The 72,089-nt window shown below is 38.9% G+C and overlaps 1 protein-coding gene and 2 long non-coding RNA genes across 3 annotated transcripts; all 3 read right to left on the reverse strand.

Annotated features, from left to right (window-relative positions):
- Nucleotides 1-6,156: 6,156 nt before the first annotated feature.
- On the reverse strand, nucleotides 6,157-8,375 carry Hsfx3 (heat shock transcription factor family, X-linked member 3). Its single transcript, XM_087601253.1, has 2 exons — nucleotides 7,760-8,375; nucleotides 6,157-7,030 (listed from the first exon to the last, which is right to left on the reverse strand). Exons 1-2 carry the CDS (start codon nucleotides 8,285-8,287, stop codon nucleotides 6,242-6,244), a joined length of 1,317 nt encoding a protein of 438 aa, XP_087457379.1. The 5' UTR covers nucleotides 8,288-8,375; the 3' UTR covers nucleotides 6,157-6,241.
- An 18,965-nt stretch (nucleotides 8,376-27,340) lies between these two features.
- Nucleotides 27,341-33,486, reverse strand: LOC147998392 (uncharacterized). Its single transcript, XR_015646812.1, has 2 exons — nucleotides 32,917-33,486; nucleotides 27,341-28,324 (listed from the first exon to the last, which is right to left on the reverse strand). It is a non-coding gene; the product is annotated as an uncharacterized LOC147998392 (long non-coding RNA).
- Nucleotides 29,125-32,184, reverse strand: LOC147998393 (uncharacterized). The gene is made up of 2 exons (XR_015646813.1): nucleotides 31,583-32,184; nucleotides 29,125-30,774 (listed from the first exon to the last, which is right to left on the reverse strand). It is a non-coding gene; the product is annotated as an uncharacterized LOC147998393 (long non-coding RNA).
- Nucleotides 33,487-72,089: the final 38,603 nt, after the last annotated feature.

Genomic DNA, 72,089 nt, shown 5'->3' on the forward strand with positions numbered 1-72,089 from the left:
TGCTGTTTAAACTGGGAGGTCAGCATGTAGAAGATTACAAATTGACCCAAATTCTTATCTCCTTGTACAAAGCTCAAGTTCCAGTGGATCATAGACCTCCAGATAAAACAACATACACTGAAATTAATAGAAGAGAAAGTGGGGAAGATCCTCAAACACATAGGTATATTTCCTGAACAGAACACCAATGGCTAATTCTCTAAGATCAAGAATTGACAAATGGGATCTCATAAAATTGCAAAGGTTCTGTAATGCAAATGACACTGCCAATAAGACAAAACAGCAACCAACATATTGGGAAAAGATCTTTACCAATCCTACATCTGATAGAGGGCTAATATCCAATATATACAAAGAAATCAAGAAGTTAGGCTCCAGAGATTCAAATTATCCTATTTTTAAAAAATGGGGTACAGAGTTAAACAGAGAATTCTCAACTGAGGAATTCTAAGTGGCGAAGAAGCACCTAAAAAAAATGTTCAACATCCTTAGTCAGCAGGGAAATGAAAATCAAAACAAACCTGAGATTCCACCTCACACCATTCAGAATAACTAAGATCAAAACTCAGGTGACAGCAGATGCTGGAGAGGATGTGGATAAAGAAGAACACTCCTCCATTGTTGCTAGGATTGCAATCTGGTACAACCACTCAGGAAAATCAGTCTGGAGGTTCCTCAGAAAATTAGACATAGTACTACCAGAGGACCCAGCTATACTACTTCTTGGCATCCACCCAAAAGAAGATCCAAAATATAAAACAGACACATGTTCCACCATGTTCACAGCAGCCTTATTTATAATAGCCAGAAGCTGGAAAGAATCCAGATGCCCTTCAACAGAGGAATGGATACAGAAAATATGGTACATCTACACAATGGAGTACTACTCAGCTGTCAAAATCAATGACTTCATGAAATTTGCAGGCAGATTGATATAACTAGAAAATATTCTAAGTGAGGTACCCCAGTTACAAAAGAACACAAATTATATGAAATCACTGATAAGTGGATATTAGCCCAAAAGCTTGGAATACCTAAAAAATTACACAGATGTGAAATCCAAAGAGAAGGAAGTCCAAAATGTGGATGCTTCATTCCTTCTTAGAACGGAAAACAAGATACTCTTGGAATGAAATACAGGGACAAAGAGTAGAGCAAGGACTGAAGAAAAGGTCATCCAGAGATGCCCTACTTAGTGATCTATCCCATATTCTGCCAGCAAACCTTTGCTGATGCCAAGAAGTGCTTGCTGACGAGCCACATGTGGGTGTCTCTTGAAAGTCTCTGGCAGAGCCCTACTGATACTGTTGTAAATGGCTGCAACTAACCACTGGAATGAACAAGGGAACCCCAATGCAAGAGTTAGAGAAAAGACTGAAGGAGCTGAAGGGGTTTGCAACACCATAGGAAGAATAACAATATCAACCAACCAAACCCCATCAGAGCTCCCAGGAACTAAACCACCCATCAATGAGTACACATGGAGGGACCTATGACTCTAGTCACATACATCCCAGAGGATAGCATTGTCTAGCATCAATAGGAGAAGAAGCCTTTGGTCCTGTGAAGGCTTGTTTCCCCAGTGTAGGTGAATGTCAGGGTGTTGAAGTTGGAGTTTGTGGGTGGGAATGGGAGCATCCTCACAGAAGCAGGGGGAGGGGTATTGGAGAGGGAGAAAGGGCATAACATTTGAAAAGTAAAAACATAAAATATCCAAGAAAAATAAGCCTACTAGCTTGAGTATTAACAGGTCTCTCTATCTGACATTCATATGCTTATGTGGTTCCCCTTGCCAGAAACTTAAAGAGATGTGACAACCAAATTTAGATCTCCAGAGTCAGGAGACAACTAAAACTTTTCCTTTTAAATGTTCTTAAAGACATTTTATTGAAGTGACATGAAACTGGCTTCTACTACTAATAAAGGTTATAATAAAATGAAATTCATAGTCTTAAGAATTTGCCTGAGAGAAATGTAATTATTTGTAAGTGAAGGAGAAAGGCTGAGTGAAAAATCTATGTCACCTTCAGACACACCCCTGTGACTTCTACCTCATTGCTTAATCTGTGAGATTAAGAAGAAAGGGACTCCTGAATGAAGGCTTTGTAATCACACTTCAAATCACCATAACAATGGATATCTATGTAGATTTAATTGTTGACTGCCATGAAGCCAGCTGCTCCAGAGTTTCTACCTTAAAGTTACTTCACTGGCCTTCCATCATGATGGACTGTGATCTAAATATCTAAGCCAAGTAAGTCCTTTCCTCAAGTTGCTTGTGGTCAGTGCTTTATCAGTTACAGAAGAGCAAAGTGAAACAAAGACTGACCTTAGGTAGGTGAGTAGAGGGAATGGTAAGGAGGAGTCCCTACAGGACCCCATCAGTGAATGGAAGGAAGAAGCCACTGAGGAGAATGGAATCTATCTCACAAAGGAGAACATTTACAGCATTGCTGTAGACTGCCTTAAGATTAATATGAAGTCAGAGGGAGTACTTTGGTATTTCTCTCAAGGGCACACAAATGCCACTATATTCATTCTGCAACATGGTGTACTGATTCCTCTATCATTGGCCCACAACTACAGGAGAGGTCTGAACCTTTACTTCCAGATCAGAGGACCAGTGATGTTCAAGTGATAGGCAGAAGGAAGGCACTATCATAGGAAGAAGGAGCCTTGTATTAGACTAGCATATGTGGAAAGAGTGACGAATGACTTGAAGGCCCTGGCAACATTCATGGATTCTCCCATGAGGAAGGGACTCTCTGCCCCTCCCCTCAAGTCTATCCTATAATCCTCATTTTCTGGAGCATTTTGGGCAGGAGAAGTGCATCTCCCTAGAAAGGAGAGAACAGTCCCTTTTCAAACAAGCATTTATAAAGTCTTCCTCCAATTCAGCCTAGCAACTCTATAAGACTCTTTGAGTATGTCTACCAATGTCTAGCCCTTAATGTTGCCCCATAGTCCTCTTCTACATATACTACAAAGCACATTGGACTACCCACAGTTTTACTTCAACCCAAATATTCAAAATTTGTCTGACTCCAAACACCTCACCTCAGGATGCATAACTACTCTACCACTATCAACTTTGTCCTTGTTCATCTGAAAACTCCTTCCAACTCCTTCCTCAGGACACACAGGCCTACCCAGTTACTCCAGCAGACACTTCAATTCCATCTCTGAAATCTCAACCAGGCCCAACTCCTTCAGCAGCTCTTCTCTACATTATATCAGAATTCAAAGTAAAATTCCTTCATACTTTCTAGGTCCCATAGATTTCGCACAATAGGCCAGTATTCATGACCCCATCTTCAACTTCTACCTCAACAATGCAGTCGAATAGAGTCTCCTAGTAGTCAATTCAGTTTAATATATGCTGTATAAATGGATTCATAGTCCTTGATGTAGAAGTGGTGGCTTTGTGCCTGCTTGGCTGAGTATGTATTGTTTTCACACATTGGGGCACTGGGTATAAACTTATGTGTAGGTACACATGTTGTTATGTGTCTCTTTATACTTCTTGTATAAAAGATGTCAGAGATTGAATAAAAGTATTAGAGCTTATGCCTGGAAATACTAGTCAATTCTTGGACACTCTCAGGAATCCACATCAGCAGTGGTACCATGTGAACCTGATCATGGCCACATGTTCTCATACATGGCTCTGGACATTTTGTCACCTGTGTGTGGGAGCCATCCATCCTTGTACTGGAAACCTGACTGGGAATCCTGGGAAGTGGAAGACTGCTTGTACATGGTCAAAGATGAAGTGAATGCAAGTAGATGGTTTCTGGGACACAGCAAGAGAGAGAAAGAGGAAACTTTGGAGAAGATCCTGTGAGCCTGACCCTCCATAAACTCACATCTACCTGTAGTTTTCCCTATTGAGTGACTCAGTATCCATGTAGGACTGGCCAGAGGCCACCCTTCCCATCCTATGCCTCCTATCAGCATTTGACATCTGCTGTCCATCTAAATGTCAGTACGCGGAGACCGAAAGCCTCAGTTCTTCTGCACATAAAATAGGCTATCTTTACCTTGAGGTTGTTAACAAAACACAAGATTTTGGGAACTGCAAGAGCTGTGGTCCGTGATACAATGCCTTGTGTGTTTTGTCAATTACATTAAGAGCAATGGGATTCATTGCACCAAATCCTTGCCTCCACCAGAATTAAAGAGATGTCTCCAGTCTGGTGAGATGTTGTTTTTTCTTTGTTTAGATCTTCATTCTTGGGAGAATATCTCAGTCCACTAACAGAAGATATTTTCTGACCCGCTGATGGGTCCCTATGTGGTCCAGAAGCAAGTCAAGGATGAGGTAATCCTTTTTATTTCTCAAAAAATCAGTTGTCATGGGAGTATTGGTGGCAGTGACATAGAGAGGCATGAAAAGCAGTGGAACAAAGAATGTCCCTCAGTGCTAATGCTGATTCACACAGTTACACAGCCCTTGGCCTAGGCCAAGTGGTTTCACTCCAGTGTGTTCCCCTATGGAATGGTGATCTCTGTTGTCACCTGCTCACATTGTCCACTTAATACTTTCCTCTACAAGTGTCTAGCCTGTTCTTCTAGGTCCCTGAAAGTTCCATAGACAGAATCCAGTTATCTCAGTGTCAGTCTTTGCATTGACTCTCTCATCAAGATGTGCAAAGAGAGACATTGGATCATCAAGTTCAATGGAGTGTCAGATAACTTGGAACACGGCTTTGAGTCTGAAGGGCTGGGCTCTGATGTGTTTCTGCCCTGCCCCAAGGAAGTCTGAGGCAAGTAAGCATTGCTAGTTCCTCTGCCCAACAGCTTTATGCTGGGTTTGCCCTAAAATGAGCCACACTGTGTATTGTGTTAGTGTTCTCTGCTGTGCTGGAGAATTGGACCATCAGAAATTAAATGCTCATAGAGATGGCAACACCATGAAAGAGGGTAGTGGACAATGACCCTTAGGGAGATTCAGGCCTTGTCCTGACCAGGGTGCAGATTTGACAGAGCAGTGTAAGATGTTCCCTGGGAGTGTGAGGAATCTGTGGTTTTAGAGCTTGTTTTCTTGGAGTGGAGGGTGTGAGCACTTCAGACATGGAGGAGGGGGCAGATATGATGCAAAGTCAGAAGCTAAATAACAGCCCTGTCAGCTCAGTGTTGCTGTGTAGTCTTTAAAGCCAAGGCAACATTGAGCGACCTGTGGCTTGCAGAGAACAGGCCACCATGTCTGTCCAGACCCATTCATACTGCTATGCTTTCACAAATGTGATGGTGATGAGGACTTCTCTCCTGCTTGGCTTCTCTGGCCTTGAGGACACAGCCCCAAGTACCTTGGCATTTATGGAAATGGCATACCAGGAAATGACATCTGCCCTCAAGCTTCCTTTGGTCCTACTGTTGTCTGAATAGTAGACAGAAGTGGTGTTGCCTGTCTGCCCCTGCCCCCCACTCCTACATACACACACCATGTATGCTTCCTTAGCCTGATATTTCAGACCATGGTCAGGCACTGAACAGACATCAATAACCTGGCAAATCTGTGGTGAAGAGAAGAACCCATGGAGAAGCCCAACTATGACCAGTCCTTTTGTATGCAAAAGCGCTGCATAGAGGTTCCCATGGAAGGAGGAGTGAGTCACACCCAGAAATTTATCTTAAATATCCTAAATGCAACTCTGATTCTGTAAGGTTCGTTAAGAAATTTTAGGTGTCAGAAATTTTGTAGCAACATTTTTCAGTCTCTTTTGAAATGTTTTTAGTGTCTGTCTTTCTAATGTGTCAGGCAATTACCCACTGCCAAGTGCTGAGTGGAGGGGCCTACATCTCAGGGGTCAGGTCATAGTAATATTCTTCCTACAGTAGGTAAGCACCTTAGTTTGTAGTGTGCTTACCCAGGGCTAATGGACGCTTGGTAGGGACCCTCAGCTGCTTCCCAGAAACTTCCTGGCAATATCTGCTGTAGATGGGGACCCAGAAGAATGGAATCTCATGCTCTGAGACAACTCAGTAATGTCAGGGTACACCAACAGGTCAGTAGCCACGCCTTTTGCACCCTGATGCTGACAGCATAAAAATGGTGCTGCTGTGCATGAAAGAGCTGGGCTGACCCGAGTGTGTGGAAGGCAAGGCTTGGGAACAGAGCTGAGGGTTAGCATTGCACACAGATTCTAGACTCAACTTTAAGATGTTAATGAACTACCACAAGGTTTAATTTTTAAGTAAGAATTAAACATGTTCTTTTACAGAGAAAATGGTGATTTTTCTAGGCTGTAGTGGGCCCTGAGTTCAAGAACATGTTTAAGTTTTTTAATACCATACAAATTATACACTTGTTATTTGAGTAGTGATCTTCCTCATCTTCCTCTTCCTCCATCTCCTCTTCTTCCTCTTCCCCATCTTCCTCACCTTCATCATAATCATCTTCCTCATCAATATCATCCTCATACTCATTGTCATTTTCCTCATTTTCCTTTTCCTTCTCATCATCTTCCTCCTTATCTTCATCCTTCTCCTCCTCTTCCTCTTCTTTCACAATGTTCTTCCTTATAGATATGGCTGAGAGGGCGGCTTTCAGGATAGATCTGCATAACTTGTATAGAGACCTCATGGAGCCATATCCGAGGTCCCATGAGGAGCTGGTGAGCTCATTCCCAGCCACTTCCATCTCAGCTGATGGATAATCTATATCATTACCTGGAGATCCATCTTTACATGAGTTACACATATCCTGATATGAAGAGTTGTCTGGGGCACTTACAGGGATGTTGCTCTTCCTAAATGGACAGGAAGGTCCCTTGGAAAGGTTGCCTGCAGGTGCCTCTTTGTTGCTAAATGCCTGCTGTAACTTCATACCACCTTCCTTGGCCTTATGTAACCATGGGGAATGCTTGGTAGGTAAAAGCTTCATCTTCATTGGACTGGGTCCTGGATCCTCACCACTTGTGAGAAGAGATTGTGCCTCGCATACCTGAGCCGCATTTCTCCATTTGCTCCTCTCAATATTCTCCAGGAGCTCTGGCTTGTCCCTCTGGAAATTGAAGTTATAATAGACCTGAAATGAAATGGACTAGGTTAGGCAGTTTGAAATGCAGCTAAACTGACCTCACCACATTCTACTGGTCTTTTGTGGGATGGATAAAATGACTGAAGTGGCTGGATAGAGGTGATATGTGCTGCAGTAGGACTCCCATAAAGACCAATGACTCATAAAGATGACTCATAAAGACATATGTGACATTAACTGGCTTCTCAGACCCTGTCTGCCTGCCTGCCTGCTTGCCTGCCTGCCTGTCTGCCTGCCTGCCTACTTGCTTGCCTGCCTGCCTGCCTGACTGCCTGCCTGACTGTCTTGAATGAATGAATGAATGAATGAATGACCTATCTGCCTGTCTGCCTGCTGGCCTGCCTGCCTGTTGGCCTGCCTGCCTGCCTGACTGACTGACTGACTGACTGACCTATCTGCCTGCCTGCCTGCTTGCCTGACTGACTGACTGACTGACTGCCTGCCTGACTGCCAGACTGTCTGATTGACTGCCTGATTGACTGCCTGCCTGCCTGCCTGCCTGCTTGCTTGCCTGCCTGCCTGCCTGACTGATAGCCTATCTGCCTACAGATGTCCAAAGGGCATCTAGAGTTTAATGTCAAAATCTATTAGTTTTACCTTTCAGTAAACAACACCCTCTGCCATCTGAGGAGCTTTAAAGTACATCATGTGTGGTGTATGCAGATAAGAAGATGTTTTCAACATAAAACATGGGAGACAAAGAACTTTGTACTTTACCATTGTTTTACTGTTGTCTCCAGAGCGCAGTGCAGAATTCTCTGGGTCAATCTTTCTGAATCCATGCATGTAGAGTTGGCAAATAAAATTCTTAAAGCTTTCTATTTCAAAAATCTTCCTTGCATCCCTGTGCTGGAGGACCTCTCTCTGAAACATGTCTACTTCAATGACTATGTTGTCTCCATCCTCACTCCAGTTCACAGACTCAAAGGCCTTGTTGTGTGCTATCATCCACAGCTTCTTAAGGAAGGGAAGTCTCAGGAGGTCGTTGTCACCTTCCTCATTGGCTGTAGGCTGGCTTTGGTCTTCAGGTTGGAGACTTTCTTCTAAGGCTGGGTCTTGTGCACTGACTAGGTTACCTGACTCCAACAAACCTTTCCTTGAACATACGTGTAGTTGAGATGAAGAATTGGATGCTGTCTCTTTGCCTGCTCCTTGTCCAACAGGAAGATCCAGCTTGGTAACACAGCACTCACCCATATTCTGACTGGCCATCAGGCTTACTCTGGACTGCAGAGCACTAAACATCCCTCAAGGGAATCCAGACTGCCTATCCTTCCAGGAGAGGTGCCCTACAAGTAGTTGCCACTGAATGCTAGTGTCAGTTGATGAAGTCATTATCCTCTTTGTTTGTCACATGATGTCACAAGGTGACTCACAGTCAGTCAGGAGAAGGATCCATGTCTCAGTGTAGGGAAGTTGTCAAAAATTGTACAAAATTGAGCATATTTCCAGAATAGTCTCCTGTGTTTTGACAGGCACATGTGGCCCACCCTGCATCAATTGACAAACACATACTATTTTCTCTCTCACTCCTCAAGGGGTAGAGGAGGGCAGCATGTGGCTGTTTCTACAGACTCCGTTTTGCTCAAGGTCCAGCCTCCAGTTAGTGCATACTTCATCAGTACCAATTCTGTTCAGTGATAAAGGGATGGTAGATGGCTCTACCTTCAAAGCAGCATGGTCGACCCTTGCTTTCACTCCGTACCTATCCCACTACACACCCCTCTCATGGTCTGCCATTGGTCTCTTCCAACTGCTCTTAGTGGATGGGTGTGACTGTTCACATAGGTCTGAAAAGGAATGTGTTACACTACAAGTAGGACAGGATGTCCCCTGTGTAGTGCCATGCCTAGGTAGGACAAAAATGTGTGTAGTTTATTCTAAACACTTATGTGATTAAAGGGCCACATGTCCTTGAATTTCCATGTACACTTCAACTTGCCACCAAACCTTATTCTGGGGTGCACAATAGAATTGCCTCTGGCTTCCCTCTCTTCTCCAAAGATGACATTTTCCTGTTCTGTGACATTCAATTTTCTGGCCTAACTTAACCATATTTAATTATCCCGAGGAAAGATTTTGCTTAGCTAAAAATGACTCAAAGAAGGAAATGAGGACATGAAGAAGATATTGTGTGGGTGTCTTACAGCTGACAATCTTTCAAGACAGTAGGCACAGCCCAGGTTCTAAACTCAGGCTTGCTCCATAAGAATGGGACTTTTACATACTTCCTAAGCCTTCAGTCATGAACTGTGATTCTGGTGCCGGTGAGATGCCTCAGCATGGACAGCCAAGCTTGACAAAGCCCTGTTCTCTAGACTGAACCAACATGGTGGTGGGAGGACTTTAACTGTGCATTTCCTTTTAAGTCCCTGCACTTACAAGATAAGAAATCAAGCAGAGCCCACTGGTATGCCCTTGCGTGGTTTGGATTTCATAGATTTCCCATAAGAAGTTTGAGCCTTACTTACAGAGCACTATATTATGCTTTTTTACAGAAAGTCTTTGTTTCCTTTTTAAAATATTTCCAATTATTGTAGAATTATATTACATCTCTCCCCCCTGAGGTCATCCCTACTTATTAGCCCTCCAGCCCCTCATTTACCCCCTCTCCAGATGTTTGCAGTTGCCTTCACCTTGAACCATTTCCAGCCTTACTACTATCAAGTTGATAACATCTTTCATTTAATGATAATTCTTAAGCACACATGGGGACACACACACACACACACACACACACACACAAACACACAAAGTCAAACAAAACACTTTCTTAAGCATGAGAATGATAAATTGCTTTGGCCTTACTACCGGAACTACTCAGGGTTCCTGTAAGGAAATGCCTGAGGCGGTTTTTCAGTGCAATGGTTTTTATTTAGCTCCCAAGTTTGGGGGACTTTACTGAAGTTTACATATCCTGACAGAACTAATTGCTCACAATTCAAAGCAGGAAGGAAAAGAGACAAAGTGTGCTGGGGTCCTACATTTCCTGTCTTTAAAATTCCTGCATCAAATTCCAAATTAAATATTTGTGTTTTTATCCATAGGCAAAATGCCATTCTCATCCTTAATCGTGAAACTTCTTTTTGCAGTAAATGTAAGCTGAATATAGAGACTCAGCTGTTCAAGAAGCACAGAAAAATTAACGGTTGAATGTCCTAAACAGGATACCTCTACCATCCCATCTGTAGTAGTTTGAATATGCTTGGCCCAAGGATTTGCATTTTAAGAAGTGTGGCCTTGTTGGAGGAAGTGTGTCATTGTGGGTGTAGGTTTTGAGACCCTCCTTCTAGATCCAGGGAGTCAATATTCTCCTGTCTGTCTTTGGATCAAGGTGTTGAACTTTTGGTTCCTCCAGCCCCAAGACTGCCATGTTCCTGCCTTGATGATATTGGACTGAATCTCTGAATCTATAAGCCAGCCACCAAGAAATGTTGTCCTTGTAACAAGATTCTCATGCTTCCAGTTTATTCAACAGAAAAGTGATTAGGAGATTGCCCCATGGTGGCTTTGGTGGCAGCTTTGCTCTGGAAACAGTGAGTGACAACATGAAGTAATTTCTACTGTATCATGTAGAAGGAAGGACAAGTGTTTTCCATAGGATTTGCACCACTAAAGTTCATGATCTTTGATACATAACAGAATTTTTCAGGTTTCCTTTCTTTTTTTTTAAGAGAAAAGAGAATTGTTAAAAGGGTTATTGAGTTGACAAATGGTTCCCATATGTAAGAGTGAAGCCATTTTCAAAAATAAAAAAGAGTGTGTCATAGAAATAGGACAATAGAACTGGAAGACAAAAAAATCAAGAGTTACCTTCATCATGGTCTCTCTTCCCAGCAATGGAGACCCTAACTAACATACCATCTAAAACTGTGGGGAGGAGGGGAGGAACATTGAGGAAGAGTCAGCAGGAAAATGCCAGAGCCAGATGATGATGTGAAATGCTATCTTAAATTTATGACACAGCACTTGCAAAGCATATCTTAGAGCAGCTGTGGTGGTTTGTGTGCCCTGAACCTATGTGAGATTGGGTCTTTAAGCAGACAATCTTTAGTTGCAGAGGGATCCATTCATGGGGCTTGTCTTAGTTTACTTTGCTATTCTAGTGATGAACATGCAAATGAGCAACCTAGGGAGTAAAGGCCTTATTTAGCTAGTGATTCCACTGTTCACCTTTGAAGGAAGTCAGGATGGGAGGCAGATGCTCAGAGCCAAGCATTGAACAGGGTCTCCATTGGAATAGTTAAAGAAAGGGTTGAAGGAACTGAAGAGGTTTGCAGCCCCATAAGAGCAATACCTACCAACCAGACCTCCCAGGGACTAACCACTATCCAAAGACTACACATGGACAGACCCATGGATCCAACTGCATATGTAGCAGAAGATGGACTTGTTGGGCACCAATGGGAGGAGAAGCCCTTGGTCCTGCCAAGTCACGATGCCCCAGTGTAGGGGAATGTCAGCGTGGGGAGGTGGGAAGGGGTAGGTGGGTGGGGGATCACCCTCACAGGAGAAGGGGGAGGGGGATGGGATAGGGGGTTTATGGATGGGAAACTGGGAAGGGGGAAAATATTTGAAATGTAAATAAAACATATCCAATTACAAAAATAAAGTCAAGAAACTGGAGGCAGACACTAATGCAGATGCCATGAAGAATTGCTGCTTACTGGCATCTGTCCTGTAAATTCAAACATAAGTTAAATAATTATATTATTCAGTGTTTCTATTCCTATGAGGAAACACCATGACCATGGGTGGAAGAGAGGATGGAGAGAATAAATGGTGACGCAGGATCAGCTGTAGTGTGAGCATGGGAGAGAGAATTGAAATTGGTCCTGTGGGGCAATTGCTAGAATGTGCCATAGACCTGGGATGGAGGGAAAGACACCCTGGGGTCTTTAGAGGTGACTCACACTGAGATTCCTGGCAGTGGAGAATAAGGTTCCTGAAGTGGCCACTTCCTGTTGCCAGGAAGGACTCCCAGTGGAAAGACAAGGACAGCAACTTAACCCACAAATACTTTGACCCAAAATGTGTCCTCCCTACAAGATACTCAGAGCCAAAGACAGAACAGAGAGTGAGGGACTGGCCAACCATTGGCTGCCCCAACTTGAAACCCTTCCCACGAGCAAAGATGAATCCCTGACACTATCAATGACACTCTGCTATGTTGTAGACAGGATTCTAGCATAACTGTCCTCTGAGAAGCTTCATCCTCTCTCCCACCCAGTTCCCTCCCCTGTCCACATCCAATAACTATTTTTATATAATGTTTTTATTGGAAATATTCCTTTATTTGCATTTCAAATGTTATTCCCTTTCCTGGTTTCCTGTCCATAAGCTGATGGAAACATAGTTGCTTTTTCATTTAGTAATATTCATGCAGTATTCTTCTGTATATTTTCGTGGCTTGATATCTCATAGTTTTTTGATATTAAATAGTATTTCATTGTATATGTGTGGCACATGTTATTTATACATGTGCCTACTAATAGAAATCTTGATTGCTTTCAAGGCTGCCTGCCAGCTATTAACAAAGTTCTGAAAGCACATGTGGGAAGGTTTATCTTTTATATGCATATGTTTTAAATTCACATGGATTATATAATAAAAGTATGTTCAGCGTTAATCTATTTCTTGTTTTCCTGTTCTTGCAGCTTGTAGTAATTTGAATGAGATGTCTTCCATAGGCTCTGTGACTTGAATACTTGGTCCTGAGTTTCTATCCCTGTTTCAGAAGATTAAGGAGAAGTATTCAGGCTGGAGAAAATATGACACCTGGGTGGGCTTTGTGATATCAGAGCCTTGTACCATTCCAAGTGCTACTTTTTTCCTTTGGTTTTCTATTCCTGTCAAAATTTGGCTTCTCAGCTTTCAGCTTTCTTCTCTAGTTGCCATATTTGTTGCCTTCTGCCATGTTGTCCCTGCCAATGTGGACTCTTACCTTCTTTAAACATAGCCCCTAAGGTGTTTTCTATCTGTTACATTGTATATCATGTTTTATCAGAGTAGCATAAAAGTCAGCAACATGGGGAACCTATGAATCCCAAGATTAAAGTACCAGCATGCTACATGTTTTCAATATTTTTATAAGAACCTGGGTAAAAGTAAAACATTTGTCTAAATTCTTTCTGTCATAAATTCATAAATGATACCAGTGTGCATAAAATAGTTAACAGTGCTGAGTATGCATTTTCTGAGTCTTTGTGGCACTTGAAATGTTAGAATTTAAGGAAGTACTTGAATTCTACAACTTGAATAATTAGAAGTTATAACTTCAGGGAACTTTGGGTAATAAACAAAAATATACCACATTTAATGAACACTTAATGAAAAAATTATTCTGGGATATAAATCAATTGAAGAATAATTGACTAGCATTGTATGGTCCTAGATTGTACCTTTAACATTACCAAAAGTCTACTAAAATAATTTATTCATTTTATTTTCAATTTGGTTTAAACAATTACTTGGTAGGTGATAACTAGTATTATAAACTTTGGTCATAAGCAAGGATAAATATTAAGATCAACTTTTGAATTTATAAATGTCTCCAATATTTTAACAGAAGAAGAAGACAAACAAAACAAGAATTCTGTTGTGAAGGTCATGTTTGTTTTTAGTCGAAATTGTACTATTCTATTATGGAACAAAACTCTTATCTGATTTCACTTGTTCAAAATGAACCACCCAAAGGCTCATTTTGGGTATGAGGCAGTTCACAAGTAATTTAAAACAAGGCTAGATAACTGTACAAATGATTTAGGAATCCATAAGGAATCTCTAATAATAATTTTACTGTGTGCCATGTTATTTAAAGTCCATTCATCACTAATATTTTTCACTCTTTATTTTACCAATATGTTTGTGTTTTGATTCACTCTAGTAAATTATAATTCAATTTTATCCTCATACTTAAAAGACAATTTTAATTTATAAATATTTGGATTTGGGCATAAAAGAAGCTTAAGGATTATGCATGGATATGAATAAGTAAAGAAAAATTGGGTTCCAACTGGTCAAAACAGGACATTTAGAAATTAGAGAAAAAATGCATTCAGTTTCTTCCTAATTTAAAATATGATCACCTTAATAATTTATAAATATATGCTCCTCTTTCCCATCAAAAACTGTATTTGCATAAAAGTGAGGAAGCAGTCAACTGAAACCATACTCTAACATGCATGATAATTAAAGTATCATTCTATAGTACACTATATATTTCTACTTAAAATAACATTTTAGCTGTGATTTTAATTAGTAAACAACAGATTTTTAAAATCAAACATTAATGTATAATTGTTGAATTGATTTTATATGAAAAATAATTCATTTTATTGATGATGGCTTAAATAATCGTCACCATTATTTATGTTCTTTTTAGACAAAACTTATAGTAGGGATACTTATTGTAGGGATAATTGAGAACTCACTAACTCTGATATTAATCATACCTAAGTTCCTGTTCAGAGATATTAAACAACTTTAAGAAAACATAATTTATAACTGTTAGAGTTGAGCCAAAAACACACAATCCATTACATTCAGATTCTGAATATTTTCTATTGTATAATGACATTATATTGTTCAAGTAAATTAAAACCAGAAGCTAGGATCTTGTGTACCCTAGATAGCAGTTTTATTCAAAAGGAATGTTTGATTTTGATTGAGGATGATAGGCTGAGTATGCATTGGAGGCTTAATTTCTCAACACAAATATTTAGCAAAGTCAGTTGGAAAAATATATCAATTACCATGCTGAAAAGCAAGAAAGCAAGTTCTAAGGAAAGCTTTAAATATGGTAAATCTCTAGAAGCCATAAAGTAGACAAGAGCATATTAATGAACGAAACGGCATATAAAATTATTTTTAAAGTCTTTGCTACAAAAACTGTAATTTCTCTCTAAAACTGGAGAAAACACATACAAGGCTCTTAAAATTATAAAGATTTTCTGGGACTACTTCATGAGGAGAAATGTAACCAGGTACTTTTCAGTAATAATAGAAACAGTCACACTCAGGATTACTCCTAACAAATAAAATGAAGTAACATAGAATAAAATTAAATATCCATCACTATTCTATTCACTGTAATTATGATTTCCAAATGTATTTGACAAACTCTCTATGAGAACACAGCAAAAATTATTATAGAAAATTCTCAATAGGCAATGCAAAGTCCTACAAGTTGTCATCTGATATCCACATCTATGCCATGGACACACACATATGCAAACACGAAATAAATCAATAAATTTTATAAAAATAACTTCCGGAGTTTTGTCAGTATCTAGAATTGGCATTATAAACTGTTTTTTGTATAAGAATTATAATTATAATTAAAAAGAAATATTGACATGTAATTTCAGCATAAATATGAGTTAATAAAATTAAAATACTTATTATAGAAGTAATAAAATGTATTTGTGTGTATGTATGTGTGCATGCATGCCTACACATGCATGTGCATAATATTAATGGTAGTTGTTATTATACTAGTAGTATTATCTATGGATTTAGAATCATGATGAAAAGAGCAACATGATGTTAAATCAAGCACAAGAGAGGACAAAGTAGGAAAAATTAAAGTAAGCATGGGATGTATATAGCTGTTGTTATACTATTCTGGCAATCAGCTTTAATGTACAACATTTATGTGGCTATGAATTATGTATTGTAAAATAATAAAATATTTAAAATGTAAGTAAAATCAGAATGTATACATTTATGAAGTTCAATAGTTCCTAAGTAGTATAAACAAATCAAAATAGATATCACAGAATAAAAATGCTGAAAATCAAATATAAGGAGAAAGTCTTAAAACATAAGTATAACATAACATAACATACAAAAGTATTCTTAATGGTGTATACAATGAATTATGACAATATATTCAGTGATGAAAAGAAAATAAGTTGTTGTTTAAGGATTCCAGTTTTCCATCATTTTGGGAGGAAAATTAAGGGAAGTATATCAGCATATTGGGACATAACCATCTTCATTCACCATTAAATAACTGTCAACCATTGAGATTAGACTTGGAAAGGAACAGCAAGCAGAAGTACAAAACAAAAGAAGAGAGGGAATGAATGGTGAGAGAAGTTAACCAGGAAAGACACAACTCAAGCAAGATTCAAAGGATTTTAGCACATAGAAGTAATGATTCGATAAGACCTATCTCTTGTGAACACTATTTAGATGTGAAACATTATCAGAACATATTTATCTCTTTCCACAATGTCAGAATTTAATAAATTCACAGGACATGATGATTCAATGGAAGCAACTTTTTCAGATATTCCTACCCTCCTTGCTTACTCTGGTTGAGACAAACATGGATTCTTATATTTTAAACTAAATTATTATTTTTTGATATTGTTAGAACACACATTGCACATCACTCAGAAAATATATTGCTCTATACGTTTATATGTAAGCTACAGAATGTAGAAGATCAAAGGTTCTATAATTCCTAAATATAATGAAGCTGAAAGAAATGAAAGTGGAAACATGTACAGTTTGATCACAAATCTATGGAGTTGGATCTAGCTACATATGCAGGAATAAGTCAGATGAAAGAATGAGAGCATGGATAAACAAAAATGAGTGACTAGGAGAATGGATGGAAAGCAGTTCACTGGGGCACCTCTCCATCAAGGACTGAATTGAATAGAACAAGTAGGAATTCTTTCCCTGTAAGTCCTTGACATACACATCAGTGGGAGACATTACCATCACAATGCTAACTGTACCCCGTTTCCTTGGTATGTTATGTCTGACAAGTTCTTGGGCCCAGTTTTCTTGATACAGTTTTAATATTTCATGTTCCAATATAGTTTCAGTTAACTCCAATAAATTTGTAAGGAAACACCTTTCTACTCCCAGGAATAAGTAACTTATCAGTCTGTGCTCCATGGTTGGTGACAGTGTCCTGCCAAGTGCACAATCCTTCTCTAACCTTAACATTGAGTCAAAAGTTGACTGAATGACACAGATATTTAGAATTTCTTCACCATAATCAATTACTAATGAAACCTATAAAAATATCTTTCTCACAATAAATGCTTTAGGATAGGTATTTTAAAAAATATTTTGGTTATGTTAGTGTATTATACAATTTTATACTAACATACAATATTACATATTGTATACATATTATACAAGGCTATTGTATTATTGCATTGTTACTTTAAAACAACTTGTATCTTCAATGTTATTTCCTAGTATATAATCTGATACTGTCAACATTTTGGACACTTTAAGCATTTTTCTTTATTAAATTATCCTAATCTAAAAAAAAAAATCTACTCATTGAATGGAGTCTCTGGGGGCAAGACTGAGCCTGGAACCCAGAACCTGTTTACACAGTATAAAGAATCATAGAATAGGGAACAAGCTAATCTCAGCAATATAAAACTGTAACATTAACAACATAAAAGGCACAGCACGGTCTTCCTGGTTGCTGCCACCGAAGAGGGCCCGTGGGCAGCACCCCGCGAGCAAACTAGAGCCTCGGGACCACAGGTAAGACCAACTTGTCTGCTGCAAGAAAGCTGCCTGGTGAAATCGGGACACACAGAGGCAGAATTCCTCTAGGACCGGGCACTACCTGTGTTTACCGGAAGTCCCACACCCGCGGATCCCGGCCCGCAGCAGCTCTCTGCTCCCAAACCCCATGGGAGAGAGACCTCACCGCCTGGTCAGGTGGGCACTCCTGAGGCTGCAGAGCGGAGGAGACCACCAACACAGCCCACCCCTGCCCACATCCCTGGCCCAAGAGGAAACTGTATAAGGCCTCTGGGTTCCCGTAGGGGAGGGCCCAGGAGCGGCAGGACCCCTGCGCCTGAGACACCGCCGGAACCTGAAGGAAACAGACCTGATAAACAGTTCTCTGCACCCAAATCCCGTGGGAGGGAGAGCTAAACCTACAGAGAGGCAGACACGCCTGGGAAACCAGAAGAGACTACACTCTGCGCACATCCAGACGCCAGAGGAAAACACCAAATGCCATCTGGAACCCTGGTGCACGGAGGCTCCCGGAAAGAGCGGCACAGATATACTCGGTTGCTGCCGCCGCGGAGAGGACTTAGGCAGCACCCCACAAGCACACTTGAGCCTCGGAACCTCAGGTAGGACCAACTTTTCCCCTGCAAGAGACCTGCCTGGTGAACACAAGACACAGGCCCACAGGAACAGCTGAAGACCTGTAGAGAGGAAAAACTACACGCCCGAAAGCAGAACACTGTCCCCATAACTGGCTGAAAGAAAACAGGAAAACAGGTCTACAGCACACCTGACACACAGGCTTATAGGACAGTCTAGCCACTGTCAGAAATAGCAGAACAAAGTAACACTAGAGATAATCTGATGGCGAGAGGCAAGCGCAGGAACCCAAGCAACAGAAACCAAGACTACATGGCATCATCGGAGCCCAATTCTCCCACCAAAATAAACATGGAATATCCAAACACACCAGAAAAGCAAGATCTAGTTTCAAAATCATATTTGATCATGATGCTGGAGGACTTCAAGAAAGACGTGAAGAACTCCCTTAGAGAACAAGTAGAAGCCTACAGAGAGGAATCGCAAAAATGCCTGAAAGAATTCCAGGAAAACATAAATAAACAAGTAGAAACCCATAGAGAGGAGACACAAAAATCCCTGAAAGAATTTCAGGAAAACACAATCAAACAGTTGAAGGAATTAAAAATGGAAATAGAAGCAATCAAGAAAGAACACATGGAAACAACGCTGGATATAGAAAATCAAAAGAAGAGACAAGGAGCTGTAGATACAAGCTTCACCAACAGAATACAAGAGATGGAAGAGAGAATCTCGGGAGCAGAAGATTCCCTAGAAATCATTGACTCAACTGTCAAAGATAATGTAAAGCAGAAAAAGCTACTGGTCCAAAACATACAGGAAATCCAGGACTCAATGAGAAGATCAAACCTAAGGATAATAGGTATAGAAGAGAGTGAAGACTCCCAGCTCAAAGGACCAGTAAATATCTTCAACAAAATCATAGAAGAAAACTTCCCTAACCTAAAAAAAGAGATACCCATAGGCATACAAGAAGCCTACAGAACTCCAAATAGATTGGACCAGAAAAGAAACACCTCCCGTCACATAATAGTCAAAACACCAAACACACAAAATAAAGAAAGAATATTAAAAGCAGTAAGGGAAAAAGGTCAAGTAACATATAAAGGCAGACCTATCAGAATCACACCAGACTTTTCGCCAGAAACTATGAAGTCCAGAAGATCCTGGACAGATGTCATACAGACCCTAAGGGAACACAAGTGCCAGCCCAGGTTACTGTATCCTGCAAAACTCTCAATTAACATAGATGGAGAAACCAAGATATTCTATGACAAAACCAAATTTACACAATATCTTTCTACAAATCCAGTACTACAAAGGATAATAAAGGGTAAAGCCCAACATAACGAGGCAAGATATACCCTAGAAGAAGCAAGAAACTAATCGTCTTGGCAACAAAACAAAGAGAAGAAAAGCACACAAACATAACCTCACATCCAAATATGAATATAACAGGAAGCAATAATCACTATTCCTTAATATCTCTCAACATCAATGGCCTCAACTCCCCAATAAAAAGACATAGATTAACAAACTGGATACACAACGAGGACCCTGCATTCTGCTGCCTACAGGAAACACACCTCAGAGACAAAGACAGACACTAACTCAGAGTGAACGGCTGGAAAACAACTTTCCAAGCAAATGGTCAGAAGAAGCAAGCTGGAGTAGCAATTCTAATATCAAATAAAATCAATTTTCAACTAAAAGTCATCAAAAAAGATAAGGAAGGACACTTCATATTCATCAAAGGAAAAATCCACCAAGATGAACTCTCAAACCTAAATATCTATGCCCCAAATACAAGGGCACCTACATATGTAAAAGAAACCTTACTAAAGCTCAAAACACACATTGCACCTCACACAATAATAGTGGGAGATTTCAACACCCCACTATCATCAATGGACAGATCATGGAAACAGAAATTAAGCAGAGATGTAGACAGACTAAGAGAAGTCATGAGCCAAATGGACTTAACGGATATTTATAGAACATTCTATCCTAAAGCAAAAGGATATACCTTCTTCTCAGCTCCTCATGGTACTTTCTCCAAAATTGACCATATAATTGGTCAAAAAACGGGCCTCAACAGGTACAGAAAGATAGAAATAATCCCATGCGTGCTATCGGACCACCACGGCCTAAAACTGGTCTTCAATAACAATCAAGGAAGAATGCCCACATATACTTGGAAATTGAACAATGCTCTACTCAATGATAAGCTGGTCAAGGAAGAAATAAAGAAAGAAATTAAAAACTTTTTAGAATTTAATGAAAATGAAGGTACAACATACCCAAACTTATGGGACACAATGAAAGTTGTGCAAAGAGGAAAATTCATAGCGCTGAGTGCCTGCAGAAAGAAACAGGAAACAGCATATGTCAGCAGCTTGACAGCACACCTAAAAGCTCTAGAAAAAAAAGAAGCAAATACACCCAGGAGGAGTAGAAGGCAGGAAATAATCAAACTCAGAGCTGAAATCAACCAAGTAGAAACAAAAAGGACCATAGAAAGAATCAACAGAACCAAAAGTTGGTTCTTTGAGAAAATCAACAAGATAGATAAACCCTTAGCCAGACTAACGAGAGGACACAGAGAATGCGTCCAAATTAACAAAATCAGAAATGAAAAGGGAGACATAACAACAGATTCAGAGGAAATTCAAAAAATCATCAGATCTTACTATAAAAACCTATATTCAACAAAACTTGAAAATCTTCAGGAAATGGACAATTTCCTAGACAGATACCAGGTACCGAAGTTAAATCAGGAACAGATAAACCAGTTAAACAACCCCATAACTCCTAAGGAAATAGAAGCAGTCATTAAAGGTCTCCCAACCAAAAAGAGACCAGGTCCAGATGGGTTTAGTGCAGAATTCTATCAAACCTTCATAGAAGACCTCATACCAATATTATCCAAACTATTCCACAAAATTGAAACAGATGGATCACTACCGAATACCTTCTACGAAGCCACAATTACTCTTATACCTAAACCACACAAAGACACAACGAAGAAAGAGAACTTCAGACCAATTTCCCTTATGAATATCGACGCAAAAATACTCAACAAAATTCTGGCAAACCGAATCCAAGAGCACATCAAAACACTCATCCACCATGACCAAGTAGGCTTCATCCCAGGCATGCAGGGATGGTTTAATATACGGAAAACCATCAACGTGATCCATTATATAAACAAACTGAAAGAACAAAACCACATGATCATTTCATTAGACGCTGAGAAAGCATTTGACAAAATTCAACACCCCTTCATGATAAAAGTCCTGGAAAGAATAGGAATTCAAGGCCCATACCTGAACATAGTAAAAGCCATATACAGCAAACCAGTTGCTAACATTAAACTAAATGGAGAGAAACTTGAAGCAATCCCACTAAAATCAGGGACTAGACAAGGCTGCCCACTCTCTCCCTACTTATTCAATATAGTTCTTGAAGTTCTAGCCAGAGCAATCAGACAACAAAAGGAGGTCAAGGGGATACAGATCGGAAAAGAAGAAGTCAAAATATCACTATTTGCAGATGATATGATAGTATATTTAAGTGATCCCAAAAGTTCCGCCAGAGAACTACTACAGCTGATAAACAACTTCAGCAAAGTTGCTGGGTATAAAATTAACTCAAATAAATCAGTAGCCTTCCTCTACACAAAAGAAAAACAAGCCGAGAAAGAAATTAGGGAAACGACACCCTTCATAATAGATCCAAATAATATAAAGTACCTCGGTGTGACTTTAACCAAGCAAGTAAAAGATCTGTACAATAAGAACTTCAAGACACTGAGGAAAGAAATTGAAGAAGACCTCAGAAGATGGAAAGATCTCCCATGCTCATGGATTGGCAGGATTAATATAGTAAAATTGGCCATTTTACCAAAAGCAATCTACAGATTCAATGCAATCCCCATCAAAATACCAATCCAATTCTTCAAAGAGTTAGAGCAAACAATTTGCAAATTCATCTGGAATAACAAAAACCCCAGGGTAGCTAAAGCTATCCTCAACAATAAAAGGACTTCAGGGGGAATCACTATCCCTGAACTCAAGCAGTATTACAGAGCAATAGTGATAAAAACTGCATGGTATTGGTACAGAGACAGACAGATAGACCAATGGAATAGAATTGAAGACCCAGAAATGAACCCACACACCTATGGTCACTTGATTTTTGACAAAGGAGCCAAAACCATCCAATGGAAAAAAGATAGCATTTTCAGCAAATGGTGCTGGTTCAACTGGAGGGCAACATGTAGAAGAATGCAGATCGATCCATGCTTATCACCCTGTACAAAGCTTAAGTCCAAGTGGATCAAGGACCTCCACATCAAACCAGACACACTCAAACTAATAGAAGAAAAACTAGGGAAGCATCTGGAACACATGGGCACTGGAAAAAATTTCCTAAACAAAACACCAATGGCTTACGCTCTAAGATCAAGAATCGACAAATGGGATCTCATAAAACTGCAAAGCTTCTGTAAGGCAAAGGACACTGTGGTTAGGACAAAACGGCAACCAACAGATTGGGAAAAGATCTTTACCAATCCTACAACAGATAGAGGCCTTATATCCAAAATATACAAAGAACTCAAGAAATTAGACTGCAGGGAAACAAATAACCCTATTAAAAAATGGGGTTCAGAGCTAAACAATGAATTCACAGCTGAGGAATGCCGAATGGCTGAGAAACACCTAAAGAAATGTTCAACATCTTTAGTCATAAGGGAAATGCCAATCAAAACAACCCTGAGATTTCACCTCACACCAGTGAGAATGGCTAAGATCAAAAACTCAGGGGACAACAGATGCTGGCGAGGATGTGGAGAAAGAGGAACACTCCTCCATTGTTGGTGGGATTGCAAACTGGTACAACCATTCTTGAAATCAGTCTGGAGGATCCTCAGAAAATTGGACATTGAACTGCCTGAGGATCCAGCTATACCTCTCTTGGGCATATACCCAAAAGATGCCCCAACATATAAAAAAGACACGTGCTCCACTATGTTCATTGCAGCCTTATTTATAATAGCCAGAAGCTGGAAAGAACCCAGATGCCCTTCAACAGAGGAATGGATACAGAAAATGTGGTACATCTACACAATGGAATATTACTCAGCTATCAAAAACAACGAGTTTATGAAATTCGTAGGCAAATGGTTGGAACTGGAAAACATCATCCTGAGTGAGCTAACCCAATCACAGAAAGACATACATGGTATGCACTCATTGATAAGTGGCTATTAGCCCAAATGCTTGAATTACCCTAGATGCCTAGAACAAATGAAACTCAAGACGGATGATCAAAATGTGAATGCTTCACTCCTTCTTTAAAAGGGGAACAAGAATACCCTTGGCAGGGAAGAGAGAGGCAAAGATTAAAACAGAGACTGAAGGAACACCCATTCAGAGTCTGTCCCACATGTGGCCCATACATATACAGCCATCCAATTAGACAAGATGGATGAAGCAAAGAAGTGCAGACCGACAGGACCCGGATGTAAATCGCTCCTGAGAGACACAGCCAGAATACAGCAAATACAGAATCGAATGCCAGCAGCAAACCACTGAACTGAGAATAGGACCCCCGTTGAAGGAATCAGAGAAAGAACTGGAAGAGCTTGAAGGGGCTCGAGACCCCATATGTACAACAATGCCAAGCAACCAGAGCTTCCAGGGACTAAGCCACTACCTAAAGACTATACATGGACTGACCCTGGACTCTGACCTCATAGGTAGCAATGAATATCCTAGTAAGAGCACCAGTGGAAGGGGAAGCCCTGGGTCCTGCTAAGACTGAACCCCCAGTGAACTAGACTGTTGGGGGGAGTGCGGCAATGGGGGGAGGGTTGGGAAGGGAACACCCATAAGGAAGGGGAAGGGGGAGGGGGATGTTTGCCCGGATACCGGGAAAGGGAATAACACTCGAAATGTATATAAGAAATACTCAAGTTAATAAAAAAAAAGGCACAGCACACTTCCAAGTCCTGTTTCCACTCCCAGAATGTTAGATGGGTTACTATCAAGCATGGTACCTGATTTGCTCAATGACAGGATGTCCACCAGCCTCTAGAAGTACATCATCCAAAGCAGAATGGCCAGAACAAAGCTGGTGATCACACTTACAAGGCACAGTGAGTTGAAGTCCTATGAGGACCCATAGAAGCCTGGGACATGATCAGCACAGTCAGGGCTACATGTGCCCCCTCAGTTGATACTGGATCCATGTATTCTGGTTGCACTGAAATGATAGATTGTGCAGACGTTCCTAGACTCTACACCTGGTGACTTCTCAAGTGAGGTGGGAGAACTGCTCCCCACATGTTTCAGAATCATCCTCTGTGCAACCCCACAGTCCATAACAAGGCCTCTGCCCTGCAGCTAAAACCCTGCAACCTTGGTACTGCCTGAAACAGGATAGGCTTTGTAGTTCTCCATTTGCTTTATTCATTAAGTGAACTGCTGTTTCCTATATGCCATGAGCCTGTTGCCTGCTGCAGAAATAAAGATGAGAAATGCTTTTAATCATCACAAAATCATAGCCAAACTCAGCCTTTGAGTCTGTTTTTTTTTTACTAAAGTTGCTTGTGTAGACTAACTTTTTCTAGCAAACCTGCAGTGTATCAGAGATCAATCAATCCAACTTTCATTTACATTCACATAACCTTTACTCACATGCAACACTTACTTTACATTGAAGAGAGGGCCTGAAAGCACTTTTATGGTAAACTGAGGAACTTCTTCAAGTTTTTGTTTTGTTTCCATTCTTAAGACTTAGTATATATATTTCTATTTGATAATTGAAAAGCTATTATGAAATTTTACTTTTATTTAATATCAGATGTTATTGTCCAAAATAGCAAATTCAATAAGCAGATACTAGAAATAAATTCTATGCTCAGATATGGAGTCTTAATTTGATTTTTTAAAGTTTATTACTTACACACACTTAATAGCAAAATTGAAATGCTTTGGGAGGATTTGGCCTTCAACATATGTAGGACTCCTCTGGCAGTTACTACAAGTCAGAAACATGTTTATGATGCTGCAGCAAAGTCAGCAGTAAGCCAGAGCAGTCACAACATTTGAACAGTTCAGTTACAGCATACTTCAGACAATGTAAATCCCTAGTTTGAGCCTTTTATGAATTTACTAACAGAATCTAGTAATAATAGAAAAGGCAACATCTGTCATTAATAGGCTAAAATCAGCCCACATAGTTGTAAAGAGTGAAGACTACTAGGTGGGCAAAAGTGTTATCAGCTCAACAAACATTTAATTTTTATTGCTTTAACAGAAAATCTTCATCAATTGTTGCAATATATTCTATATACTAAATACATGAGCAGGTTGTATTTATGTGGTGTGTGTGTGTGTGTGTGTGTGTGTGTGTGTGTGTGTAGCAACAATTAGTGAAAAAAAAGGTCCATGAATTTGAAAGAAAGCAAAGAAAGAAAAATTGGAGGGTTTTGAGGGAGGAAAGGGTAAGGGAAATGATCTAGCTATATTACAACTTCAAAAAAAAAGCAATAAAACAGACTTTGAAAATTGTTTCATTTTAACACGCTTGCTTTTTATGCTGATGGGATTTTCTTTTTAAAGGTAATAAGAGTCTTTTTAAAGGTAATAAAGGTGATATATTTAACTTATATTTAAAAGAGAAAAGTTTAGCTTTCTCTTCTATCTTCCTATAATTTAAGAAGCATGCATTATAAAGATATTTAAAAGAGGACATTCAAATAAAGATGTGTATATGTGTGTGCATGCATGCATGTATATGTAGGTATGTAAGTGAACACTTGTGAAGTTGTTGAGACAGGTGTTTGGGCCTGACCAAAGTGTGTGTGTGTGTCTGTGTATGTCTATGTGTATGCTTGAATTCTCTCTTTCTTTCTCCTCTTTTTGCTCTGGTTCACGAAGAGTTAATGAACTCCAAACCTCTGGAGTCTGGCTAGTGAGGGGCCCTTGAACCAGAGAGAAACTAAGTCTTTTTTTTTCCTAATTCTCCTGCTGTATCAGTTGGAGTCAAATTACCAGAAGTATGGCCTTAGAATACTTTTGGCCTTAGAATATCAAAGAGTTCAAGGAAGAGAAAAATTACCAAAAGTAATTTTGGACATACAATAGCAATTTCCAAAAGTAAGTGCCTTTAAAGCACAGAATAACAGAGAATTAAAATCAGAAGAACAGCAAAGGTAAAGTGGCTTTGGCCATGGTCACTAGCTCCATACCACCTTGTCTGGCTTCCTCAGGAAACTGGGTGACCCCAGCAGTAGATTGAGCTGGCCTCGAAGTCAGAAATCTGCCTGCCTCTGCTCCCCAAATACTGGGATCGAGTGTCTGTGCCAGCTTCTCCTCCTTTACTTAAATCCTCTTATTGTCCCTTATCTTCCAACAGGGGAAGCTTTCATTAATCGAAACATTATTTGTTCCCTGTTTTAGATACTACAACTAAACAAAGAACAGAACATACCTAAACAGACTTTAGATGTAACTGGGCTCAACTATATATAAGCAAATATACATTTGTTTATAGTAACTAAGTTATGAAAAGTGCTAAAAGACCAGAGGAAGTAAAAATAATGAGAAATAATCATACATCTGCAAGAGAAACAAGGTTATTTTTTTCCTAGATAGATTGATCAGAATTTATCTTTTTGGAAATGGTATTTAAGTAGCTCCAACGGACAGTCATTTGAAGTCTTCAGTGAAAAATATTTCTGGAAAAAAAAGATAGAGTACTATTCTGAAATGAAAAAAAAAAGAATCTGGGCATATTCTAAGTGTCTGCATGCTGCTGCTGCGTGTCTCTGTGTTAAATAGGCCAGCACAAAGCTGGACTTGGGGGAGGGAAGCTTAGCAGAGTGCCTGTGAGTTCAATGCAGGATCCCAGTTAGTGATAAACACTGACAACACAGCTTCAAAGAACTGTTCATTTACTGGGGAAAAGGGCTATCTATGTCCCTAGGGAAGAGGCCAGGGTCTCTTGGGCTAGGTTTTTGTGGCTGTATACAATTGGCCAGCATAGGGGTGTTGCAAGATGCTTCATCTACACACTCAGGGATTGTAGGGTGGTGGTAATGGGGAACCCTGAAAGACCCCCGAAGGGAGCCCCCCACTCAAGTCTCGGGAAAGACGCGCACCCAGTAGGACACAGACACCGACCTGCTGTAATCACACGAGGAAGATTTATTGTGAGCGAGATGAAACGAGAGCTCAGGCCAGCATGCTGGGGTCGAGACTCATACACCACACAGGGAGTAGAGGAGTTCGACCCCGACCTGAATTTTCACAGAGCTTATAAAGGAAAAAACCACAAACCAGGGGGATCAAGAGGGAGGGAGGAGGGGAATTCCAAAACCATAAACTGCCCATACAATTTAGGACTTTGTGACATTGTGATTAGGGGTAGTGACATTTTACAGGGCCATTGGACCATTGTGGCCGGAGGCTATGGGTCATTGTGGCTGTTCCAGGAAACCTTTCATGCAAGAATGTTCCGGGAACCATTGCACAGCAAGGGAGGGGCGAAAAGTTCATGTTCTCACAGACCCTACCTCTTCTTTTTGGGTAGCTAGGCGGCTTATTATTAATTTTTAATCCTTCATTCCCCACTTCTTCTTTTTGTTAATAGTTCTAATCCTAGAACTTCATGGAGAACTCAGCTTCATCTAGCATAACAGCTTGGTATTGTAGTCTTAACATGAGGATTCTAACCTGGACACTATCCAAGCCTATCCACCAAGGTCATGACTAGCTTTTAGAACTTCTAAGCTTATACGGACTGTGATCCCTGAGGCACAGTCCCAAGAAGTGTTAAGAGTACTAACATATGCAATGTTACATCATTTGTAATGGAAATCAAGCCTATCCCACACCTATCTTGATAGAACCCAGGACAAACATGACTGAATTTCCCTCTAGGTCCCAGCTCTCAGCCCCAACAGCTAGTACACGGCTGGTGAGGGCTGAGAATTGACAGCTGTCAGGGTGGTCAGCAGCACCAGGTACGGTCCTTTCCAGCGAGGCTCGAGTGTCTGGACTCAGTGTAGCTGCAACCTGGAACTGATGGGATGTCTCAGGGGTCTCCGGGGCATAGGCTGCTGTCAGCTGTGAGCAGATTTCTTTCTGTATCACCTGTAGGTCTTTTAGCCTGGCACACAAATCATTATTACTATGGCACTATGACATGTTGGTTCAGTAACATCATCTAATACAGTCAGGGGGGCTGAGGCCCCATATAAGATCTCAAAGGGGGTAAGGCTGAATCTGGAAGGGGTATTTCTTGCTCTGAAGAGAGCAAGAGGGAAGGAGTGTCACCCAGTCTGTGCCAGTCTCCATGGTTAATTTGGTCAGGGTCTCTTTTAGAGTTCTATTTATTTACCCTACCTGTCCTGAACTTTGAGGTCTGTAAATACAATGTAATTTCCAATTGACCTCTAAATACTTGGCCACACCCTGGCTTACCTTGGCAACGAAAGTAGGGCCGTTGTCTGACCAGATTACCTTGGGCATTCCAAATCGGAGGAAGATTTCTTCCAGTATCTTCTTGATGATTGCAGAGGCCGTCTCTTGTTTGGTGAGGAAAGCTTCTATCTATTCCTGAAAAAGTATCTACAAGCACTAGGAGATACTTGTGATTATATTTTTCTGGTTTTATCTCAGTGAAGTTCACTTCGACTTTTCACCAAACTCTCTAGGTCTCTTTGCCCTGTTTGCTTGCTAAGCATTCACTTATTGACATACCTTATACTTTCTACTGTCTCTCTGGCTAAAATCTTAAAGTCTATTACATACACTTAACTACTTGGACAAACTTTTTATCTCCTAAATGAGTCCATTTCTGTATTTGGCAAAGTGAGTCTTTTCTTTGTTCTCTGGGAAGTATAGCTTTCCCCTCAATGTGCCATTGTCCTTTATCTTTTAAGCAATTTGGGCCTTTTCTAAGTGAGGCCATCCCTTAGTCCGATCCCAGTTCCCAGTGGCTGTCTCTTGCAGGCCTGCAACCAGGATGGGCTCCTGCATAACCATTTTTCGAGCCACTTTATCTGCTTCGTTATTGCCCCATGTCACTGAATCTCTTCCCTCCTGATATCCTGAGCAATGAATAGTACTCACAGTTGTTGGCTTCACCAGGGCATCCAAGAGATGGTAAAGGCATCTGCAGTGCTGATGTACTGGGGGGGGGTAGAGGTTCAGCCATCCCAGATAACATTGTGTTGTCCACCATGGCAGCACCCACTTGTCTCTGACCTTCATTCATGAAGAGAACTGTTCCCGTCTGTGGACAAGGTCCTCGGCTTTCAGCAGGGGTCAATCAACCAGTCGCAGAGGTCTTTCCTCCATCCATGGGCTTCTGCCAGTACTTGACACTCGTGCTGTGGTGGCTCCAGGTCCGGATTGGGCAGCAAGGTGACCAGATTGTCCCCAACTGGTAGAGAATCTAGTCCATGGCAGCTGACCAGTGGTCCCATCTTTTGGGACACTCTATTCAAAGGCAGAACATCAGCCACTCTATCACAGTTTAAGTCCTGGATTGGGTGATAATTGTTAGTGCCCGGCTGGCAGGAGTGATATGTTCCAAGTAGAACAGCGCTAAGCCATTCGTCTCCCAGCATCAGGTACTGGTGCACTGAGACAGGTCTTAAGCTCCGCATACACAGTCTGTAGATATGCATACACATGGCCTCACCCAGCCATTTCAGCCCACGCAAGCCATTTTGGAGAGCAATTTTCTCATGAGCAAGGGATAGGGGCAGTCAGGGATGACTATGAACTAGTGGGTGGGTTACCCGGCCCACGCCAAGGTCCACTGTTCTTCGGGCAGTCCATAAGTATTGTTTGTTGCCAGTAGGCCCCTGTACCCAAGGTCTTTGGATATTGGCCCACTGGAGGGGGGCATAGGAGCACAGAGCATTGGGTCCCTGCATCCACACTTCCCTTCTATCTCTGTACATAGCCAGCACTCTAGGACCAAGAGGCTCTCCAGTGTCCCCTCTTGTTCTTTCTGGGGCAGTCCCTGACCCAGTGTCTTTTTTTTCTTTGCATTAGGCACACTGATCTTTAGCCAGGAATTCTCTTCTGTTGCCAGGTACTGTCTTCCTAGGTTCCCTAACTACTGTGGCCAGTATATGTTCCTCTCTTGTCTTTTATCTCTCTTTAGCTCTCTAGCTTCCTCTTCTTTTAGTCTCTTTTCTTCCCTAGCTTCCTGCACTCTTTACCTCTTTCTTTCTTTCTTTCTTTTTTTTTTTCTGTCTCTCTGCATCTTCTTCTACAGCTATTAGGTGCTGTCCACTTTTCTGCACAGACCCTGAACCATGCATCAACTTACAATAACTCTCTCAGCGACTTAGCTTAACCCTTCAAGTTTCTGTAACTTTCTCTTCATATCTTTTCCTTATCTTAGCCAGATTGGTGGGGCATTTTCCAGCCCCTAGGAGACCGACCCTTGGAGCCTGGGGGCAGACCTGGCACTCCCTACCTTCAGGCGTCTGAAGAGAGCAGGCAGAAGTGAGGGCCTTCTATCCGTGTCTGGAACATTTTTTTCTGGTCTCCAGTAGGATTCCGTCTTTCATCGGTGGTAAAGAAGACCTGTAACAGTTACTAACAAGCATATCAAATGGGATGGTGAGAAAACAAGAGAATCTTGAGAATAGAGTCTACCGAAGAGGGCAAACAGCATTTAGTCACACAGCTAAACCAGGAGGCCTTTCTTGGAACAAAAAGGCCATTGTCAGTGTCAGCTCCATGGCTTTGCCTCTCAAGAGAACCAGCCTCCAAATGACACTAGGCTTCTAGTAACAACTAATAACAAAAGGATGGAGAGATGGTTAGAACCTGGTTGCTAGATGCCAGGGGGCTGATAAAAGAATTGTAACCAGTTCACCTGGGGCTATCAGGACCTCAGTAGTAGCCCTTTACCAAACTGTCTCACTGGGTTTAAAGGCCCATGGAAAAGAAAACATTAATCCTGAACTTGGCTACCTCCAAGTAATTTAGTGCTGGAGACTGACTCCTCCCTTGGAATAAAGACAGCAGATAAGGCAGGCTTCCTTAAAGAACTTCTCTAAATGAGCACTCTCCTTCTGTGAGCAAATGTCAGAAATTCCTTTCCTGTTCTTGTTTTCCTTATAGCCCCACCTAGCTCTCAGCCTTTTTAGATTATTCTTCTGTAGCATTTTTAACACAGCCTGTCCCTTTTTTATAGCCTGTTGACAGCATTTCTGATCTTTTAGGCAGCTAAGCACTAAGTGTCATACCGGCTGAAACTCCACCTTTAAGATTCTTTGCTCCCAAGCAAAATTTAAATCCTTTTCCAGCTTATCTCAGCTGTCCACCATGAGATTCCCAGAGATCGCGAAGCAAGGTGTAGTAATTCACTAAGAAATCTCTCTATAGTGTTTCTTTTTACCTTAAGCCTTTTCCTTTTAAACAGCTCCTGAAGAGCCAGAAAAATTGGGTGAGACTTGAGAAGTCCCCATGCTCGCTGCAGCAGCTCCGCAGCTAATTTCGCTCCCCTCTACTGTGTGCTGCGAGCACAAGCACAGATAAAACACTATTTTAAAAATTAACTTTGGCTATCAACCAACACACCGCCACTAGAGCGGGGTCCATAAGATTAAGTTTCTTACTAAGCATTAAGGGGACCAAGTAAAACTCTTCGATGAACAAAGCAAACAGTTTCATGATTTCAAACACAGTCGTCAGTCCAAGATTTTAAACACGGTCGTCAGTCCAAATTCAAACACGAAAAGAAGTCAAAAAGACACTGGACAATACCACAGAAAACAATCCAGACAAACAAGACCAAGACAAAGCATCCTATAACCAATTTCCACAGATGCCTGGTACCTTCAGTACCTGGCCCAAACTGCAGCTTAACCTTAGCTGCTTCCGGGATACCAAACACAGAAACAGAATACAGACAACAGACACTAACACATCTAAGCACACTTGTCCGTGCCTATACTTAAATAGGCAGCCGAACATGACCTCCAAAGTCACAGTCAGATCTTTTTGACTGCCCGTTGCCGGGTCCTCCCGACAAAATTCGGCTCGAGGAACGTCTCTCACGCGTCCCAGAGCCAGGACCCAACAAAGGCTGACTCGTGGAACGTCTCTCACGAGTCCCAGAGCCTGCGCGATTGGGGCGTCCCCCGGTGCGCTTTCTAAAAAGGAAAAAAAGAAAGAAAAAGACTATTCGGAGTAGGAATCCTTCATCTACTCACAGGCGCCATTTCGGGGTGGGGAACCTTCTTCCACCCGTGCACAGGGCAGGAAACCTTCATCTGCCCAGACAGTGCACTAAGACCTTAAACCGGTACCGAAAAACACAGACTACAGGACTTAATTCACACACACTCACACACACGAGCACAAACAAAAGAGAAAAAAAAAAAAAAAAAAAAACCGACGTCGACTTCGTGTCGACCAGAGGCACTGAAACTGATCGGCAGGTCGCAGACCTTGCCTAACAAACCGGTCGTCAAGGAGTAAAGTCTCCTCTGGACCTATCAGATGGGGTTCACCAGGCGTCCCTGGTCCCCCCTTGTCCTCCTGGGACGTCTCCCAGGGCGAACGGACGGTGGGTACCTGGACACGTCTATCCCTATCCACCCCGCTCTCCTTCCTGGAGCGCGGTCTCACTGAGCGTCCGCAAAACCGAAACAGCGATCGCACCAGATTCCCAGACAGAACATAGACACAGACCCAGACACAGCGCTGAGATAAAACAGAGAATCTTACCTCCAAGTGGGTCTAGGACCCCTGGGTGGTCGCGCAGATCCCGGACGAGCCCCCAAATGAAAGACCCCCGAAGGGAGCCCCCCACTCAAGTCTCGGGAAAGACGCGCACCCAGTAGGACACAGACACCGACCTGCTGTAATCACACGAGGAAGATTTATTGTGAGCGAGATGAAACGAGAGCTCAGGCCAGCATGCTAGGGTCGAGACTCATACACCACACAGGGAGTAGAGGAGTTCGACCCCGACCTGAATTTTCACAGAGCTTATAAAGGAAAAAACCACAAACCAGGGGGATCAAGAGGGAGGGAGGAGGGGAATTCCAAAACCATAAACTGCCCATACAATTTAGGACTTTGTGACATTGTGATTAGGGGTAGTGACATTTTACAGGGCCATTGGACCATTGTGGCCGGAGGCTATGGGTCATTGTGGCTGTTCCAGGAAACCTTTCATGCAAGAATGTTCCGGGAACCATTGCACAGCAAGGGAGGGGCGAAAAGTTCATGTTCTCACAGACCCTACCTCTTCTTTTTGGGTAGCTAGGCGGCTTATTATTAATTTTTAATCCTTCAACCCTATAAAGTCAAACAAGGAGTGGAGCCTTATTACTGTCAGGGTAATAAATTCTTACTAGGGTTGATGTTGGGGGAGTTGAATTTATGGTGCCAGACTGAGTGGAGGAAGTAGACTCCTGCCAGCCTCAAGTTTGAGGTATTTGGGGTTGAAACTCCCTGGTATTTCCTCTATAACCTTGGGCCATTAAGGTTCCACATTTGCATACCAAAAGCTAGAATAGAAACTTAAAGGAGAGTTGAATCCTGAGGTGAGGTATAATAGTTAAACAGTGAAGAGTTAAGACACAAATACTACATTTGTTTTAGGAAATTACTTGTGACTTAACTAAGATAAGACATACATCCTGAACTTTCATAGCACTTTGCAAATAATTCCTCTATGAACACTCTTAAGGACTCTATAATTATGTTGTTCTTTAAAAATAGTCTGTAAGAATTTACTGAAGAGAAGACTTCTTATTTAATTAGTGTAAATCCCATCATTTGCCTAGTAGGAAGCAGTTTCTGTTTATTGAAAGGTTAAAATGATGTTATAGTAAGTGTATCAGACACCTTAATATAATCAATAATGTAAATAAATTTATCAACGACAAGACCAGATTTATATATAAAATGATAAAACTGGGGATTATAATTTCATTTTTTGGTTGACTTATGTGTCTATGTATATTGTGTATGCCTGTGCCCTAACATGTCTGAGGAAAAGGTAGTTGTGGGAAGTTAAAGAATCTAAAAAGGCAAATGAGGTAAGGGAGATGCATGAGGGAAGAAAATCAACAAAAATAATATTTGCAAAAGTCCTAATAAAACCTAATCTATTTCAACTATTAAATTTTTATTCTGTGTCCTCATCTTTTCTCAAATTCCTCTGTCATCAGTTTTAGATGATCTTTTGAGTATAAACATGCTAGCAATATTATGCTTCTGCAATGGTGTATGGGTGGTTTTTTTTATACCATTAGAATGGTAATCATAAGATTTTGAGAAAAGCATGTCAACTTTCATAATATAGAGCAGCCACATTCAATTAGTTAAAGGCTTTACTAGAAAAATGTTGACCTCTGGAAAGAAATAATAATTTTGCTGATTAACTCTGGACTTGGAATGGAGCTTTCACCTGTGTCACCAGCTTGTTTGGGTGGCATTTTCTTTCTAAGCTTCCCCAATTGTGAGACTTGATTTCTTCAAGTAAAACTTTCTTTATATTTGTATGTGCTTATGTGAGTCTGTTATATACAGAACTAGTCCCATGAGATTATATAACTTTATGATATTTTATCCATCTTAATTTGTGAGAGCATATACGAATACATCTCTCTCCCTACCTATAATGGGTATATATTTGGTCTGTCTCTCTGTGTTTTTTCTTTTCTTTAAGGTATATACATACGTGTGTGTCTGTGTGTGTGTGTGTGTGTGTGTGTCTATGCATAAAATATATGAATTTATCAGCAATTAATGAAAAAAATTGGCCATGAATTGAAAGAAAGAGGTAAAGGATATATGGCAGGGCTTAGAAGGAGAAAAGGGTATAGGGGGGTGATTATTGTTATTTCAAAATAAGGAAATAATTTAAAAGCATCCTTAATTAGAGTAATAAGTTAGGAATTCTTGGAAAAAGTTTCATCATGCTTAGTTTCTACTTCTGTATATCTTCTTCAGTGTACTTCACTGCAAAATAAAACTTCGACCTTCTTTTATTACTGCCCATGCTGAATACCGGTACTGTTAATACAGCACCATTGTTTGTAATCATTTCTTTACTACAAACTTTACCTCATTCTTTATAATGCTGTTTATAGGGGCTTTACTCTTTTCTTAGGATTTTAAGAATGGATCTTGGCCTATGTCTTTTGACCATAGTTTTATGCTCTGAATATCACTCTTTCTGCCAGTGTTTATATGAATCTACTTGTATTTGATATGTGTATTTCATTCACTCAGGTAATTTTGGGGTAATCCTTTGTTTGATGAGTTTTTTAAGATAAAAACTCTGCCTGAACTTTGCCATTCATGAGATTTCAAAATATCCATTCTTCCTAATACATAATTTATACCTCTATCTACCATGAAGTTTCTTGGGAAAATTTAAAATATTGTTGTTTTTAAGAAAAAATTATCTCATTTTCTGAAGAATGTTTGAAGGTAGGTTTGATGTGAGTCAGTAGGACAGAACAGGAATAAAGCTGTGTAGTCTCTGATAAACTATTTGGGAATTTTAAAAAGATTTTGACAAAAAATGAAAATACTGTAGATATTGATTGGATTAATTTCACAATGCTTGTCAATTTCAAATTAAAGTGGTTACAGTTATCTCACAATAATTTTCACTTAGAACAAAGTTACAATTGTCAGCATTAATTGACTTCATATATTTGATAAACTCTAAATATAAATTATTATAAAATGGTAAATATACGATATGTTTAAATGGAGGTACGTAATTGAATACAGAAAATACTGTTTAAAGTCAATGAAGTAGACTAATATTCGTGGCATTTGAGTAGCTAATCTGAAAGTCTCAAAGGAACAGGATATCAGCCTTCTTTTTGGTAGTCAATGGCTATTTCCCTAATATGTCATTCCCTAATATTTTTCACTTAACACCATGGCTTTATACATTTCTTCTAATTCTTAAATTATTCATGAATTTAACTCTATGTCCAGCTTCTAACTTCTAGTCATCTTTTTAAAAAAGGCTCTTCTTTGACTTCAGATTTAGGTAGATTATCTATTTTTCTAATGTCATGACTACCAAAGATTTGTCACATCAAAGTGTAATTGGTTAAATGTATACTTTCCCTATTATAATTAAGTGTGGCAATTGTGCATTTTGTTAATCCATTCTGCCACATTTGTAGGATTTTTGTTAAAAGCATATTAAACAACTTTTCACATATTTATATATTCATGAGACTAAGCCCTTCTTTATCTTAATTGCATTATGAATTAACTAAATAGAATCCAGAGAAATAATAAATTCATGAGTAAGGAGGTAGATATATCGATGGATAGAAAGCCTAACATAAAGGAACTCATTTCTAAACTGGAAATATGCCATATAAAGATAATTGTGTTCCAAAGCATTTCTCATATCTAACCCAGAAATCTAACACAAGGATAGCTCAAGTATAAAATATAAATACTGGTTATCTAGCTAAGTTAACCAAGAAGCAAATTCCTAAAACAGTGCAACACTTTAACTTTACTGTGGAATCCCACATAAACCTTAACTCAGCTTTTGTGTTAAAACTGAAGGTGTCTGGGAGAAGTTTTTATTGAAAAATTAAAAATTATATGGTATATTCTGATTACAATTCCCCCTCCCCCAACTCCTCCTTGATTGAAATCGTGGCATCTGCTTAGAAAAAAAAACATGAAAACAAACAAACACACAAATAAAAATCTCCCAAACAATAAAGAAACAAAACACCAAAAAACACATACAGAGACACACATATACCATAAAACAGAAAATAGAAGACATAACATATAATCAAAAGAGCAGTAAGACAAAAACTGTCCAAACAATGCAATATGGGACAAAAGTGCCAAAACTGAGTTTATTTTGTGATGGCTATCTATAGGCATGGCATATATTCCGATGTGTGATTAATATATGCAGTGAGGCTTCACTAGACAAAGATATTTTTTCTTAAGATAGCTTCTTAATTAGGGTGGGATTTTGTGTCCACTTTTCAGTCTCAGAAGTCGTATCTCGTTTGAATCTTTGCATGCTGTACTCATGCTCCTACAGTCTCTGTGGGTTCATATGTGTATCAGTCCTGCTGTGTTTAGAAGGCCTTCTTTCCTTTAGTTCTTCATTCCCTATTGCTCTTAGAAACTTTCAACATCCTTTGTTGATTGTGTTCTTATGCTGGCCTTTATCCCTCTGTGTGTTCATAGTGTTGGCAAGCTTGGAAGTCTCTTATGTCAGCAATCCTCTGGAGCTAGAGGTAGATATGGTAGTCCCTTATTACAGTAGGTCTCTGAGATTGCAAGAAGAGCTGATTTTCCCCTGTTGCAGCCAGGTTTCCAGGAATGCGTGCAGAGCTAATAATCGCTTATGGCTTCAAGCCACTGGTTGTTTCAGTTGGCAGCAGCCATCCAGGAATGTGGTTACAACTGTGGACAGGTAATAGGAGTGGGGACAGGTTGGAATTCACTGCTTCTGGGTTTTCCCAAAGGAACTGCCAGATACAAAATTGGGTTAGGGGCCACACCCATTGGTCCCTGATTGCTGCTGGCATCTGTGATTGCAGGTAGAGATTTGAACCAAAAGAGGGAGCCCACAGTGGATCGGGTAGAACTCATGGCTGCTGGACTGGCATGGGGACCCAGCAGTTAGTGGTTTAGGTCATGGGGCTCTTGCTTCATACTCCAGGCTGGCAGCAGGCCTCCAGTGATGCAGGCAGAGCTATGTCTCAAAAATGGAGTACAGAGGGGACATTCTCTATGGAATTTTAATCTAATGAAATAAAATTAACTTACAAAGACACAGAACCTTTATAAGCTGAGAACCATTTTAAAATCAAACCAGTATCAACAATATCTTCCAAACACACTTAAAAACATAATATTTGTAATACATAATTCAGACACACACACACCATTAATTAATAGTAATTAGTAATTCAGTTTGTGCAATTACTTTCATTGCTAAGAATGATACTGTTCAAGTAGAGCTCACCATGCCCCTTCAATCAACCAAAAGATGATTACACTTAAAGTTGTTGGTCTAAGAAGACTGGAACTAGTGTGAGATAAAGAAATTTTGCCAGATGGTTCTAATAAGAGACATTCTGGATCTTGGGGAAGAATGTCAAGAAGTACTTTTTGAGAAACATATTTTATACACTCACATATGCCTGAACAAACTAAGAGAATTTTGAGAGTTCTGAAACTATATTTTTGGGCATAATTTTTTAAGTAGCTAACAATTAAACATACTGTTGAGCCTAGTGACAAATACTAAATAAACATCATTAATTATTTAGAAAACTAAAATGAGGGGCTGGAGAGATGGCTCAGAGGTTTACAGAACTGGCTGCTGTTCCAGAGGTCTTGAGTTCAATTCCTAGCATCCATATAATGGCTCATAATCATCTATAATGAGATTTGGAACCTCTTCTGGCCTGTAGGCATATAAGCAGGCAGAATGCTGTAGGAATAATAAATCTTTTATATAAGAATAGAAAATTGACATACAAGAAAGAAAGGAAGAAAGAAAGAAAGCCCATCCCACAGCTCCCTACACCCACATTCTGTGGGGGACGGAGCTGAACTTCCAGAAGTACAAACAATCCTGAGACCACAGGACAGACCTACACTTCTGCCCTCTTCTGCCTACACCCCTGGCCCAAGAGGAAACTGCATAGTTCCTCTAGATACAGGAATATAGGAGCAGTCAGCAGCAAGAAATTTCTGGTTTCTGCCTGTGCCCAGAACTGAACTGGTCATACAGCTCTCTGCACCCAAATCCTGGGGGGAGCAGAGAGCTGGACCCTCAGAAGTACAGGCACCCCTGAGAACTCAGAGGTGACAACTACTGTCTGACCACATTCCTGACCGAAGAGGAAATCACCTAGTGCCATTTGTGTCCCCTGGGCACAGGGACCTAGGAGCAGGCAGAGGCAGGAAAGACCCTATGGGTTTCTGCCTGTTCCCAGAGCTGAAAGCCAGTTGACAGGAGCACCTACATACCTGAGATCAGAGGTAAGACCAACTTTTCTGCTCTAAGTGACCTGCTTGGTAGATTCAGAACACACAAATGCAGAAATTGTCTGAGATAGGAAAATTCAAGTTTGTGCCTATGTCCAGAACTGAACTGAAATGATCCCAGAGCTCCCTGCACCCAAATCCCATTGAGGAAAGAGTTGAACTCACAGAAGTGCAGACTATCATGAGAACTCAGAGGAAACAATTACTTTCTGCCCACATTTTTGAACTAGGAGGAAATCATCTAGTGCCATCTGTGCCTATAATAGGGTCAACCCACTGTCAAGGACAGCAAGACAAGCTAACACCAGAGACAAACTGGTGGTAAGAGTCAAGCACAGGAACCTAAGCAACAGAAACCAAGACTAGTTGGCTACATCACAGCCCAGTTCCCCACCAAAGCAGATACTGGACATCCAAGCATATCTGAAAAGCAAGATTTAGATTTAAAATCACAATGTATGATGATGATGGAGGACTTTAAGAAGGACATAAATACAGGTGAAGGAATTGAACAAGACAATAAAGGATTTAAAATGGAAAAAGAAGCAATAAAGAAAGCACAAAGGGAGATAACCCTGGATATAGAAAACCTAAGGAAAATATCAGGAGTCATAGATACAAGCATTACCAACAGAATACAAGAGATAGAAGAGAGAATCTCAGGGGCAGAAGATAGCATAGAAAATATCAACACAACCATCAAAGATAATGTAAAACGCAAAAAGCTCCTATCCCAAAACATACAGGAAATCTAAGACATAATGAGAAGATCAAACCTAAGGATGATAGGTATAGAGGAGAGTGAAGACTCCCTCCCAACTTAAAGGTCCAGTAAATATCTTTAAGAAAATTATAAAAGAAAATTTCCCTAACCTAAAGAAAGAGATTCCAACAAAAATACAAGCCTACAGACCTCCAAATAGATTGGACCAGAAAAGAAATTCCTCCTGTCACATAATAGGCAAACCACCAAATGCACAAAACAAAGAAAGATATTAAAAGCAGTATGGAAAAAGATCAAGTAACATATAAAGGCAGACCTATCAGAATTACACCAGACTTCTCACCAAAGACTATGAAAGCCAGATGATCCAAGGCAGATGTCATATAGACCATAAGAAAACACAGATGCCAGCCCAGGATGTTATATCCAGCAAAACTCTGAATTAATATAGATGGAGAAATCAAGATATTCCAGGACAATACTAAATTAACACAATATTGTTCAACAAATCCAGCCCTACAGAGGATAATAGATGGAAACTCCAACACAAGAAGAGAAACTACACCCTAGAAAAGCAAGAAAGTTATCTCATTGCAACAAAACCAAAAGAAGAGAGACAAACAAATATGATTCCACCTCTAATAATGAAAATAACAGGAAGCAAAAATCACTATTCCTTAATATCTCTTAGCATCAATGAACTCAATTTACCCAATAAAAAGACAAAGACTTGGATGCATAAAGAGGACCCAGCATTTTGCTGCCTACAGGAAACACACCTCCGAGAAAAAGACAGAAACTACCTGAGAGTAAAAAGCTGTAAAACAACTTTCCAAGTAACTGGTCCCAAGAAACAAGCTGGAGTAGCCATTCTAATATCAAATAAAATCAACTTTCAACAAAAAGTTATCAAAAAAAGATAAGGACGGACAATTCATATTCATCAAAGGAAAAACCCACCAAGGTGAACACTCAATCCCATATATGTATATATGTATATATATATATATATATGCTGCAAATGGAAGGGCACCTACATTCATAAAAGAAACCTTACTAAAGCTCAAATCACACATTGTACCTCACACAATAATAGTAGGAGAATTCAACACCCCACTCTCATCAATGGACAGATCATGCAAACAGAAATTAAACAGAGATGTAGAAAAACTAACTGAAGGTATGAACCAAATGGAATTAACAGAAATTTTTTATACAATATTTCATCCTAATATATAAGGATATAACTTCTTCTCAGCACCTCATGGTATCTTCTCTAAAATTGAACATATAATCAGTCACAAAACAGGCCTCAATGGATACAGGAAGATAGAAATAATCCCATGCATCCTATGAACGCCCCATGGACTAAGGCTTGTCTTCAATAACAGCAAAAACAACAAAACCCACATATACAAGAAAGTTGAACAATGCTCTACTCAATGATAATGTGGTCAAGGAAGAAATAAACAGATATTAAAGACTTTTAAAATTTTAATGAAAATGAAGACACAACATATCCAAAATTATGCGATACAATGAAAGTAGTGCTAAGAGGAAAACTCAAAGATCTGAGTACCTGCAAAAAGAAACAGGAGAGAGCATATGTCAGCACCTTGACTGCACACCTAAAAGATCTAGAACAAAAAGAAGCAAAGAAGCAAAAAAGAGGAGTAGAAGGCAGGAAATAATTAAACTCAGAGCTAACATCAACCAAGGAGAAACAAAAAGATCTATACAAAGAATCAACAAAACCAGGAGCTGGTTCTTTGAGAAAATCAACAAGATAGATAAACCCTTAGCCAGACTAACCAGAGGGCACAGAGAGTGTACCCAAATTAACGAAATCGGAAATGAAAAGGAGACATAACAACACAATCTGAGGAAATTCAAAAAATCATCAGATTCTACTCCAAAAGTCTGAATTAAAAAAAAAACTGGAAAATCTGGATAAAATGAATAATTTTCTAGACAAATACCAGGTACCAAAGTTAAATCAAGAACAGACAAACCATGTAAACAACCCCGTAACTCCTAAAGAAATAGAAGCAGTCATTAAACCAATCCTACAACAGATAGAGGCCTTATATCCAAAATATACAAAGAACTCAAGAAGTTAGACCACAGGGAAACAAATAACCCTATTAAAAAATGGGGCTCAGAGCTAAACAAAGAATTCACAGCTGAGGAATGCCGAATGGCGGAGAAACACCTAAAGAAATGTTCAACATCTTTAGTCATAAGGGAAATGCAAATCAAAACAACCCTGAGATTTCACCTCACACCAGTGAGAATGGCTAAGATCAAAAACTCAGGGGACAACAGATGCTGGCGAGGATGTGGAGAAAGAGGAACACTCCTCCATTGTTGGTGGGATTGCAAACTGGTACAACCATTCTGGAAATCAGTCTGGAGGTTCCTCAGAAAATTGGACATTGAACTGCCTGAGGATCCAGCTATACCTCTCTTGGGCATATACCCAAAAGATGCCCCAACATATAAAAAAGACACGTGCTCCACTATGTTCATTGCAGCCTTATTTATAATAGCCAGAAGCTGGAAAGAACCCAGATGCCCTTCAACAGAGGAATGGATACAGAAAATGTGGTACATCTACACAATGGAATATTACTCAGCTATCAAAAACAACGACTTTATGAAATTCGTAGGCAAATGGCTGGAACTGGAAAATATCATCCTGAGTGAGCTAACCCAAACACAGAAAGACATACATGGTATGCACTCACTGATAAGTGGCTATTAGCCCAAATGCTTGAATTACCCTAAATGCCTAGAACAAATGAAACTCAAGACAGATGATCAAAATGTGAATGCTTCACTCCTTCTTTAAAAGGGGAACAAGAATACCCTTGGCAGGGAAGAGAGAGGCAAAGATTAAAACAGAGACTGAAGGAACACCCGTTCAGAGCCTGCCCCACATGTGGCCCATGCATATACAGCCATCCAATTAGACAAGATGGATGAAGCAAAGAAGTGCAGACCGACAGGAGCCGGATGTAGATCGCTCCTGAGAGACACAGCCAGAATACAGCAAATACAGAGGCGAATACCAGCAGCAAACCACTGAACTGAGAATAGGACCCCCGTTGAAGGAATCAGAGAAAGAACTGGAAGAGCTTGAAGGGGCTCGAGACCCCATATGTACAACAATGCCAAGCAACCAGAGCTTCCAGGGACTAAGCCACTACCTAAAGACTATACATGGACTGACCCTGGACTCTGACCTCATAGGTAGCAATGAATATCCTAGTAAGAGCACCAGTGGAAGGGGAAGCCCTGGGTCCTGCTAAGACTGAACCCCCAGTGAACTAGACTGTTGGGGGGAGGGGGACAATGGGGGGAGGGTGGGGAGGGGAACACCGATAAGAAAGGGGAGGGGGGAGGGGGATGTTTGCCCGGAAACTGGGAAAGGGAATAACACTTGAAATGTATATAAGAAATACTCAAGTTAATAAAAAAAAAAATCTCCCAACCAAAACCAGCCCAGGACCAGATGGGATTAGTGAAGAATTCTATCAGACCTTCATAGAAGACCTCATACCAATTCTGTCCAAATTATTCCACAAAATAAAAACAGATGGAGCACTTCTAAATTCCTTTTATGAAGCCACAATTACTCCTATACATAAAGCACTGAAAGACCCAACAAAGAAAGAGAACTTCAGACCAATTTCCCTTAGGAATATTCATGAAAAAATACTCAATAAAATTCTTGAAAACTGAATTTAAAAACACATCAAAATTATCATCCATCATGATAAAGTAGGCTTCCTCCGAGGGATGCAGGGATGTTTCAATATACTGAAATCCATCAGCATAATTCACTATATAAACAAACTCATTTCTTTAGATGCTGAGAAAGCATTTGACAAAATTCAACACCCCTTCATAATAAAAGTCCTGGAAAGATCAGGATGTCAAGGCCTATACCTAAACATAGTAAACACAATATACAGCAAACCAGTAGTTAACAAACTAAAAAAGAGAGAAACTTGAAGCAATCCCACTAAATTCGGGGACTAGCAAGGCTACCCACTCTCTTCCTACTTATTCAAAATAGTTCTCAAAGTCCTAGCCAGAGCAATGAGACAATGAAAGGAGGTCAAAGGGACACAAAATGACAGGAGGTCAAAGGATACAAATTGGAAAGGAAGAAGTCAAAATATTGCTATTTGAAGATGATATGATAGTATACTTACGTGACCCCAAAAATTGTACCAGAGAACTACTAAACCTGATAAACAACTTCAACAAGGTCGCTGTGTATAAAATTAACTCAAACAAATCAGTAGCCTTCCTCTACTCAAAGTATAAATAGGCTGAGAAAGAAATTAGGGAAATGACACCCATCACAATAGTCCCAAATAATATAAAATACCTCAGTGTGATTCTAACCAACAAGTAAAAGATCTGTATGAAAAGAACTTCAAGTCTCTGAAGAAAGAAATTGAAGAACTCAGAAGATGGAAAGACCTTCCATGCTCATGGATTTGCATGATTAATGAATGACCATTTTGCCAAAAGCAATCTACAGACTCAATGCAATCCCCATCAAAATTCCAACTCAATTCTTCATAGAGTTAGAAAAAGCAATTTGCAAATTCCTTTGAAATAACAAAAAGCCAGGATAGTGAAAACTATACTGTATTATAAAAGAACTTCTGGGGAAATCATCATCTCTGACCTCAGGCTGTATTGCAGAGCACTGGTGATAAAAACTGTATGGTATTGGTATAGAGACAGGCTGGTAGATTAGTGGAGTAGAATTGAAAACCTAGAAATGAACCCACAAACCCATGGCCACTTGATCTTTGACAAAGGACCTAAAACCATCCAATGGAAAAAAGAGCATTTTCAGCAAATGGTGCTGGTTCAACTGGAGGTCAACATGTAGAAGAATGCAAATCGATCCATTCTTATCACACTGTACAAAGCTTAAGTCCAAGTGGATCAAGGACCTCCACATCAAACCAGACACATTCAAACTAATAGAAGAGCATGTGTCCATGTTATACATTGGAACATCTTTTGGGTGTATTCCTAGGAGTGATGTAGCTGGGTCATCAGGTAGATCAGGTAGTACTATGTCCAATTTTCTGAGGAACTTCCAGACTGGTTTCCCAAGTGGATGTACCAGCTTGCAATCCTACCAAAAATGTAGGTGTGTTCATCTTTTTCTATATCCTTGAAAGCATCTGTTGTCACCTGAGATCTTTATCTTAGCCATTCTGCCTGGTATGAAGTGGAATCTCAGGGTTGTTTTGATTTGCATTTCCCTTATGACTAAGCAAAACATTTCTTTAGGTACTTCTCAGGCACTCCATACTCCTCAGCTGAGCATTCTTTGTTTAGCTCTCTACCCCATTTGTTAATAAGTTTATTAGATTAACTGGAGTCTAACTTCTTGAGTTTTTTGTATATAATGGATATTAGCTCTCTATCTGATGTAGGATTGGTAAAGATCCTTTCTCAATCTGTTGGTTGCGGTTAGGTCCTTTGCCTTACAGAATTTTTGCAGTTTTATGAGGTCCCATTTGTCAATTCTTGTTCTTGGAGCATAAGCCACTGGTGTTCCATACAGGAAAAAATTTCCCAGTGCCCATATATTCAAGGCTCTTCCTCACTTTTTCTTCTATTAGTTTGAGTGTATCTGGTTTTATGTGGAAGTCTTTGATCCACTTGCACTTGAGCTTTGTACAGAGTGATAAGAATGCATTGATTTATATTCTTTTACATGCTGATCACCAGTTTAACCAGCACCATTTGCTGAAAATGCTATTTTTTCCACTGGATGGTTTTAAGTCCTTTGTCAAAGATCAAATGGCCATGCGTGTGTGGGTTCATTTCTGAGTCTTCAATTCTATTCCATTGATTTTCTTGCCTGTCGATACTATCTATCTATCTATCTATCTATCTATCTATCTATCTATCTATCATCTATCTATCTATATCACTATGGCTCTGTAATACAGTGTAAGGTCAGGGATGGAGATTTTCCAAGAAGTTCTTTTATTTTTGAGAATAGTTTCCACTCTCCTATGTTTTATGTTTTCCAAATGAATTTGCAAATTGTTCTTTCTAACTATATGAAGAATTGAATTGGAATTTTGATGGGGATTGCATTGAATATGTAGATTGCTTTTCACAAGATGGCCATTTTTACAATATTAATCCTGCCAATCCATTAGATTGGGAAATCTTTCCATCATCAGAAATTTTCTTCAATTTCTTTCTTCAGAGACTTGAAGTTCTTTTCGTATAGATTTTCCCCTTGCTTGTTTATAATCACTCCTGTGCATTTTATATTATATGTGACTAATGTGAATGGTGTCTTTACCCAAATTTCTGTATCAGCCTATTTCTCCTTTGAGTAGAGGAAGGCTACTGATTTGTTTGAGTTAATTTCATATCCAGCCTTTTTGCTGAAGTTGTTTATCAGGTTTAGTAGTTCTCTGGTAAAACTTTAGGGGTTACTTAAGTATACTACATATCACTTGCAAATAATGGTATTTTGACTTCTTTCTTTCTAATTTGTATTCCTTTGACCTCCTTTTTGCTGTCTGATTGCTCTGGCTAGAACTTCGAGTACTATATTGAATAAGTAGGGAGAGAGTGGGCAGCCTTGTCTAGTCCCTGATTTTAGTGGGATTGCTTCAAGTTTCTCTCCACTTAGTTTAATGTTAGCAACTGGTTTGCTGTATATGGCTTTTACTATGTTTAGGTATGGGCCTTGAATTCCTATTCTTTCCAGGACTTTTATCATGAAGGGGTGTTGAATTTTGTCAAATGCTTTCTCAGCATCTAATGAAATGATCATGTGGTTCTGTTCTTTCAGTTTGTTTATATAATGGATCACGTTGATGGTTTTCCGTATATTAAACCATCCCTGCATGCCTGGGATGAAGCCTACTTGATCATGGTGGATGATTGTTTTGATGTGCTCTTGAATTCGGTTTGCCAGAATTTTGTTGAGTATTTTTGCGTCGATATTCATAAGGGAAATTGGTCTGAAGTTCTCTTTCTTTGTTGTGTCTTTGTGTGGTTTAGTATAAGCACAATTGTGGCTTCATAGAAGGAGTTGGGTAGTGTTCCTTCTGTTTCTTTTTTGTGGAATAGTTTGGACAGTATTGGTATTAGGTCTGCTATGAAGGTCTGATAGACTGTACTAAACCCATCTGGTCCTGGGCTTTTTGGGTTGGGAGACTTTTATTAACTGCTTCTATTTCTTTAGGAATTATGGGACTGTTTAGATGGTTTATTTGATCCTGATTTAATTTTGGTACCTGGTATCTGTCTAGAAAATTTTCCATTTCATCCAGATTTTCCAGTTTTGTTCAATATAGGCTTTTGTAGTAGGATCTGATGATATTTTTTAAATTTCCTCAGGTTCTGTTGTTGTTTTCATTTCTGATTTTGTTAATTTGGATACACTCTCTGTGCCCTCCGGTTAGTTTGGCTAAGGGTTTATCTATCTTGTTGAATGCATCAAAGAACCAACTCCTGGATTATTGATTCTTTGTATAGCTCTTTTTGTTCCTATTGTTTGATTTCAGTCCTGAATTTGAATTTTTCCTGCCATCTACTCCTCTTGTATGCATTTGCTTCTTTCTGTTTCTGAGCTATTAGGTGTCCGGTCAAGCTGCTAATGTATGCTCTCTCTAGTTTCTTTTTGGAGGCACTCAGAACTATGAGGGTTCCTCTTAACCTTGCTTTTATTGTGTCCCATTAGTTTGGATATGTTCTGCCTTCATTTACATTAAATTCTAAAAGAAATCTTCAATTTCCTTCTTTATTTCTTCTTTGATCAATTATCATGGAGTAGATTGTTGTTCAACTTCCATGTATATGTCGACTTTCTTTAAATTTTGTTGTTATTGAAGACCACCCCTTAGTCTGTGGTGATCTGATAGGATGCAAAGGATTATTTCAATCTCCTTGTTTCTGTTGAGGCCTGTTTTGTCACCAAATATATGGTCAATTTTACAGAAGGTATCATCAGATGCTGAGAAGAAGGTGTATTCTTTTCTTTAAGGATGAAATGTTCTACAGATATCTGTTAAATCCATTTGGTTCATAACTTCTGTTAGTTTCCCTGTGTCTCTGCTTAGTTTCTCTTTACATGATATGTCCATTGCTGAAAGTGGGGTGTTGAAGTCTTGCACTATTATTGTGTGCGGTGCCATATGTGATTTGAACTTTAGTAAGGTTTCTTTTACGAATGTAGGTGCCCTTGCATTTGGAGCATAGATATTCAGGAGTGAGAGTTCATCTTGGTGGATTTTTCCTTTGATGGATATGAAGTGCCCTTCCTGTTTCCTGACTCTTATAGGGATTTCTAGTAGAAAGACATAAAACTTAATAATATAGTTTGTAGGGAGCTGCGACGTGCCGCACCTCAAAGATGGCGCTGGTTTCTGCCTTCCACTCTCCCGATGGTGAGTGCTCCTTGTAGTAAGCAAGTCCTTATTTGGCTATGCCTTCCTGGCCTGCTAGCTTCTGCATAGTGACAGCCTGTCTGCATGACCCACATGGCACGTTGGGTTGGTTGGTGTTGGGTACTTAAGCTGATGTAGGGCATTCCCAGGGTAGAAGATTGTATCAAGATTCCTGAGTAAACTGCTTGAAGAAGATCTCCTCTGGTCGTGTCTTCTTTGCTGGTCGAGGTTGGTCTCGACAATAGTTGACACTAGGATACACATGGTGATAGTACATGAATGTGTCTTTCTGAGCTTAGATTGCCTCCCTCAGCATACTTTTAAAAATAGTTTCATCATTCCCCTGGAATCTTCATTTTTCTATACAGTTTAATTAAATCATATATGTATATGCATTATATTTTCATTACCTATGCATTGGTTTATGAACATTTAGGTTGATTCCAGGTTTTTGTGAATTGGATAGTCATGAACATGAATTAGAAAATACCTTTGCAGAAGTCTATAGAGGCTTTTGGTAAGATGCTCAGATTAGATTCATCATGTGGTAGTTCTAATTTACTATTTTGAGAAGATGCCAGACTAATTCCAAAATTGGACTCATTAAAACTGCCGCCAGCAGAGAAAAAAGGTATCTTTCTCTACTTTCACGCCAATATTTTTATTTATTACTTAGATTCTTGATGATGGCCAACTTGATTGGTATGAGATACAAATTTAAGGTAGTTTTAACCATCATTTCTGTACTAGCCAAGGATATTGATTACTTTTACACTTGATTATTATCCATTCATATTTCTTCTTTTTCAGATTTCTGTTTAATACCATTGCCCCTTTAAAATTAGGTTTTATTTATTGATGCTTAGAATTTTGGAGTTCCTTGTATCTTGTGATCATTAATCTTCTATTATAAATATGTCTAAAAGATATTTTCCTCAATTCTGCATTGCACTCACAGGTTTGTTGTTGCTATTGTTATTATGCAGAAGTTATTTAGCTTGATGAGATCCTATATGTTAGTTGTTGATATTTCCTGTATGACTAGATCCTAACTATAAATCATAAGCTGTGCCTCTGAAAGCTTCAGGGTATTGAGTCTTACAGTTGACTCATTTGAAGTTGAATTTTGTGGCAGGTGAGTGGTCAGGGTCTAGTTTCATTATTCTACTTGTTGAAACTTGGTTTCCCTGATACCATTTGTTGATGATGCTAACCTTTCTACAATGTGTGATTTTCTGCATTCACTGAGAAAATCATGCTATTTCTGCCTTTGAGTATATTTATGTGACATCCCTTCTTCACTTACTTATGTATGTTGAACCAATCCTGAATTGTTGACATCAAGACCACATCCACTGGACATAAAGAGATCATCTGATCTTGAATTAAATTTGATTTTTATTGAGAATCTTTACATGTATATTAATTATAGAAATAGGTGTGTAATTTATCTTGATTATTTTATCTTTTGTTTCTCTTGCTCTGTCTACTCTTGTTCTCTCACTCTTTTGCTGTTGCTCTCTTTTCTGTCTCTCATTTTGGTGTACCTTAGACTGATTTTGGTATCAGGAAAATATTAGTTTTATGGAAAGAGTTTGAGAATATCCCTTCTTTTTCTGCTTTATGAAATAATCTGATTGATATGGAGGGTAGCTGTTATTTGAAGGTGTGGTATAATTCTGCAGTGAATTTATTAAGTCCTAGATATTTTTGGTTAGGAAATATTCCATTACTATTTTAATCTCTTTGCTACTTAAAAATCTGGTAAAATAATTATTTTATATTGACATAATTTAGAAAGATTGTATGTATCTAGACATTCATTCATTTCTTAAGATATTCAGTTTAGTGGAATGTGGGTATGGTGGTTTTTATGTGCTTAGCCCAAGGAGTGGCACTATTTGGAGGTGTGGCCTTGTTGCAGTAAGGGTGTCACTGTGCTTGTGGGCTTTAAGATCCTCTTCCTAGATTCCTAGAGTCAGTATTCTGTTAGCAGCCTTCAGATGAAGATGTAGAACTCTCAGATCGTCCTGTACCATGCCTGTCTCAATGCTGACATGTTCCTGCCTTGATGATAATGGACTGAACCTCTTAAACTATAATACAGTCCAAATTAAGTGTTGTTCTTGTAATAGTTCCCTTGGTCATGGTGCCTGTTTCAAGCAGTAAATCCCTAACTAAAATAGAAAATGGTACCAGGAACTGGGGTTTTGCCTGACCATAATTTTGTTTGGAAGAGTATGGATTTGGGGACTTTGGGTTTGGAAAGCAGTGGAATTCTTTAAATGATCGTTTAAATGATCTTATATGGGCACTATTATATCCTAGTAGGAATATGAAAGACTTTGTTGCTAAGCATGATTTTAACTATGCAGACCTGGCTCAAGAGGTTTCAGAGAGGATAATTTCAGAATATGGCTTAGAGAATAATTTTGTGGTAATTTGGTAAAGAATGTGGATGCCTTTTGCCCTTTCCAAAGAGTCTACCTGAGTCTAAGGCAAACATTTATATAAATCATATCAACAAAGGAAGTATCCAAAAAACCTAGCAGAGACTTTGTTCTCAGTTATGTCTCATGGAGAGCATTTTGAACAAGCATAATAAGCTTAGAAAAGACAGATATAAAACACATGGATCAAGTATTAAAGGGGCACCAGGAAGTGAAATGAAATTGAATCTTAGGTTCTAGGATATAACTGATTAAGGCATTTAGGGGCAAGATGCTACCCCTAAGCTTAGATCCAGGCATTGTGGTCCACACTTTTAATCCCAGCATTACAGGAGACAAAGCCATATTGATCTCTGTGTTCAAGGTCACCCTGGGACAAAGCATGTTCTAGGTGAAGAATAGCTTATAATCCAGGTATAGTGATACACTCCTTTAATCCCAGCATTACAGGGGACAGCCATGCAGATCCCTGAGTTCATGGTCAATCTACAGAAAAAGTTCCAGGAAAGTCAAGCTTAGGCAGAGAGTGAGTTGGGAAACAGAAAGATTGTAATAGAATAAGAGGAGCCATGTTTCGGCTCCTGCAAGCAGCAGAACTCGGCAGCTTCAGCTGTGTGGCTTTGGCTTTAGAGTGAAAAATAGAAGGGACTACTGGGACAATTGATGATTGTCAGCTGAAGCTAAAAAAAATAATATTCATTAAGAAGAGACCAGCATCACTGAGGTGAAAGCTTCTGGGAAGTGTTTTCTGATAGCACAAAGAAGCTGCTTTCCAGAGGTAGCCAAGGTTATACCTCATGCAGCAGCTGTATTAGGTAATGTGTAAGAGTCACACAGGTGGTACTAGTTTTGAATGCAAGAGAGTGTCATGAAGAACAACTGAGGCTTGGCACTGTGAGAGGCCATGGAATGCCATTAGTGAAGGTACAGGTTGAGTTGCAGTTGATGTCTCAGGACTGAAGAGGTCATGCAAAGGAGTTGAGGCTTGGTACCATGACAAGAGCCTATGAGAGGCTATAGATGAAGCCTACTTGCAGTGGAAGACCCAGTGTATTGGAGATGCCAGTACCATGGGTTTACCACAAAAACAGCAGTGACAGTGTAGTGGATCATCCTGAGCTTACAGTGCTACAGAGGGCAGAGCTGGAGAAGTGACAGCAGCCCTTGGAGGAGCACAGAAGATCATGTGTGGATCTGTAACACTGGAACAAGAAGCTGTAACATGGAAATTGGTTTGGATACCCCAGGATATTGGAGACGCCAGAGCTTTGGGCTATCTGCTGATGAATACTGCTAACAGGGAGTGGAACAAGCCCAGGAAAAGAAGTTTGTTGTAATCAACAAAGGTGAAAAAGGAGTTGGAGGTCTAAAAACTGCTTTGACATCAGATATGGAGATACAGAGTTTGGAGTTTGCCCAGCTGATTTCCTGTCTTTATTCAGGAATTACAGTTAAATGATTAGGTGGCTTTCAGAAGAAACTTTGAACTTCAGACTTTTAACAATGTTGAAACTGCTAAAGAATATGAGAACTTTTGAAGTTGGAGTAAATGTATTTTACACTATGCTATGTTTAGGTGTGGCCCTTATAGACTCATATGTTTGAACTATCCTATGGGGGCCAGGGAGTGGAATGTCATGGTTTGTATATGCTAGGCCCAGGGAGTGGCACCATTAGAAGGTGTGACCCTGTTGAAGTAGGTGTGCCCTTGTTGAAGTAGGTATATCATTGTGGGTGTAGGGTTTAAAAATCTCATGCTAGCTGCCTTGAAGCCAGTATTTTGCTAGTAGCCTTCAGATGAAGATGGAGAACTCTCAGCTCCTCCTGCACCATGCCTGTCTGGTGCTGTGCCATGTTCCCACCTTGATGATAATGGACTGATCCTCCGAATCTTTAAGCCAGCTTCAACTAAATGTTGTTCTTATAATAGTTGCCTTCGTCATGGTGTGTGATCCCAGTAGTAAAACATTAAGACAGTGGGTTTATTATATTTATGATTCTGGGTTTTACTTTTATCCTAACAATATCTCCCTTTTATCTCTAATTTTATTAATTTTGATATTCTCTTTTTTTATTAATATGTGTAAGGTTTGTCAATTTTGTTTATCTTTTCAAAGAAACAGTTTTCCATTCTTCATATTTATCTTTGTTTCTATTTCATTAATTTCACTTTGACTTTTTCTTATGTCTTTCCATCTGCTGTTTTGTGTTTTGGTGTGTTCTTGCTTTTCTAAAACCCCCAGGTGAATCATGATATTGTTCATTTGAACTCTCTTAATTTTTATGTACCCATGCAGTGCTGTAAAGTTTACCCTTAGAATCACTTTTGTTGTGTTGCATACATCACCATTTGTTGTGTTTTAGTTTTCATTAAATTCTAGGAATTTAAAAAAATTTCGTTCTTCTTTTCTTTAGTGACCATATTCATTAGCATATAATTTAGTCTTCATGAGTTTATATACTTCCCATATTCTAACTTATTTTTGACAATGTATACAATGTATTTTGACTATATTTGCCTCCCTGCCAGTCACATCTCTTACTTACCTACCCAACTTTGTATCCCATTATTTTTGTTTCAAACCTCATAAAGAACAATTTATAATACCTACATACTCTCATATGTATAGCATTCCATGGAAGTGTGGTCCTTTCTCTGTCCCTCTCAGTAGCTGTTAATTGCCAATACTTCCTCATCTAGAGTTGGAATTTCATGCACACCTATCTTTTCCATTCTGGTATTCTGTCTATATTGTCCTTGTGCAGGGCTTGTACACACTGTCATACAACTTCTGTGAATTTGTATATGCAACTGCTATGCTGTGTCCAGAAACAGGAAACTGTTTCCTTTTACTCATCTGCTGTCTCTGACCTTCATAACATTTCCATACCACATTACACAATGGTTTCTGAGACTTGAAAGGAAGGAGTATACTATGTCCCCTTTAGGTTTGAACATTCTGTATTCTCCTATTTTCTGAATGTTGACCAGATTTTCTTTTATTTCTGGGTCAATTGCCATCTATAGGAAAAAAGGAACTTCTTTGTAAATGATTGAGAGATGTCCTCGTCTATCAGTATAACAATAAATATACAGGTGGCTATTCAATACTATATTTAGCAAAATAAACAGAGTAGGTTTTCCTTTAGGACCTATGGTATGTTTAGAGACAAGTGTTTGGCCACAGTCACAATGTTAGGTATGGGTGTCATCTTGTGAATCATGACTTAAATTCAATCAGAAAGGTGTTAGTTATGTACATGTGTCCATGGTGTTCATGGCACAATTACACCAGTGGACATTTTTTGCCATGCCAGTTGTTATCATTGTTCACAGTGTTCATGGATAAATAATATGGATGATTAGTTTCCTCCTGTGGTAGTGAATATAAAACCTAACAACTATGAAAGCTAGAAAGTAGCGATAAAGCTTCCAACTGAGTACCATCTTGATTTCTCCATTTTCTATAGTTAAAGTATGTGGTGTCTTTAGCAACAGGGTCTCAATGTCAAGTTCTGGAGGGTAACCAAGGGCATTGGTGATAGTTTGTAATGTTTGGGGATCTCACTGGAAAACAATTTGGAAAGAGGTAATCCATTTTTATCACTGAGCTTCTATTTATTTATTTATTTATTTATTTATTTATTTATTTATTTATATATTTAGGCCTTTGCTATATAGTAATGCCATTTGTGTCCATTTAGAGTATGACTGCATTTTATCACTTTCAATGTGTGTGTCTGCGTATACTTTAGAAAACTTTTATACTAATTGGTTTCTATATGTTTTTTAAAATGTACTTTAGTGTTAGATATTACATCAAAATATTATTTTATTGTTGTTGATATTTGTCCTTATTCTACACGACCAGATACAATGCAGAATGTTATTTCAATTTTCTTATATTCATTAAGTCTTACTTGTTTGTTCTTATTAGAATATGCAGTGAATTTTACCAAAAAATACATAGACTCTTGAAAAAATCAAATTCATTCTTTGGTGTTTGAATAGAATATTGTGTTGATGACTGATAGACCTATTTGATTTATGATATAATTTAACTTCAATGCTTTTGTTTACTTTTATTTTTGGCTCAAGTAACCTTTCTTCTGTCTGTTCTAGTTTGACGTTTGCTTTTCCATAATTAGGAGAACTACAGCAGCTTGTTTTCTTCCATTATGTCCATGTGGCATTCCATTGCATTTTTATTTTTACTAATTAAAGCCTTCATCTCCATCTTCATTTTAGTTTGGATTTTTATTTAGTGTTTTGTCATTGAACTTTCTTTTCATATCTCGAATTGTTTTTTTTTCATTTCATTTAAGTATTTTTATGTTTTCTTTTATTTTGATCTATTTATTCCTGTCTTCTCTAAGTTTGTTATCATGTTTATCCATGTATCATTTAAAATCTATGACCTCTTGGAGCACATTAATGTTTATAATTATTCTTGTGAATTCTACAGCTTGAATATAATCTGAATTATTATCATAAGTATCAATTTATATGGAATTAATGACAGGAGGAGTGACATATTGTCTTGCATTTTATATGACTTGTCTTTCCATATCTGTTTGTCTGTCTGTCTCTCTCTATCTATGTATCTATCTATATATCTATCTATGTATCTTTGATGGGACCTGGGCAATTGTAAGTTAGGCTGTTGATTGTGTTGATTGACTTTTGATATACTGTTAGCCCAGTTAACCTTAGTCCAGATATCCCCACAGAGTAGTGCAAGTAAGAAACATTGCAGAACATTCCGGGAAGCTTCCAGAGATGGGGGTGCTAGTGGATGTCTTAAGTCTTTTAGCCAGGTGGCTATGTGGAACAGACCAATGGAAGTATTCTCAGTGTCTCTGTCTTTCTTCCATGTTTGGCCTGCTAAAGAGAGGTTGAGGCTGTGAACACAAATTTCTAAATCAGTAGGATGGCAGGATTGTGCCGTTTGAATCTCTTAATCAGATGGCCACGTTTAATGTGAGCATGGAAGAGGTTTCTAGGAGATCCTAATGGTAGGGCCAAAATATTTTGTGTCTTTTACCTTTTGCCAACATGGAAGAGTGCAATGAGTGAAGTTCCCTGGGAGTACATTTTTATTGTTTTCTCTACCTACTCTTTTAATGAGCACAAATTATTAAAATTGTAAGTAAAGGAGTTAAGTAGTTTTTTATAACACATATCTAGATTACTATACCCTACTATGTGAATTAAAGCAAAGCTATTTAATTGAGGTTTAAAAATATTCAGAAGTATCCAGTTAGAAAAATCCATAAGTACCACTGGTTTAGTTTTCTATCAGCCCTAGAAAAACTTTACTATTCTACAACCTTATGTGATCATTCAATTCAGTTGGAAGTCTATCAGTGACAATGTAAGAAGGCTATGTTCTCAAGTAAGCACTTTCGATAGGTACATCGTAAATAACAACATATAGTTTCTATAGTATATCATCCGTTCAAGTTGTACTTGAATAGACAAAGAATCCATGGCACAGAAATTCTAATGAGCTTGTCTAATGGCACAGTGCTAGATCCAGAAATAATACCAGCTTGCTATGTGAGTTCAAATCTCATACTTAACACATTACTTCTAACATTTGATCATTTCATTTCTTTACATTTTGTGATACATATTTTGCACTACTCCATCACAAAAATGCCATACTCTCCTAATTTTAATCAGAAAAATTACACAATTTCTTCTCAAATCCATTCTTGCACATAGAAACATACACATAATTGGTAAACATGGTGTAATGTTCATGGTTAAGTGCCTTTTGTTAATTTTCATTTTTCTACTTAACAGTGTACAAGCATCAGGTATTCTGGTGTTTTCTTCATACACTGCAGTTTGCATGTTGCTACCTTCAATAATGCCCTGCCTTACCTAACAGTATTTCTCACAAGAACAGCTCATGAGCTGCATCTGCTATATAGCATCTAGCACCATTCCTTAGGAACAAGGTCTTCTAAAGAATTAAAGGATATATGTATTATCACTTTAAATTTCACTTAGATATATTTCAAAAATTATGGAAGAAAATTAGCTTCAACATATACTGCTATATTTCATAGGTCAGGGCCAAAACATTTTACATAAACTCTGTATCACAGGGAATCAGTCAAGAGGGGTTTTAGAATCAAGTTTTCATGTTTTAGAAGTCCACCAAACTGTCACATTCTCTACAGAGGAGAATCTCTTTATTTTTATGGTCACCACAGTACTACTCTCAAATGTGATATTATGACACATGATAATAGAACTTGAGTGATAAAAATAATGAATTGGATTTTTTTGTCACTAGAGGGGACCCATGGGAGAAAGAATATAAACAAATGAGTGTCGACTTAAACACTATGATACTGATAAATCGCAGGTACAAATTCATATAGAAAATATACTGAAAATTATCATGCAAAACATTAGGAAACTATAAGAATTATTTTTATCTTAGTGTTTTTTCAAGAATTCAGTCAAGTTAAAGTTTTTTATGTCCATGTGGCATTCCATTGCATTTTTTTAAAGATTTATTTATTTATTATATATAAGTACACTGTAGCTGTCTTCAGATACACCAGAAGAGGGCATCAGATCTCTTTACAGATGGTTGTGAGCCACCATGTGGTTGCTGGGAATTGAACTCATGACCTCTGGAAGAGCAGTCGGGTGCTCTTAACCGCTGAGCCATCTCTCCAGCCCTGCATTTTTATTTTTACTAATTTAAGCCTTCATCTCCATCTTCATTTTAGTTTGGACTTTTATTTAGTGTTTTGTCATTGAACTTTCTTTTCATATCCCAAATTGTTTTTTTTTCATTTCATTCAAGTATTTTTATGTTTTCTTTTATTTTGATCCATTTATTCCTGTCTTCTCTAAGTTTGTTATCATAGACATATGTAAGCAGTATCATACATAGATTCAACTAAACACTAGTTTTCCTTCTGTTAAGTCACTGTTACATCTTATTGATCTTTAATGTCTCATTTCTCCGTGCAATTATTTCCTATAAAATTCTTATTATATCTTTTACAAAAGTAACCTTTCATCAATATATTCAGATGTGCTCATTGAAAGACTGAAGATACTCTATACATACAGACATACACACACAATAAAAATACATGGTTAATAAGATTTATGCATGTGCAAAATCTTACACACAAAATGGTATCTTAATGACGTTTTTATACTTAATCATCCCCCACTCATTATGAAATAGTTGTCAATACTCAGATATACTTAAAGGGCTTTAATCTATATGGTGATATGCATAAACCACAACCAACACAGTGGTGATATTTTGCTTACTTTATGTATATTTTACAATATAATGAACAAAGTAAGTTTTGTAAAACACGAATGAGCTGATGCATAAGTTAATATAAAAACTTAATAAATTAGAATGGGCTTAACATTTTAAAAGAAGAACAAATTGAAGCTAAATTAGTCAAGATAGTAAGTTACTGATATAAGGACTGATGAATAATTAAAAAATAGCAAAGTGATAAATAATTTTATATAACTATCAATACTATAATTTTATTCAAATACATTATTTAGAGTAAAAAAAAACAGCTTGTCCATGGATGAAAAATTGAGATTAACTCTAAAATCTAAGTAGGGAACTGTAAAGAGTAATAGAATTGTATAGCTTAATTGCAGTAGTGATTCCATAGTATACTTGATAAATTCTTTCATACTATATACTTAATATGAATGGCTGATATATTGTATAAATTATAACTTTTAAGAACTATATTTAAAAAATGTTAGTTCAATTTTATTTTAAGATTCAGATGTCTTTGGGGGTAAAAACTTGAGATAAAAATATAAATCTTTAAGTTTTTATTATTAAGGTACTGACATGTATTTAAAATACAAACACACTACAAATGCACTAACACTTGTATAGAACTATTTTTTTCTTTTTTCTTTTGAGTTCAACTTTTCATTATTTTTTATTGGATACTTTTTATTTATATTTCAACTGTTATTCTCTTTCCCGGTTTCCTGTTCATAAGTCCCCTATCCCTTCCCCCTTCTTCAACCACCCCCCTTCCTTCCTCCTCGTACTGACATTTCCTTACACTGGGGTGTCCAGCCTTGACAGGATCAAGGACTTCTCCCACTGGTGCCCAACAAGGCTATCCTCTGCTACATATGCAGCTGGAGCCATGGGTCTGTCCATGTGTACTCTTTGGGTAGTGGTTTAGTCCCTGAGAGCTCTGGTTGGTTGGCATTGTTGTTCTTATGGGATTTCAAGCCCCCTCAGATCCTTCAATTCTTTCTCTAAGAACTATTTTTTTCAAATTGACGCTTTTCTAAATGTATACCACACACACACACACACACACACACACACACACACACACACACACAGATGTGAAGACACTCCATTGTGTGCCACATAATCACATTTTAGTTAATCCTGGACTTCTTCTATATGCTGGTCCCATATGATTACTATCTTGTCCCTCTACTCAATAATAAAAAAATGTGGTTTATTTACCCAATGGAATACTACTCAGCTATTAAAAACAAGGACATCATGAATTTTGCAGGTAAACGGATGAAACTTGAAAATATCATCTTGAGTGAGGTAACAGAATCAAAAGGACATGCATGGTATATATTAACATATTAGTGGATATTAGACATAAAATACAGGATAACCATTCTACAATCTATAGACCTAAAGAAATCAAATAACAGGAAAGGCCCAAAGGTTGAATCTTTCTCCTCAGGGGAAAGAAAATAGATATTGGAGGTGGATAGAAGGAGGTAACAAGGTTAGAACCAGCATGGGGAGGAGAACGTACTGGGGGATTCAGGTGAAGGGAAAGCAGGGGAGAGGGAATGGAAACCAGAAGTGGGGCCAGGGGGCATCTCTAAGATTCTCCAAAGTTCAAATGTTATTCCCTTATGTGGGGGGCAGGGAGGTCCCAGAGTGTTTATGAGGGTGACTCTAGCTGAAACTCCTAGAAGTGAGGGATATGGATCCTGAACTGGCCACTTCCTGCAACAAGGCAGGACTCCTAGTGGAGGTATAAGGACCACAACCCACCCACAAAACCTTCGACCCAAAATGTGTTCTGTCTTAAAGATGTACAAGGCAAAGATGAAACATAGACTGGGGAAATGGCCAACCAATGTCTGGCCCAACTTTAGACTCATCTCATGTGAAAGAGCCTAACCCTGACACTATTTAAGATGCTCTGTTATGTTTGCAGACAGAAACCTCACATATCTCTCATCTGAGAGGCTCCACCCAGAAACAAATAGAAACAGATATGCAGACTCACATTTAATTATTAGATGGAGTTCAAGGAGTATAGTAGAAGAGTTGGGGGAAGGATTGAGGGACCTGAGTAGGACAGGGACTCCACAGGAAGACCAACAGGGTCAACTAACATGGATCCTTGGGGATGCCAGAGACTAAACCATGAACCAAAGAGATAAAATGGGCTGATAGTAGTCCCTCTCCCCACTCATTTGTCATAGATTTGCAGCTTGGTCTTTGTGTGGGTCCCCCAACGAATGGAGCAGGAGCTGTTGCTTAATCTATTGCCTGCCTGAGGATCCTGTTCCCCTAACTGTGCTGCCTGTCTAGCCTCAGTGGGAGTGGATGTGTCTAGCCCTGCAGTGACTTGATATACCGGGGGTGGGGGCTATTCCCAGAAGGGATCACCCTTCTAAGAGGAGAAGGGAAGGGAGGAATGGTGGGAATATCTGTGTGAGGGGTACTGGGAGGAGTGGGGTTGATATTTTGATGTAAAGCAAATAAATAAATAAATAAAAATTTAAAAGATAAACTTATTTTAGAGTGGTAAATTTATATAATCATACTATTCTGGCAGTTAGGGAGATACAATTTTAGCTAGTCATACTTGCAGCTCTTGGAAAATTGATAGTTCACCATTCTGAGTTAGAGGAGTGAGAAATGATACTACTTTGTTGTGGTCAACTAACCTGAACCTGAAAGTCAATGCAGAGATTCTGGATTCTTAAAGTCTCTTCCACTTATATTATGTTTGTGTGTTGTGAAGATCAGCCAAGTATCTTCAGAGTTATAAGCTTCCCGTGAAATAACAAATAACAACTTAACAAAGACATCCTTCTTTTGTTATTTGTATAGTATCATTTGCTGTATGGCACTTTAAAAAATACATGCTATTCCCATGAGTTAAGAACCTTTTATGTAGTTAGAAAATAAAAATTTATTTACAGACAGGATAAATGTTTTTGGCATAGTCACTGTATTCATTGTGGAGAAAAATCACATTTGTCAGTACCAGAAGTCCAAATTTTCGAAGGCCAGTGTACAAATGGTGTTGGAAAAAATTAGGAGGTCCCAGACTCCACCACCAGGAAATCATGTCTTCCATTTTAGTACTTATCTTCAGTGAGCAGGGGTGGGGTGGGGGCTGGGGGGTGGGGGTTGGGGTTGGGGTTGGGGGAAACTTGTGACTATCTACAACTTTGTAAAGAAACAAATGAAAGAGATGGTTTCAGCGTTCTGGATTTATGAATGATATGAAGATTTATTTCTTGCAAGGAAGTGGGTAGAAATACGCCATTTGAATTTATAAGGAGATAGTTTATGGGTAGCATGGGGCACTACATTGATCATTCTGCCCAATTAAATTTTGTTGTATTTTAGCGAGTTCTACATGTTGAAGACATGTTTCCAGTACAATTTATAGGTAATGTTACATAGTCCTTAAAAGTCTCCTTTCTGAAATTAGATAGATATAACTTTTTCTTAATAATTTAGCAATTATTAAGAAAAATACCTCTGTTTTGATAATTGGAAATAATGTAATAGCTCATAAATATTTGTTTGCAGTTATATCAAAATGATAGTTTATTTTCCAAATAAGTATCTGCTGTAAATATTAATTATTCCTAACCATTCTTTCTTGGTCCAACCCTTAACAAAATACCTAAAGAACCTAGTGTACATGTAAGTTATTAAGGAACATTAGCTGAATTTTTAAGAAAGTGTATTTCAAACAATATCAAAAACATAGTTCCCATTAGAGAAAGAATAGAATACACACCTTTAACACATTATCTCTTCTGGATTCTGTTTTGTGATTTTAATTAAGGCCTCTCTCCTTCAAACAGTCCTTCAAACATATGCCCCATGCATCACAGTTTTGTCCTTAGTCAAAGATGACACAGTCACAATGTTGGCATATCATACCAGGCAGTTGAATTTCTCTATTTTATCTTCTCACCATGCCTCAAAAGGCCAGCCATTGTATGACTGACATACTTAACTTTTTTAAACATAATACCATCTTAAATATTTTAAAAAGTGTGCAAAATTTTGGAACATTAAAAAAAGAATAAAGAATCAACAATGCAATGTAAATGATTCAGTTATTGGGACAAGTCAGTGCTGTGAAAAGACAAATGGGAGGAAGGAAGACCACAGATTATCAGAAACCAGAGTCGTAACAACCCAATATTTGGTGTTAGATTTATTCTGATCCAATTTGAGCAAGTCTAATTATTAAAAAGCGTTTAAGTTTATTTGTGGATTATGCCATGCATGATATTGAGAAATCACCACTATTTTAATGGTTAATGATGATGTCATTTTTGTTATGTTTTCCAAAAACCCATTATTTTAGGTATGTAGTGCACATGGAAACAAACAAAAAATTGATACATTTTGAAGTTTTCATTAAAGGTTGCTTACAAAGTAAAAGAACAGTGATAAAACAAAAAAGTCATTCCATAATCAGTGAATAAACAGGACTGTTGCTAAGTCATTTTCTATATGTATGATTTGTGAACATTTGGAGAAATTACAAAAGCATACTTATTAAATATAGGACAATGGTGTCATTGGGTAACCTAGCTAGAGCAGTGCTGAGGAACACACACTTTTGGTGTGGATAAGGGAGAGCAGGCAGCTAATAGACTGAAGAGCTCATCTACCACCCAGGCCCAGATCCAGGGCTCTGAAGTGGCCCACCCCAAAATTTATATCATCTGTGATTTTATAGAGTGTAAAAGAGCCATTCTTGCCTATCCAAAGTTGTGAGATCTCCAGGATACAGGGCAACAACGAATAACCAATGTGAGCCCTGGTGAGGATCCAATACTAATAGTGTCAAAGAAGACAGAGACCTCGAATCAAACCAATGACTCATTGCAATGAACATTTGTGAGTGAAGATGTGTGGACAGAAAGATATACTCTGGGACACAGTGTGAATTATTACAGTTTCCACAATGAGATGTTTTTTAATGCTTTGTTTTTTTTCTTTTGTTTATGTTTTTTATTTTATGGGAAGTTTGCAAGGACAGAAGGCAGATACAAAGAGATGAGTGGGACTGGAGAACATGATGTGAAACTGATAAAGAATCAATAAAAAGTTAAGAAAAATAAATATGGGCATGTAGAAAAAATGCAAAAAATCTATACCTATCACCCTATTTTATTTATAATAACCAGAAACTGGAAACAGTCTAGATGTCGCTCAACCAAAGAATGGATAAAGAAAATGTTCATTTACAAAATAGAGGATTATTTAGCTATTAAAAATGATGGCATCATGAAATTTGAAGGCAAATGAATGGAAGTAGAAGAGATCATTCTGAGTGAGGTAACCCAGATTCAGAAAGATAAACATGGTCTGTAATCACATGTAAGTGGGTGTTAGCCATAAAGTATTGGATAAACATGCTACAGTCGACAGGATAACCAAGCTACAGTTCACAGACCTATATTAGTCCACAGAAGCTAACTAATAAGGATGGCTCAAGGGACGGTGCTGGTGCATAAATCTCACCAAGAAGGGGGAATAGAATAGTCTTCATGAGTGGATATGAGGAGGGAACTGGAGTAAGGGCATGGAACAGGAGGAATCAGGAGGGGGGGGAGTACTGGGAGAGACAACTGGAATCCTGTGGCATGAGTTAGATCCCAGAGCAATGGAAACTCCTAAGAATCTGAGAGAAACCCTAACTAAGACTCATAGCAATGGGGCTAAGCAAGGTAAACTGGAAATCTCCTGTAACCAGACAAAACTTGCAATAAAAGACTGAGACACTAACCAAGCCACAAAACCATCAACCTACAATCTGTTCTGCCTAAAAGATGTGTAGGAGTACATACAGAGCATAAATTAAAGGAAGGGTCAAGCAATGACTGGTCAAGTTTGAGACCCATGACATGAAAGGGACCTCACCATTGACACTTTTAATGGCATTCTGATATACTTGCAGCCAAGAGTCTAGTACAAGTTTCATCAAAGAGGCTTAACCCAGCAACTGTTGGAAACAGATTCAGAGATCCACAACCAAACATTAGGCAAAGCTTGGGGAATCCTGTGGAAGAGCAGGAGGAAGGATTGTAGGAACAAGAGGGGTCAAGACACTACAAGAAAATCTACAGAATAGACTAACTTAGGCTACTAGGGGCTGATAGAGACTGAACTGAAAACCAGAAAATATGCACAGGATGTATGTAGGCCCTCTGCACATATGTAACACTTGTATAGCCTCGAGCACATGGGCACTGGAGAAAATTTCCTGAACAAAACACCAATGACTTATGCTCTGAAATAAAGTATCTACAAATGGGATCTCATAAAACTGCAAAGCTTCTGTAAGGCAAAAGGATACTGCCTTACAATTAGGCAAAATGGCAACCAACAGTTTGGGAAAAGATCTTTACCAATCCTACATCTGATACTGGGCTAATATACAAAACATACAAAGAACTCAAGAAGTTAGACTCCAGAGAGCCAAATAACCCTATTAAAAATGGGGTACATAGGGGTTGAGGATTTAGCTCAGTGGTAGAGCACTTGCCTAGGAAGCGCAAGGCCCTGGGTTCAGTCCCCAGCTCCGAAAAAAAAAAAAAACAAAAAAAAAATGGGGTACATAGCTAAACAGAATTCTCAACTGAGGATATCGAATGGCTGCGAAATATTTAAAGAAATGTTCAACATCCTTAGTCATCAGGGAAATACAAATCAAAACAACCCGAGTTTCCACCTCACACCAGTCAGAATGGCTAAGATCAAAAACTCAGGTGACAACAGATGCTGGTAAGGATGTGGAGGAAGAGGAACACTCCTCCATTGTTGGTGGTATTGTAAGCTGGTTCAACCACTCTGGAAATCAGTCTAGAGGTTCCTCAGAAAATTGGACACTGCACTATCTAAAGATCCAGCTATACCACTCTTGTGCATACACCCAAAAGATGCCCCAACATAAAACAAAGACACATTCTCCACTATGCTTAGAGCAGCCTTATTTATAATCGTCAGAAGCTGGAAAGAACCCAGGTGCCCTTCAACAGATTAATGGATACAGAAAATGTGTTACATCTACACAGTGGAGTACTACTCAGCTATCAAAATCAATGACTTTACCAAATTCATAGGCCAATGGATGGGACTAGAAAATGTCATCCTGAGTGAAGTAACTCAGACCCAAAATAACATATTACATATATTCTCACAAATAAGTGGATATTAGCCAAAAAATGTACAGAACACCAAAGACACGGTCCACAGAACACAAAAAGATCAACAAGCTGAAGGGCCTAAGTAAGTACACCAAATTATCACTTGGGAGGGAGAAGAAAGCAACCATATGGGAGGGAGGAATGTGATAGAGGAGAGAAAGGGGATGGTACTTGAGGAAGAGGGGAACATGATTTGGTATTGGGTTTGGGAAAAGGACTAAAGCCATGAGGGCCAGCAGAAAAAATGAAAACAGGTGATCTTGGGAGGAAGGAGGTTGTGAGGACCCTCCAGAATATACCAGAGACATGGGAAGTAAGAGACTCTCAGGACTCAAAGGGGAGACCCTAGATGAAATGCCCTACAGTGGAGAGAGGGAACTTGTTGAGCCCACCTCCAGCAGAAAGACAGGATATCAAGTGAGGGATAAGGTTGCTATCCCACCATCAAACTCTGAGCCATAATTATTCAAGTCTTTAAAGAAATGCAGGGATGGAAATGGATAAGAGCCTGAGGAAAATAATTTCCTGTGACAGGCCCAAAGTGACATCCAGCTCAAGGGGTTCCCAAAACCTGACACCATTACTGAAGCTATGGGGTACTCACAAAATGTAACTTGCCCTCCAAAAGACCCAACAAGCAGCTGAAAGAGTCAGATGCAGATATGTGTACCCAACCAATGAACAGGAGATGCTGGCAACTCTGGTTGAATTAGGAAAAAGCTGGAGGAAGCTGAGGAGGAGGGCAACCATGTAGGAGGACCAGCAGTCTCAATTAACCTGGACCCGTGAGAACTCTCAGACACTGCACCAACAACCAGGCAGCATACATCAGCTAAGATGTGGCCCTATACTGTAGAGGACTCCTAGGTCTGGGTTCAGTCAGAGAAGTGCACCTAATCCTCAAGAGACTGGAGGCCTAAGGAAGTCTGTTGGGGTGGGTGAGATAGGGACATCCTCGTGTAGACTGGGGGAAGGTTGAGGGGGTAATGGGATGTGGAATTATCAGAGGGTGGACTAGGAGGGGAATAAAATCCAGAGTGGAAAAGTAAAGGAAGAAAGAAAGAAAGAAAGAGAGAGAGAGAGAGAGAGAGAGAGAGAGAGAGAGAGAGAGATCCATCGATCTGATTGCACCTCAAAACCTTGTAGCTTGAAGCAAAACTTACGTGAGTGTTGTTAAGGGAATATAAAAATTAACTTCTCTAGTTTTAAATTCTGAGTGTGAACTCAGAAAAACCTGTTCTGCAAAGTTTTTTCTTTTTGATATGAAAGAAAATTGAAAAAGAGCACCTTCCTCTCTTGCCTAACTAGTTTTACTTACAGAAACCCTTTCTTACTTTTAATGCCTTGGCCTCAATTCATCCACAGTTTTTTTCAAACATTTTAGTATTTTAGTGCTTGATTCATCAGTATCATTTTTTCCTGGTTAAATTTTGTATTGATGAAACTTTATATATTACACTGTTCATATAATCAGCCATTTTTTTCACTTAATGGTATTGGATTCATATTTTGTTTCTGAAATATGTTGGAAGAGGTAACATTTTGAAATCCTAGATTTAATGAATACTACCCAAGTAAAAAATTTGTAATACTGAAAATGCATAATACCTAATCAAGCCTTCCAATTCTTCTGCTAATTATTTCAGGTTACCACAATGAAAATGTGTGTGTGTATATGTCAAAAGAAATAAAGAAGACAGAGTAAAACAGAAAATGGTGATAAAGGGAGGCAAAAAGAGCAATAAGAAGAAATGATGGAAAGAGAAATGAAAAGGGACAAATCCAAAGTGTCTGTTCTGTAGGAACTATATGCTTTTGTCTTCCTGACTTCAGTGATGTTATTTATACAGGAAAGGTGTAAAATTGTCATTATAAGGAGATCCATTGATAAAAAAGAGGCATTTCTTTTCTTGAGAAACCAAGACTACATGGCACCATCGGAGCCCAATTCTCCCATCAAAACAAACATGGAATATCCAAACACACCAGAAAAGCAAGATCTAGTTTCAAAATCATTTTTGATCATGATGCTGGAGGACTTCAAGAAAGACGTGAAGAACTCCCTTAGAGAACAAGTAGAAGCCTACAGAGAGGAATCGCAAAAATGCCTGAAAGAATCGCAAAAATCCATGAAAGAATTCCAGGAAAACATAAATAAACAAGTAGAAGCCCATAGAGAGGAGACACAAAAATCCCTGAAAGAATTCCAGGAAAACATAAATAAACAAGTAGAAGCCCATAGAGAGGAGACACAAAAATCCCTGAAAGAATTCCAGGAAGACACAATCAAACAGTTGAAGGAATTAAAAATGGAAATAGAAGCAATCAAGAAAGAACACATGGAAACAACCCTGGATATAGAAAACCAAAAGAAGAGACAAGGAGCTGTAGATACAAGCTCCACCAACAGAATACAAGAGATGGAAGAGAGAATCTCAGGAGCAGAAGATTCCATAGAAATCATTGACTCAACTGTCAAAGATAATGTAGAGCAGAAAAAGCTACTGGTCCAAAACATACAGGAAATCCAGGACTCAATGAGAAGATCAAACCTAAGGATAATAGGTATAGAAGAGAGTGAAGACTCCCAGCTCAAAGGACCAGTAAATATCTTCAACAAAATCATAGAAGAAAACTTCCCTAACCTAAAAAAAGAGATACCCATAGACATACAAGAAGCCTACAGAACTCCAAACAGATTGGACCAGAAAAGAAACACCTCCCGTCACATAATTGTCAAAACACCAAACGCACAAAATTAAGAAAGAATATTAAAAGCAGTAAGGGAAAAAGGTCAAGTAACATATAAAGGGAGACCTATCAGAATCACACCAGACTTCTCGCCAGAAACTATGAAGGCCAGAAGATCCTGGACTGATGTCATACAGACCCTAAGAGAACACAAATGCCAGCCCAGGTTACTGTATCCAGCAAAACTCTCAATTAACATTGATGGAGAAACCAAGATATTCCATGACAAAACCAAATTTACACAATATCTTTCCACGAATCCAGCACTACAAAGGATAATAAATGGTAAAGCCCAACATAAGGAGGCAAGCTATACCCTAGAAGAAGCAAAAAACTAATCGTCTTGGCAACAAAACAAAGAGAATGAAAGCACACAAACATAACCTCACATCCAAATATGAATATAACGGGAAGCAATAATCACTATTCCTTAATATCTCTCAATATCAATGGCCTCAACTCCCCAATAAAAAGACATAGCTTAACAAACTGGATACACAACGAGGACCCTGCATTCTGCTGCCTACAGGAAACACACCTCAGAGACAAAGACAGACACTACCTCAGAGTGAAAGGCTGTAAAACAACTTTCCAAGCAAATGGTCAGAAGAAGCAAGCTGGAGTAGCCATTCTAATATCAAATAAAATCAATTTTCAACTAAAAGTCATCAAAAAAGATAAGGAAGGACACTTCATATTCATCAAAGGAAAAATCCACCAAGATGAACTCCCAATCCTAAATATCTATGCCCCAAATACAAGGGCACCTACATACATAAAAGAAACCTTACTAAAGCTCAAAACACACATTGCACCTCACACAATAATTGTGGGAGATTTCAACACCCCACTCTCATCAATGGACAGATCATGGAAACAGAAATTAAACAGTGATGTCGACAGACTAAGAGAAGTCATGAGCCAAATGGACTTAACGGATATTTATAGAACATTCTATCCTAAAGCAAAAGGATATACCTTCTTCTCAGCTCCTCATGGTACTTTCTCCAAAATTGACCATATAATTGGTCAAAAAACGGGCCTCAACAGGTACAGAAAGATAGAAATAATCCCATGCGTGCTATCGGACCACCACGGCCTAAAACTGGTCTTCAATAACAATAAGGGAAGAATGCCCACATATACGTGGAAATTGAACAATGCTCTACTCAATGATAACCTGGTCAAGGAAGAAATAAAGAAAGAAATTAAAAACTTTTTAGAATTTAATGAAAATGAAGATACAACATACCCAAACTTATGGGACACAATGAAAGCTGTGCTAAGAGGAAAACTCATAGCGCTGAGTGCCTGCAGAAAGAAACAGGAAAGAGCATATGTCAGCAGCTTGACAGCACACCTAAAAGCTCTAGAAAAAAAAGAAGCAAACACACCCAGGAGGAGTAGAAGGCAGGAAATAATCAAACTCAGAGCGGAAATCAACCAAGTAGAAACAAAAAGGACCATAGAAAGAATCAACAGAACCAAAAGTTGGTTCTTTGAGAAAATCAACAAGATAGATAAACCCTTAGCCAGACTAACGAGAGGATACAGAGAGTGCGTCCAAATTAACAAAATCAGAAATGAAAAGGGAGACATAACTACAGATTCAGAGGAAATTCAAAAAATCATCAGATCTTACTATAAAAACCTATATTCAACAAAACTTGAAAATCTTCAGGAAATGGACAATTTCCTAGACATATACCAGGTATCGAAGTTAAATCAGGAACAGATAAACCAGTTAAACAACCCCATAACTCCTAAGGAAATAGAAGCAGTCATTAAAGGTCTCCCAACCAAAAAGAGCCCAGGTCCAGACGGGTTTAGTGCAGAATTCTATCAAACCTTCATAGAAGACCTCATACCAATATTATCCAAACTATTCCACAAAATTGAAACAGATGGAGCACTACCGCATTCCTTCTACGAAGCCACAATTACTCTTATACCTAAACCACACAAAGACCCAACAAAGAAAGAGAACTTCAGACCAATTTCCCTTATGAATATCGACGCAAAAATACTCAATAAAATTCTGGCAAACCGAATCCAAGAGCACATCAAAACAATCATCCACCATGATCAAGTAGGCTTCATCCCAGGCATGCAGGGATGGTTTAATATAAGGAAAACCATCAACGTGATCCATTATATAAACAAACTGAAAGAACAGAACCACATGATCATTTCATTAGATGCTGAGAAAGCATTTGACAAAATTCAACACCCCTTCATGATAAAAGTCCTGGAAAGAATAGGAATTCAAGGCCCATACCTAAACATAGTAAAAGCCATATACAGCAAACCAGTTGCTAACATTAAACTAAATGGAGAGAAACTTGAAGCAATCCCACTAAAATCAGGGACTAGACAAGGCTGCCCACTCTCTCCCTACTTATTCAATATAGTTCTTGAAGTTCTAGCCAGAGCAATCAGACAACAAAAGGAGATCAAGGGGATACAGATCGGAAAAGAAGAAGTCAAAATATCACTATTTGCAGATGACATGATAGTATATTTAAGTGATCCCAAAAGTTCCGCCAGAGAACTACTAAAGCTGATAAACAACTTCAGCAAAGTGGCTGGGTATAAAATTAACTCAAATAAATCAGTTGCCTTCCTCTATTCAAAAGAGAAACAAGCCGAGAAAGAAATTAGAGAAAGGACACCCTTCATAATAGAGCCAAATAATATAAAGTACCTCGGTGTGACTTTAACCAAGCAAGTAAAACATCTGTACAATAAGAACTTCAAGACACTGAGGAAAGAAATTGAAGAAGACCTCAGAAGATGGAAAGATCTCCCATGCTCATGGATTGGCAGGATTAATTTAGTAAAAATGGCCATTTTACCAAAAGCAATCTACAGATTCAATGCAATCCCCATCAAAATACCAATCCAATTCTTCAAAGAGTTAGACAGAACAATTTGCAAATTCATCTGGAATAACAAAAAACCCAGGATAGCTAAAGCTATCCTCAACAATAAAAGGACTTCAGGGGGGATCGCTATCCCTGAACTCAAGCAGTATTACAGAGCAATAGTGATAAAAACTGCATGGTATTGGTACAGAGATAGAGAGATAGACCAGTGAAGTAGAATTGAAGACCCAGAAATGAACCCACACACCTATGGTCACTTGATTTTTGACAAAGGAGCCAAAACCATCCAATGGAAAAAAGATAGCATTTTCAGCAAATGGTGCTGGTTCAACTGGAGGGCAACATGTAGAAGAATGCAGATCGATCCATCCTTATCACCCTGTACAAAGCTTAAGTCCAAGTGGATCAAGGACCTCCACATCAAACCAGACACACTCCAACTAATAGAAGAACAACTAGGGAAGCATCTGGAACACATGGGCACTGGAAAAAATTTCCTGAACAAAACAACAATGGCTTATGCTCTAAGATCAAGAATCGACAAATGGGATCTCATAAAACTGTAAAGCTTCTGTAAGGCAAAGGACACGGTGGTTAGGACAAAACGGCAACCAACAGATTGGGAAAAGATCTTTACCAATCCTAGAACAGATAGAGGCCTTATATCCAAAATATACAAAGAACTCAAGAAGTTAGACCGCAGGGAAACAAATAACCCTATTAAAAAATGGGGTTCAGAGCTAAACAAAGAATTCACAGCTGAGGAATGCCGAATGGCTGAGAAACTCCTAAAGAAATGTTCAACATCTTTAGTCATAAGGGAAATGCAAATCAAAACAACCCTGAGATTTCACCTCACACCAGTGAGAATGGCTAAGATCAAAAACTCAGGTGACAGCAGATGCTGGCGAGGATGTGGAGAAAGAGGAACACTCCTCCATTGTTGGTGGGATTGCAGACTGGTAAAACCATTCTGGAAATCAGTCTGGAGGTTCCTCAGAAAATTGGACATTGAACTGCCTGAGGATCCAGCTATACCTCTCTTGGGCATATACCCAAAAGATGCCTCAACATATAAAAGAGACACGTGCTCCACTATGTTCATTGCAGCCTTAT

The sequence above is a fragment of the Rattus norvegicus genome, chromosome X (genome assembly GCF_021556685.1).
Source record: "Rattus norvegicus strain SHRSP/BbbUtx chromosome X, alternate assembly SHRSP_T2T, whole genome shotgun sequence".
NCBI classification, from domain to species: domain Eukaryota; kingdom Metazoa; phylum Chordata; class Mammalia; order Rodentia; family Muridae; genus Rattus; species Rattus norvegicus.

Bases quoted from the DNA above. Each gene is read 5' to 3' on its own strand.
- Hsfx3 (XM_087601253.1), bottom strand. From the start codon at position 8,287: ATGTTTAGTGCTCTGCAGTCCAGAGTAAGCCTGATGGCCAGTCAGAAT. The intron at 7,031-7,759 runs GTAAAGTACAAA...ATTTCATTTCAG, and splicing joins GAGACAACAGTAAAACAATG to GTCTATTATAACTTCAATTT.